The following is a 72,089-nucleotide window of genomic DNA, read 5'->3' on the forward strand; positions in this document are numbered from 1 at the left end:
TCGAGAATCCTCTGACGAAAAGACGGCTGCGGAACAGAAAGTCTTGTCAGGATGCAGTTACTTGCCAAATCCCTAATTTTTGCCTAGATTGCCCCAGGGTGAGGTATTCAATCTAGCGGGATGCAAATATTCTCTTTTTTCAAGTCTTTAATTTTTTGTCTGGATTACCCTTGCGGGTTCTCCACCGAGACGCTCATTTTTGCCTAAGCCGCCCTTTCGGGTTTTCAACTTAGCGAGTTATTCTGTTTTTTCATTTGCATATACCCTTTTTTTTAGGCAAAGTATTTCTTGACTGCATCTGAATTCACAAGACGAGTGAAATCCTCCCCATCCATTGTTGTAAGCATCAAAGCTCCGCCTGAAAAGGCTCTCTTAACAACATATGGACCCTCGTAGTTTGGAGTCCACTTGCCCCTGGAATCGGGCACGAAAGACAAGACTTTCTTGAGCACGAGGTCACCTTCTCGGAATACACGAGGCTTGACCTTCTTATCGAATGCTTTCTTCATTCTCTGCTGATATAACTGACCATGGCACATGGCAGTTAATCGCTTCTCTTCGATCAAATTCAGTTGGTCGTAACGACTCTGAATCCATTCAACATCAGTCAACTAGGGACTTGAGGGTATGCATTTTCTTTTTTTTAAAAAAAAAATCCTGACTTTTTTGTCTTTTGATTTTTTTTTCTGTTTTTCACCCTCTTTTTTTTTTTTTTTTTTTTTACATTTGTAATGCCCCAGTTTAACTGTTCTGCTGATTCTCAAGATACAGCTGAATGAGCTTCCTTTTATGCTCAAGAAGACGGGTAATCTCATCAGGAATCCCCCTCAACATCATCTTCCTCTGCCTCAAATACAAGGAATTCAAAATTGGGAGATGGCGTTGGATCATTATGTTCAATGGGTTTTAGAATCAACTTGCATAATGATTTGGGTTAATAAAAACTTTAGAATTTAAACAAGCAAATCATTATGCAGATGAAAAAGGATTGCTTTTATTCTTGTTTTTATGGGTTTTTTGTGATCACTGATTTCATGCAAAAGCGAAAAGTGAAAACAAATGGAAAAACAAATGTTTAACAATGCATTAATTGAATGAAAACATCATTGTATTAAATGCTGCCAACAATGTCATCACTTCTCCTTTTGGCATGGGAGAAGGGTTTTGAACAAAGTGAACAGTTACTCTGATCTATGGATGACTGTAGGAACATCTACAGCGACCCAATTGTGGCAGACACCACCAGGTATGATGAAATTGTTCAAATCCTCTGCATCCTCTTCCAGAATAGCAACAGCCTCTTCAGGTTGGTCAGCATGGATGAATCCTCCACTCTTGAACAACCCTTGCTCATTAAATGCCCCAGAACAGTAGCCAATGCCAGCCCGGGATCTGTTGTCTTCAAGCTCAATCACCTTCCCCAAACCAGCAACTGCACCACATTCAATGGCCAGCTTTGCATCACGGTAGGAAGAAAATGAATGAGACTTCCTCTCAATTGGTTCATCAATAGATAAAGCTTGGAACGGAGTTCCAACTTCATCCTCAGCGTCAATATATGAGAAAGAAGACAAATGGCTAACCAGGAGAGCCTTTTCTCCCCCTACCACAACCAGTTTCTTGTTCTTGACAAATTTCAGCTTCTGGTGTAGGGTGGATGTCACGGCGCCAGCCTCATGAATCCATGGTCTACCAAGGAGACAGCTATATGATGGGTGGATATCCATTACCTGGAAGGTAACTTGGAAATCACTTGGTCCAATCTTGATTGGGAGATCAACTTCTCCAATCACGGTCTTACGCGACCCATCAAATGCTTTCACAACAACACCACTCTGCCTCATGGGAGGCCCTTGATATGACAATCGAGCGAGTGTGGTCTTTGGCAATACGTTCAGAGATGATCCAGTGTCCACCAGCACGTTGGACATGGCATCAGATTTGCAATTCATGGAAATGTGTAAAGCCATGTTGTGGTCTCTTCCCTCCTCAGGGAGATCAAGGTCACAGAAACTCAACGTGTTGCAGGCAGTGATGTTTGCAACAATACCATCAAACTGTTCTACAGTGACATCATGATCAACATAGGCCAGATCCAAAACCTTCTGCAGAGCCTCCCTATGGGGTTCTGAATTCAACAGCAGAGATAATACGAAAATCTTGGATGGCGTTTGTAGAAGCTGGTCTACAACATTGTACTCACTCTTTTTGATGAGCCTCAGCATCTCATCAGATTTTTCATTCACAATGCCACTCGGGCCAACAGAAGAAGCAGGAGTCTTTTGTGCAGAGGAGGGTTTGGCAACAGGTGCCGGATTCTGGACATTAACAGCTGTCCCAACCGGACGCTCAACGGCATCAGAAACAACAGGAGCCTTGGGAGGTGCAGAAAACACACGACCACTACGGGTCAATCCGCTCACATCAGCAATGTTGGTGACAGACGTTGAAGGCAAAGGCACTTCTACCCCATCTTCCACAGCAACGGGGTTATATCTGAATGGCACAGCTCTGTTTGAAGAATAAGGCACAGGGCCTGCAGGCTTAATGACTAGAGACGGAGAAACCTTCGGCTTGCTGCTATCGTAGCGGATAACGACAGGCTCAGGAAGCTTGAACACAGGCGATATAACATTTACCTCGGGTTCGTCTTCATCAACATTCCGATTCTGAAGGATCTCAATGGTACCCTCATCCAGCAACTCTTGAAGTTCTCTGCGTACCTGGTTACAACCCAGACGGTTAACCGAACAGATGCGGCACTTGTCGTGGTCATGCTCCGTGTGGCTGTATTGACACAACAACCGATGTAATTCGACCAGCGACTGTCTAATATGGCTTACATATTTGACCTTGTACTTCCCAGGGCATCCTTGGACCATATTAACAGATTTCCCATGCGCGGGCAATGGGTTCTTGGTAACATTCGGGCCTGAATCTTCAAAGCTCAGAATGCCACATCTCATCAGATCTTGCACTTTGGTCTTCAGCTGAAAACAGTTTTCTACGTCATGGCCCAGAGCGCCAGAATGATAGACACAGTGCAGGTCAGGCTTATACCACCACTGAGGGTTGACCGATATAGCCGGAGGATCTCTTGGAGTAATCAGCTTCCGCTCTATTAAAGAGGGATACAACTCTGCATACGACATGGGAATCGGATCGAAACTGATCTTCTTTCTATCATAGTTCATGTTGGCTTGATTACTGGTACTACCACGAGGCTGGTAGGCCTGTTGCTGTGGACGAGATTGTTGTTGACGATACTGTTGAGAAGATTGTTGCTGATTGTGTTGCTGCTGCTGATATTGCTGATGTTGCTGAGGCTGATAATTGTCTCGGAATACAGGTGCTATACTAGCCACCTGGTGCTGATGACGCACTGGCTTCCTCTTATCAGAGGGTCTCTTGGATTTAGCATGAGACTGCACAGCATGTGCTTCTCCATCCTTATTCTTAAACGCCCCATACCGTTTAGAAGAAGAGCTCTCGTCTTTTGCCAAACGTCCTTCACAGACACCTTCCTCGAGACGCATCCCCATATTCACCATCTCGGTGAAATCAGAGGGAGCGCTTGCTACCATCCACTCGTAATAGAATGAGCTAAGAGTCTTTAGAAAGATCTTAGTCATCTCTTTCTCCTCCAGCGGTGGAGTAATCTGAGCAGCCAGCTCTCGCCACCTCTGGGTGTACTCCTTAAATGTCTCCTTATCCTTCTGAGACATGGCCCTGAGTTGATCACGGTCAGGCGCCATATCAACGTTGTATTTTTATTGCTTGACGAAGGCCTCGCCAAGATCGTTGAAGGATCGGATATTAGCACTGTCCAAACTCATGTACCATCTGAGCGCAGCACCGGATAGACTGTCTTGAAAATAATGGATCAGAAGCTGATCATTATCTGTTTGGGTAGACATTTTCCTGGCGTACATGACCAGGTGAGCAAGAGGGCAGGTGTTCCCCTTATATTTTTCAAAGTCGGGCACTTTGAATTTGATCAGTATCTTCACTCCGGGAACAAGGCACAACTCGGCAGCAGACTTGCCGAACAAATCCTTCCCTCGGAGGGTCTTCAATTCTTTCCTCAACTCGAGGAATTGATCGTTCATTGCTTCCATCTTCTCATTAACATCCGGGCCCTCAGACGGCTCGGAATAATAGATGGTGTCGTCTACCCTGGGCATGGTATGCACGACAGGAGGAGCAGCAGCAGGGACCGGGCTAGATGCCGGCATATGAGCAAAGGTTGGAGCAGGAAAATCAGGCATAAAACCCGGAGGCATACCCCAAGGGAACCCGGTTGGCATAGCATTGGGCACATAATGAGCACTGGCAGCAGGCACTGTCGAAGCTACAATCTCTGAAATGACAGTCCTTTGGACAGGAGTTGCAGGCGGTTGAGCAGGTTGATTCTGGGCCGCAAGGAGTTGCTACATCAAAGCGCCAAGTCTGGCGACCTCTTCCTTCAATTCACGGTTCTCTTGTTCTAGCTGATCCATTACTCTTGCAGAATTGGCTCGAGTATAGTACCGGTGAGTCAGCTTGTCTTCAAAATAAATGAAGATCACAGAGTTAGGGCAAGAAGACCAGAAACAAGGTACCTGCTTATGCAAAATGATGCATGAAATGCTCGTGCATATGCTTTATTTTATTTTCAAGGAACCCTTAGGGTATTATTTGCAAATTTGAATTTTTAAAGCATTTATTATCATATGGAAAATATCTCATTCAATATAATCGAGACAAAGAAGTACAATATTTTGATCATATTACAAAGAGAAAAGGAAAATAACATCCTATGGATCCCTAGAAGCTCAGGATGCTGGAAGACGAGAAACACACAGCTTCTTGATCTCTCTCTCATAGGCAGCTTCCATATCTGCTTTCTCCTTAGCAAGTGATCATACTTCCTCTTCCAGAACTTGGAAGACTGAGGAAGCAAAGAAGTCCAAGTATCGTTCGGATCGTCGATCACCCGATGCTCGAGAAATTCAATCAGAGCGTCCTTCTCTTTCAGCTGTTGAAGCAATTCTTCTTTTTCACGGATCCAAGCACGTGAAAGGTCTTCTTCTCTCAACTCCTCTACACGTTGGGTAGGGAGGGTTGAAGGCCCAACCACATCCAAAGGTGTAGGTCTCGGATGATCATATGGCATAAGGTATACAGAAGCTCTCTGTCTGACCCAAGAAGTGTATGGCTCCAAAGCAATGCAGTTCTTCGGACCTAGCTCATCCCTACTCTTCTTGCAGATCTTGCGCCAAGCGCGGACAAATCTGGCTTTCAGGCCTTGGGGATCTTTACCCTCCTGAAAGAATACACCTTCTAACAGAATGTTATGAGGCTTATCCTTTAGGGGGAACCCAAGCTGATGTCGTGCGAGAATGGGATTGTAGCTGATCCCACCACATGTACCAAGAAGAGGCACATTAGGGAATTCACCACAATAGTAAATGATCTGAACGGTATCATACACGCGATCATACCAAGAGATATCATCATTAGTGAGAGACATGATTCTCTGAGACCACCGTAGACATCCCTTGTTCTCCTTGAAAGCAACAGTCTGCGGCAAGTGCGAAATAAACCACTTGTACAGCAAAGGCAAACAGCAGACAATAACTCCTCCACCCTTTGCATTCCTCAGATGCAAGGAGAAATAGGCATCACCCAACAAAGTCGGAACGGGATTAAGAACTGAGAAGATCCTAATGGCATTCATATCCACAAATTTGTCGAAGTTGGGAAATAACACCAATCCATAGATGAGCAGCACAAATAAAGCCTCAAAGGCATCCTCACTCATGGCCTTCCCATAAACAGTAGCTTGAGCAATGAGGAACTCGGAAGGAAAACCCTGAATTCCGCCTTTGGTAGTCAGATTAGCTTTAATCAAAGCTTCATCTATGTGTAACAAGTCTGCAATCTCTCGAGCAGTCGGAATACTCTCTAAGCCACTGAACGGCACCTGATCCAGAATAGGAATCCCAATAAGGTGAGAATACTCCTCCAAAGTAGGCAGCAACTGGAAGTCCGGAAAAGAGAAGCAGTGGTACAGAGGATCATAAAACTGAGCCAAAGTACTCATCAGTCCCTCATCAACCTGAGTAGTCAACAGAGGCAGAAGCTTCCCATAAGGAGCTTTGAAACCCAAGGGATCCAATACATAGGATGTCAGATTCCTTAACTCTTTCACATCGGGCTGTCTAAAGTTGTACTTCTTTGTATGCCTTTTCGGTCTTTCCATGTCTGAAAATTTTGCAAATAAACCCTTTAAGTTCCTTGAAAATTTTCTCATTTTTCTGATGGCATGAATGCAGATGAATGCATGAATGCAACAATCACACTCAAGGATCAAGCAAATCACACCAAACAAAGGTCATGGGAAAGCTCATTGTATCCCTAATATCAATCATCCATTTTGGTGGATTTAGATTTTCACCTTATCAACACCCAAGTTCCATTGATATTAACGGTACATGAACCGGCTCAATCATCCTTAATATCAACCATCCATTTTGGCGGATTATGGTTTACACCTTATCGACGCCCAAGTTCCATTGATATTAAGGTTGTCTGAACGACTCAACCATGAATCATGGGTTTGCTGAGAGTCACGAGCATGGAGTCCTGGTTAAGAACCACCCAAAGGGAGTGTACTAGGGTTTAAACCTGCCAGACATGTTCTACCAGAGGTTCCCATAATCATCGTCCCATCTTTCGGATATTATTGGAGGAACGAATACTCGTATTCCAAAAATATTCTCAAGAGAGACTCTTATGAGTGTAGTATCGCGTAACAATCGCATCAGATCTTACATCTGAACGACCTCCGCACTACGTCCTAAAAATAGGCCAAGATGGGCTTGGTAAACTACGGTTCTTGGCTTCTAAGGCACATGATTGAAAGAATAATGCCTAACCACAAATGACTTGTGTGACATTATTAATCCAACATGACCTCCACCAAGTGAATGGACTCGCAAGTCAACTGGCTAAGGAATACTCCACACCAGTCAACAAGACTATGCCATTCTCCTATCCTAAAGTGCACTCGAGTTCGGGTATAGAACTCATCTCACAGAGATCACCAAAGCAAACAGCAATTGTATATCAAGCAATTCAAACATTACAATCAATACAGTTATCCCAAATTATACAAAAATATGTCAAATAACACATAAACAAATATCATACAACAAGGGTGAAAAGTAGGCAATACCACCAGGGAAGGTTTGATTGTTTTCCCCAGCAGAGTCGCCACTTTTCTGTAGCGGTGTATTCGTCGCTATATGATTTATTGATTAAACCATAAGCAAAGTATACAAAGAATCGAGTCGCCACCGCACTTTTATTTATCCTAAGGAATGGCTAAAAAGCGAACAAAAGCCTAAGAAGTTTTACACGTAAAAAACTAATGAAAAGATCAGAGAATCTGGGTAAGGGGTAAATTACGCAATGGGAAGGTGTTAGGCACCCATCACGTCCTAGGTACTCCTAGGGAGCCCTTTTCACACTTGTTGTATAAAAATGTTTATTTGTTTTTGACATATTGTGCAAACATGAATGGGATGATGAGAAAAGAATGTACAATTTTATTATTTTTGTGTTTGAACGGATGAACCCGTTGCCTACGTACCTTCCATCAAAGGTAAGGATCAAAACGCCGTAGTTCGGCTAAAAGATTTCCAAAAATATCAGTGGGTTCATTTTAAAACAAGAGCACTAAGGCTTTTCATTACCAATGGGAGAAAACTCAACCTGAATCAACAATCCACATTGTGAGGACGGCTTCGACGTACTAGAGGGGTTAACCCTGTTTTCAGTACGGAAGTCTTATAATCAACTCACTAAGGACAAGGTAAGTTTTACATCAACCGCTATGGTAATTGAAACCTAAGGCTAATGCATGAAAACATATTAACAATGGACAAAGCCACACAACAATTGAATGTGTGAAGTTAACTGATTATGAGTATTCACAAAATATGGTCAAGGTATGATTAGGACTGATTCAAAGAAGTGTTATGAAATGGAGTTTGAAAAGTCAAGGACTTAGGGTCCAGGTTTCTAATTTGAAAAGACCAGAGAATGTTTGCACAACATGTATTTACAAGTTTTAAAAGTCAACAAGTGAAAAGGGATTTTGAAACAAAAAGGGTGTGGATGAAGGAGTGTAAAACTTCCTAGAAGTTCACCTCTTGAAATCATATAGAAGATGATTCAAGTGTGTCCTTTGGAATAGGCAAATGAGCAATAACAAATAAGCAAAACAAATGATACCGGAGGCCAATTGTTGGGCTTATACCAATCTCACAACAAAGGTGGATACTGGATACCAATAGATGGATTTACACCAGTCTCCTAAAACAAACAAGGATGTCAGATGCCAATAAATGGACTTATTCCAACCTCCTAAACAAAACAAAACCTGGATATCAGATGCCAATTGGTCTGGGCTTACTCTAATCTCCAACAGATGATCATAGGAATACAAAAGCCAACAACATGGTCTTACAATTGCATCCTCACATACAACAAACAAACAAGCACTAAGCAATGGACATAAGTAGCCAAATGAAATGGTCTTACACTCTATCCCTTCCAAATCATAGGAACAATGGCCAATGAATGGACTTACAGTTGTCCTCAATGGGTAAACCAAAGATGGATCACAAAGATATGAAATGATGATCATGCAATAATGAACAATTAATGGTGATAAATGCACAAAGGCAAACAAGCAAACATGTACAAATGAACCAAGCAATCAGTCAAACAAAGTCATTTAGCACACACTATAACCAAGCAATTAGGCTCAAGCAAGGGTTAGACTTTGAAGTCAACTGGAATAGGGTAAGTGGTGCTCTTAACCTTGACATTGAGAGCCAAGGTGAAGCAGATGAAAGGATATGAGGGGTGTGCCTCATCACTCTTATCCCTGGTCAGGGAGAGCATTGAATATCAAAAGGTGTGGGAGTTCAGAAAGTTGGAACTCTCTCCACAAGTTAATGACTCGATAGATCTTGGGTTTTTTACTCACTATGCATCAACACATGTGGTGTGAGCAGGGTGAGTGACACACAGAATAGTAGGAGATAAGCTACATATCTCTTCTATCTACCAATTGCCTCATATGAGGTCTTTTCCTGCTTGGGGACAAAAATAAACAATCACAAACATTGCCTCTTAAGGAGGACTTCAGACAGGTGCCTGGCCAAGTAACAGGCCAGGTCTTCCAGACTACATGGAGACAAGAGATTCTACCTTAATGCTTAAGCAAAGCAAAGCAATAGCAAGTTCACAAAGGAACTATAGCAACTAATGTACCTAAAATCAATCAAATATAATCAGTACACCAATCACAAAGTCAAAACAGACAAGATAAGAACCAACAGTCAACACAATCAATCACATGTGCAACGCACAAACTCAAATGAAATGAGCTAGCATCCTACAAAACAAACCAAGTTAGTTCATGACAATCAAATAAACCAAACTCAATCAACTTGAATTAATCTCCTTAAAGCAATTGCTTCTTCAACTTGAAAATCAAACTCAAACATGAGAAGTAAACCCTTAGGCCAAAGCCTAGGGTCAAAGGAGGAGAAATAGACCAAAACAGAACATGAAAATTGGTCAAAATCATGATTAACCAATCAAGAACCAAGTCCAATTAGTCTCATGCCAAACTATGCACCAATTCCATTTCATAAGCAAATCATGTCAAACTAGGCAAGTTGAGAACTCAATGATGTAAACAGAATGAACACAAGCATATCAATACCAAAATGGCTCAATAAGTTCCCAGAAAAATCATGCTTAAACAGAGCACATTCAATGAGCAACATACCAAATTTCATGGCATTTGGATAAAGGGAAGCAAGTCAATTAAAATCAACAACTCAAAGCATATTCAAACAAGCTCATACAAGGCACCAAATCATGCATCAAGTTCATGCAAGCACAAAACAGAAATGACATGAGATAAATGAATGAAACCAAAGCCATGGCAAACTTCAAGATGTCTATAATACACATGCCAAATTTCAAGTCCATCCAATAAATCACAAGAATTTCACAAAACATATGAGATCATGACTCACAAAAGGTTCACAATTGGTCAAGCAGGGGAGAAATTCTCAAACAAATTGAAAATGCATTCAAAAATTCCAGGAAAAACCACAAGCACACATAACATCCATACGTATCAACATGCAAAAATCCAGATCAATTCAAGTTCAATAAGTATGGTAAATAAAATCAAGAACATGAACAAGACATGGTGTGACATACATTGTCACACTTCCAAAGATCACATCATATCTCACAATCCAGAAATGCAAAAATCACAAACTATATACCAAAATGACCAGGAATGAGTTTAGATTATGCATGTAAAATTTCAAGAATTTTGGATCAACCATCATGATTTCACATATGAAATGGCAAGCTATATGCAAGAAATGACATATGAGAACAAACCCTAGGCAAATATTTTTTCTAACCGTGCACAAATTTATTAAAAATCATCAAAAAATAAAGGACATGGCAAGGATCATGGTGGAAAAAACCTCATGTGAATTGGATTATTATTTTGTGAGTTATTGTTTTTTGAATGTGGAAGAAAAATAAAAAAAAGTGAATGGAAAGCATATTAACATGATAAGCATAATGTGAGAAAAATGCAAAAAGGAAAATATGCGGATGCTGGCAGCCGGATTCGAACCGAGTGGGAATTCAAAATGGGAAGCGCACCATGAAGCAAAACACGGTCGTTTAGACCGGAACCCTAGCGCATGCAGCATGCATGCATCGTGTGAATCCGCAGGAAACACACGCGAATCCGCAGGAAAAGCCGTGGCAAGCGCGATGAAGGTTGCGGCAAAATCCGCAGGAAATGTCCAGAATTTTAAGTACACGATGAAGATCCTCATGATCTTCATCATCATTTTCCAGAATTTTTCCAATGTGTACATAAATTGACAAGGCATACATCATTGTAAAGATCTATCATCCAACAATAATAATCAACAATTATTTCATCCAACAACATCCTATCAAGCAAGAATCGAGCCAATCATCTTTTGAACATAAGACTTTAACTCAATGGATCTCACTCGATATAGCATGGTTTAACACGATTTAAAGTTCATTACAACCTACATTTAAAGATCTACAAGAATCATGCATTAATTTCATGAATCAAGAACATCGAATTCTGACCTGGTTTGAAGTGCAGCACTTGATTCGTGTGTTTCAAGGCTCCAATTGTCAAAACAGATGCTCAATGATGAAGAGGAAGATGAATGAATGATGTGCTTTAGCTCAACAATGTTTAGATTCGAAGAAAACTCCAAATGCCATGTGAATGCTCAAGTTTCAACAGCTGCAAATCTTCAAGGATTCTCCAATCTTTGCTTCAACAGATCTTCAATACTTCCTGCAGATGAGGATTAGCACAAGAACAAGCAAAAAGAATCAATAATTTCGATCGAAAAGTTGAAAAAAAGTTTGAGAAAATTTGAGAGAATTTGAGAGATTTTTAGTTTGGATCTGAGATTGTGATTGTTTTTATGAATTCTGTTAGAATTAGGACTTTATACCACCTGTTAATCCACTAGTTAAACATGATTAGCAACAATGCAATGAATTAGTGAATTAAGCATGTTATGCAATTTGGCAAAAATGCCCTTTTTCAAATGTAACCAATGGAACAGTAAAATTTCACTTGCAGCAAGTCACAAATTCTATTTTGAAGCAATGGCCATTGGTTTGGCATGAAAATTGTGTGTACTTTTCAAATCCACCTTTTTTCCCACCAAAATTTAAATTGATTCACTTGAAAAATGCACTTTTTATGTGATGATTTTTGATGAAATGTGATGATGGATTATGATAGAGCATGTCAGAAGAGATTTGCTCAAAAAAGAATCACATGAATTGGCCTTTTGGTGCAAAAGTTATGCCTCCTTGAAGTTCAACTTTTCTTTGACAATGATTTGATCATAACTTGCCAACCATAAATGAGAAATGGATGTTCTTAGACTTTTTGGAAAGGTAAGAGCAAGATATTCAACTTTCATATTGGACAAAATTTGATTTGAAGCTTGCTTGGACATGTAAATTTGAGGAGAAGACCTTTCCATTTTTGGCAATTGGAAATTACAGGTCACTTGCCATTTTTGGAAACTTTCCATCTGACCTCAAATCCTCCAATGATGATGTTTGACATGTTACATGAGGCTTGTATGGACATGAATGAGACCTTTCAAACCATCTCCCACCATCAAATCCCTGATTTTGGCATAGTTGACCACAATTGACTTTGCTAGGGTTTTGGTTGACTGAAGAATGTTCTGATGAATTTCAAACCTCTACCACTTGAGATCTTGATTCCAAATGATATCACAACTCATACGAACTCTTGATGAATGATCATGGTGCCCAAATTCTTCAGAATGGCCACCATTTATGGCTCAATGAATGCAGTTGACTGGTTTGACCTAATGTTGCTTCAGCTGCAAGTAACAAGGTTAGATGATAATATTTTTGTACTTTTGGTTTAATAAACAAATGAAAAGCAATGATATACAAATGCTAAACATGCTTGGTGATCAAGAATCACACTTAAAAGGTAACCCACCCACAAAGAGGGAGGCAAGGTGCACAATGATCCTTGAGGCAATGATATGATATGATATGATGCCATGAGGGATCTTAGGGACAAAATTGGGGTCTTACAGTATGGATGAGATTAGGCCACCTATTTTGCATATTCTTTTTGTGTGTGGTATGTTTCATGAGCATAGTCCATTATACTATGTCTCTAACATGCATTAACACCAAAATTCTATTGCTCAACCTCAAATAGTTGTGACTTTTGCATAAGTCCAATTATGATTGCTTAATATAACGCTAAATTTGTGACACAAAAGGCATAGCATTCTAGTTAGTAAGATTGTAAGTCTCCCCTCTTTCATGGTATTGTGTGGAAACTTGGCCTTTTTTCCTTCCTTTGGAAGATGTCTTGGCTCAAGGATCCATACTTGTGATAAGTGGGTTGAGTGTTCTCCAAATAATGACTAAAAAATGAAAAGCAAAAGCAAAACAATACTAACTTCTAACTCATTAACAACTAACTTTTAATTTCAAGCCATTAACTTTCATATCATTTAATTTTAGTCTTTATTCATTTGCCATTATTCATACCATTCTAATTGTTTATGTTAATGCAATTTTCACTTTGTCCATTTGGACCATATTGTGTGATATATCTTGTTTGTGTATACTTTGCTTGTTTGTGTGTTCTTTGACCATTAATGTACATAATAACAACAACAAAAACCCTAAAAAAACTTTTGTGTGGACTATTGACATGATCTTGGACAAATGGACTTAGAATTTAGGCAACATTCCTATGCTAAAGGACTTGGCCAATGCCAATTTTTATGAAACCAAGTGCTAGCAATTTGAAACTTCATTTGACACATCATTCAAGATCCCTTTGAGTTCATCTACAAAATGATCATTGTGAAGCTGTTATTTTGAACCTGTGACTTGTGGAATTCATCTGTTACATGGGCTAGTTTGAAGAAGATCATGGAGTGGTTAAGCTTGGATGTGGCTATCTTTATTTGATGCATTTCTCTTCAAGATAATATAGTTGTGCATTTGTGTGTTGCTTGATTCTAAATGTCCAAGGGAATCTGGATTTCTATTGACATTCTTGTCTATTGGATTGCTACCCATTAGTCAGATCTTTTCAACTCGTAACTTTTAATTTTGTGCATAGGATTAGTCTCTTCATCTCCTCCTCATTTCTTTAATTTCAAAATCTCTCCCTCCCTTTTAAAAACTCTTCTTTGTTTGAACTTGTTTTGTTCTAAACTTTGACAACTTTGCAAAAAGGTAGAAACTTTGGCCTTATGCCATTACATTTTCAAACTTCTCTTTCTTAAATCAAACTTGTAAATAAACTTAATTGTACTTGACTTAAACTTTCAAAAATCCAAAAAGAACTAACTCATTTAAACCATTTTCAGGCCTTTGTGCCTTTCAAACTTATTTTTTTTGTTAAAAGCAATGCATCCATTTTGAAATTTTTATCACGAAGTATGAGGTTTTGATCCCTCATTTTTATGTTGGTACGTAGGCACAAGTCCTAAGGTCTTGTCAAACATAAAAATATAATTAATAAATTATTTTCTCATCCCCCATTCTATTTGTTTGTAAACATCACTTTGTACCAAATACATATGCACACAAAAAGGACTCCCTAAGAGTACATAGGACACTTTGGGTGCTAACACCTTCCCTCTGTGTAACCAACCCCCTTACCTGTAATCTCTGACATTTTATTAGTTTTGATTTGAAACCTTCTTACTTTTGCGTTATGTTCGTACTTTTCCTTTTTCCCGTGGAAACAATAAAAGCGCGGTGGCGACTCTGGTTTTATTGATGTCTAGCTTATCCATAGCTTGATGATCATGAATTTACCACTACACTAACTCCAAACAATATTTGTTAATAATTTGTATTGATCATACCACCTTGCACACGGTGAATTGCTAGATCAGCATGATGTTCTAGTCATTGACCCGTTCACTGTATATCACCATCATTTCAATAATGAATGATTTCAAATTTTGCATTTGCAGTGTATTAAAATTACCAGTTTTGAATGAACAAATTTATTTTCAAAATAAGCATTCAACATCAAAGGAAGTTCCAATAATGTGTAGTAAGTTGAGGAACTTGATCATGTGAAAGAAGTCCGGTCAGGGGCAAATCACTTTGAGTATCAGTCATTCCGAGCTTATCGCCCAAGAGTCGGTTAGTCCAGAGCAAATTTCTTCAAGACTCAGACTAGGGCGAGCTACCACAAAGAGCTCAATCATTTTGACCCTCTAAAGGAGGTTAATCATAAGCCTACCATCAAAGAATCAGATAATCAAAGGTAGAATGCTGCAAGATTCAAACATTGGGGCAAGACATCCCAAAGTCATATTCTAACAGGCTATTTCCAAACTATTTTTAAGGTGAACTTCTCCAAATACCCAGCAAATTGGGGAAAGATGAGCCATAGAAGGGAAAGTCCTCTCCATGCTTTCAAGCTGCTCAAGCAAACTGTGTCATGCGTCAACAATTGTTGAGTTTGAGACGAGTGTCGGGAAATCATGCTAGCACAATTCATCAATCCTACGAAACGATCCATTTGGCTAGTTGTGATTGTCAAGTTTGATATAATTCTCCTTTGAATACATCTATCACAAGCACTTGTTTGAGTTATTGGTGTTTAGGATTCAGAACCTCCATAAAGAGCCTTTGTAAACTCCCAGTCTGTATAGCGTCAGCATTTGCATATCATGAACATTTATATATCATGCAAAGTTAAATCATGCATAGCCCGAAGTGTACTTCATATTCATTGGCGTTGATCCAAGTCTCATTGTTGATTTGTATCCCTTGACCCGAAGTTTAGTTGTTACCGACATTTTTTTAAAAAGTCCAGTTGTAACTGGTGACCCTTTTTGAAGCCCAGTTGTCATTGGCACTCAGTTTTTAATACAATTATTATTGGTATCCCAAGTCCATTAGTCACTGGAACTCTTTTTAAAGTCCAATTGTCATTGACAACTTTTGAAGTCCACTTGACACCGGCGTTACTGAAAATCCAATTGTTATTGGTATATCTAAAGTCCAATGATCACTGACATCATTTCAAACACCGGTTGTTACTAATATATATGTTTAAATCCAATTGTTATTAGATGATAGACCTAGATCTAGAGGGGGTGAATAGATCCCAAGTTAAAAATTTATTCAAAATTTTGATTTAGAAAAATTTATGACGCGGAAGTAAGTTTCAAATATTTCCCGGATCCAAAATCGTCTAACCGAACCTACTACTAAAAAGCCCGGATATTAGTAAGAGTACCAATAGTATGATAATAATCCACAAGTTGATTAATCCATACTTCAAACAATAAATTGAATACTCTACTATAGTAAAGGTCTATCTCCAATGATAACAACACACAAAAAACTAGTTAAAACAATTTGTCGAATACTTTGCGTGCAATCAACAAAGTTTGGATATTAGTATATTGTTTTTAGTTCTTAGAAATCCAATCATTACTAAATGGTATGTGATTACTACAACAAAAAAAACTTAACAAATAATTCAAAAGTTATTATCCAAACAATGTTGATCAAGAGATTAAAGTAATCAACAATTTACGAACCGGAAAATAAAAGAGATAAATAGAGAGAGAGAGAGAGAGAGAGTACGCATGGATTTGTTTAGGCAGTTCCCCAATCGACCTCGCTATGGGTACATCTGCCCTTAATTCAAATTTGAATTGATATATTAATATAATAAATCTTGCTTTTTAAATGTATGTATACAAGAGATGAGAAATCAAATCCCACAAATCCTAAGTTTGTTCTTGACTCTAGAACCTCCAAAAACCTTGATCAAAGATTGATCAAGTCACCAACAATGCCACTTCAATCCACCTATTGTTGTTACTTCCTTGGACGACCTCCTTGTCTTAAGGTTTTCACCCGGATGAATTAATCCCAAGTACACACTTATTGAACCCAAGGTTTCTCAACATGATCCACTATTTCACGCGGCTCCCTTGCACGACACACCAAGTTCCAAGGCTTTCACTCGATTGGATAATATTATCCAAAACCTTCAAACCTAAAGATCTTGAAATAAAACCCCACCTCATTTTTCTTATTTGAATCCCTCAAAGATCACAACCCAATATTCTCGGTACAACAAACCTAACTGGACGTTATCAATCCTAATCTAGATGGGACCCAATCAAAAAATGATTATGTGTAGTTTGATTGCGTGTATGCATAGATTAAACTGAAGATGATGAGATGCTTTGAAATCATGGATTCAAGTAGGTTTTAATCACTCTAGAAACCTTACTAGAGAATGATGCATGTACCATGTATATATATGTGAAAAACTCATAAGAAGAAAAAGGAATGGAAACAAATGCTATTTTTCAAAAACATTTAATCAATAGGCCGACCTATACGAGTCATGTGTCGACCAATTCAAGTCATGTGTCAACCTGTTGGAAGCATGTGTCGACCTGTAAGGTTATGTGCTGCCTATAGGTCGACCTAAAGACTCAGCACATGAGACAGAAGCTGCATACTTTAATACTGCAACGCACGTGTCGACCTGTACCATTTATGTGTCGACCTGAAGTTTAAAAAGTCATCTATAGGTCGACATGTAGTCACATGTGTTGACCCATAATGAGGACTTTTCACTTGAAACTAAGTCTCCCACTCTCAATATAATATTTTGATGCACAAATATTTTCCAGACCATTTCCAACATTGTTGATATGCTTCCTAATGCAAGAACGCTAAAATGAAAATCAAGACTCAAATGATACTGTCCAATGTACATAAATGATATTTCCTAGTTTTGACATTATGAAAAACATATCTAAATGGAAGAATGCATTCACAGTTGTCATTAGAACATTGTTTAAAATCCAATTCTTATTGGTATCCTTAAGATTTGGTTGTCACTGGTATCGTTTCAAAGCTCAATTGTCATTGGCGTCTCATAAAGTCTAGTTTTACTAGCATTATCTTTAAAATCCAGTTGTCACTAGTATCATTCTAAAGTCCAGTTGTTACTGACACTTATTTTAAAATCCTATTGTCACTAGTATCTATAGTCCAGTTGTCACTGGCACCTTGTTTAAAATCCAATTGTTATTGGTAGCCTTAAGATCGAGTTATCACTGACATCGTTTCAAAGCCCAATTTTCATTGGTGTCTCATAAAGTCCAATTGTCACCGGAATTATCTTCAAAATTCAGTGTTCACTAGTATCATTTCAAAGTCAAGTTGTTATTGGAACTCATTTTAAAATCCAATTGTCATTTATATTTAAAGTCCAGTTGTCATTGACACCTTGTTTAAAATCCAATTGTTATTGGTATCCTTAAGATATGATTGTCACTGGTACCGTTTCAAGGCCCAATTGTCATTAGCGTCTAATAAAGTCATGTAGTCACTGTTATTATCTTCAAAATATAGTTGTCATTGATATCATTCCAAAGTCCAGTTGCTACTGGAACTCATTTTAAAATTCAATTGTCATTGGTATCTAAAGTCCAGTTGTCACTGGCACCTTGTTTAAAATCTAATTTTTATTGGTATCCTTATGATCCGGTTGTCACTGATATCGTTTCAAAGCCCAATTGTCATTGGCGTCTCATAAAGTCCAGTTGTCACTGACATTATCTTTAAATCCAGTTGCCACTAGTATCATTCAAAATTCCAGTTGTTACTAGAACTCATTTTAAATCCATTTTTCATTGGTATTCAATGTCCATTTGTCATTGGCACAGTTCAAAGTCTAGTTGTCACTGGCATCAATTGTCAAACTCCAATTGTTATTGGTAACCAAAGTCCGGTTGTTACTGGTATGCATCTTTTAAAGTCCAGTTGTCATTGACACCCGTTTTGAGGTCTGGTTGTTACCGATATTCATTTTCAAAGTCCAATTGTTATTGGTATCCAAGGTCTAGTTGTCACTGGCGTTATTTTCCATGTCTGGTTATTACTGACATTATTCTCAAAGTCCAGTTGTCACTTGAATTCATTCTCAAAATCCAATTGTCATTGGTATCTAAACACTAGTTGTTACTGACATTATCTTTAAGTCTACTTGTCACTGGTATTTTTTCAAAGTCAAATTATTATTGCATTCATTTTTAAACTCCAATTGTTATTGGCATTCGTTTTCAAAATTCAATTGTTATTAGTATTCATTTATAAAAAATCCAATTGTTATTGGTACCTTTAAAGTCTAGTTGTTACTGGAATAATTTGCAAGTATAATTGTCATTGGCACCTTTAATATCCAATTGTTATTGGTATCCAAAATCCAATTGTCATTAGCATCTCTAAAGTCCAGTTGTAACTGACACTCTATTTTGAAATCCAATTGTAATTGGTACCTAGAGTATGGTTATCACCGACATCATTTGAAAAGTCCAATTGTCATTGGCACCCCTAAAGTCCAGTTGTCACTAGCCTCATCTTTGAAACTCAAGTTGTAACTGGAACCAATTCGTTAGGAGTTGATTGTAACTAATGCTTACGGTAAAAGTCCAACTTTCTTGACACATGTAGAGAGTTTTATTATCCTGTTTGTCCTGATGTTTCCTAGAAAGTCATGTAGGACTCTTCATTTTAAGGATTTCCCTGAAAATTGGTTATTTTCTTGTTAGAGACTCCAAATTTTTTTGTCTTGATTGATTTCTTTGTAAAGAATCATCATAGCCTTTTATATGGATGATTTTCTTGTCAGAAAACTCTCGAGTTTTTGTCTTGAATGATTTCTTTATAAAGGATATCCAAGTTTTCTTTTACGTGGATGGATTTTCTTGTAAAAAAGCTCCTGAGTTTATCTTGGATGAATTCCTTGTTAGGGATCTCCATTTTATTTGATTGGATTATTTTCTTGTTAGAAAACTCCAGAACCTTGTGTTGGATGAATTCATTATTATGAATCTCTAAAATCTTTGATTGGCTAAATTTCTTGTCCAAAATCTCCATCACTGCTCAGATATTCTAAAGTGTATGATTGTCATCTCTAACCAGTTGATAACCTTCATTTTTGAATATTTCACAGTGTCTTTTTCCAGCAAATTGTTACACTAGTGAGTCTTCACCCCTTGTCCTTTTCATTTCCCGTATATCACTGTTACCATATTGACATCATTCCTTACAAGTCCATTTTTCATTATCATAAACCTCATGCTATGGTTCACTTTATATCACATCATATCCCTAGAAAACCAAAATGAAAACAAAAAGAGTCATTCATGCATTCATAACATATAATATAATTTCATTTGCATCCAGGGACAAAAATTGGATCTTTTAGTATTTAACTATCTTTCATTGCAAACATCTGAATAATGACATTCTTCAAATTCTCTGGTTGAAGATATTTAAATAGGGATAAATCTCATACCCTAATTTTGTCAGGTTATTTTAAATTCATCTGATACATGTCCATTTGTAAAGTTTGACATTTTTAGCCATATGCATTTTTATCATCAAATAAAGTCACCATAATCATGCATATATGCATTATAGTAAAAAAGTCAACATTAACATGTTTAAGAAATTGATTAAAATTGCATTTTTTCATTATGCATTTAAAAAACTAAATTCATGATTATTTGATTTATCATCAAAATATCCACTTGAATTTTATTAATAATTTTCATGCATCATAAAACAAAAATTATTGTTTCTAGAAGGTCCAAAATATCTCTCATTTATTACATCATTATTTCAAGCATATCTTACTTATTCCATGCATATATTACATCATTATTCACTATTTAATTAAATAATTTTCTAGAAGACACTCACACTCTTTAAATAATTCATAAATTATCCTTTCTAGAGCCTATAAAAAAACTTCATTTCATTCACAAAATGACACAAAAAATCACTCACAAGAACAAGCCAAAACTTTTTACAAATTTCTCTCCAATTTTCAAGTCAATTTTTTATTTTTCTTTATTTAGGTAGGCTTTTAATTTTTGTGTATTTAATTTTCTTTAAATTATTATTCTTGCTACACTTAGTTAGTACCTTAATCATCACCATTTTTTTATAGAAGCTCCATTGATTAAAAATCAAGAGTTTAAAGTGTTTTTGAACCTCCATGAGCAAAAGTAATTAAATGTGATTTAATTTTTGTTTATTTATTTTTCTTTGCATTATTCTTGTTACACTTAATTAGTATCATAATCATCACCATTTTGCATGGAAACTCCGTTGATTCAAAATCAAGAGTTTAAAGTATTCTTGAACATCCATGAGCAAAAGTGATTAAATGTGATTTAATTTTCATTCATTTAATTTTCTTTACACTATTATTTTTGTTGCACTTAATTAGTATATTAATCACCACTATTTTGTATGGAAACTTCATTGATTCAAAGTCAAGGGTTTAAAGTGTTCTTGAATCTCCACGAACAAAAAGGATAAAAATGAAAATTGATGCTTGTTTTACATAGAGAATATATCCAATAGCTTCTCAACATCACACTGAGCATGAATTTATGGTTCGTTTGTCATGAGGGTGGATACAATGACTGAATAAAGCAAATACATGTTGCTGTATTTTTTAATTTTTTTGTCGCTTATTTGTTGATTATGAATATACCATTGTGTTTTGTGAGATCGAGTAGATAAATTTTCATTATTTATTTGTTTAATTCCATAAAAACTTGAGAAAAGTATGATATTTTTACGTTTTCGTTAGAATCTTTTTCTTCTATTTTTGTTGTTACGGGAATAGTAACCAAATGTGGGGTTGAGGAAAATAAAGTCCCTCTCACAGAAGATTTTTTTTAAACAATCAATTTTTTTTAAAAAAATTCAAAAATAACCATAATTTCAAAAAAAAATTACAAAAATGGGCACTTTTGTGCCCTAAATTACACATGGGCGTCACCCTAGATGGTGCCTACCCTTTAATAGGAGGGCAAGTCGCCACTAGGAGTGGCGCCTACTCCTATTTATTTATTTTTTTAATATTTCTTTTGCTTTTTTTTTAATTTTTTTTTAATATGTTTTTAATTATTTTTTTAATTTTTTTAAATATTTTTTAACTAATTTTAAATTTATTAATTTATGTTTATTATAAATTATATTAATTTATATTAATACATATACATAAATAATATTATTTACAAGATATATATATATATATATATATATATATATATTAATTTATATATATTAATTTAATTTATAACTAAATAATATTATTTATAAATTTTTGGGAGAATTAGGGTTAATCATGTTAGGGTTAATTAATCAATTATAATTAGGGTTTATTGATCGGTTATAATTAGAGTTTGGTAGTTATGACCTAATTCAAACCCTAATTCTCCCTAAGACTAATTAATCAAGTGCGACACTAATTAGGGTTAAGTACATTGGTGTACAACCTAGATTTTTTCCTATAAATAAAGTGTTATTTCCTTGCATTTTCTTCACCACTTTTTCCTATCACTTTCTCTATCAAGTTGAGTTCATGGCATCCCCCAGACTGTCATCATGGCAGCGAACATCATCAAGACGGTCGGATCCTGAACCAGTAATCTTAAAAAGGGATGGGCATGTTATTTTCTCGCCTGTCAAACCCCCAATGGAGATGAAATTTTGGAACATCCGTTCGTTGGACCAACTAAAAAGGTCCTTGATGTCTTGGTTAGAGGGAGATTACCAACCTGGTGAAGTCATCAGAAGGATTCAGAGGCTTAGAACAAGGTTCTCATTTGAAACTGGAGAAACGATATGTTGGTGGGTTGAAGTTGAAAGCGACATTGATTGCATCCAAATGATGCATGGATCAGATGACATAGTGTTAACTATTGTAATTTCCTAGATTTTAATGGTTGTTTGTGTTGTTGTTCTTGTATTTGTTATTGTTCTAGTACTTGTTCTTGTTTTAGTACTTGTTCTTGTTCCAGTATTTGTTTTTGTTTTAGTATTTGTTGTTCTAATGTTAGATGTTTGTGTTTGTTGTTCCAATGTCATCTTCTATTTGGAATAAAAAGTAAACTTTATTGATAAATAGCATTGGTACACAGAGTTATGAATATGAAAACTATATTGTGGAACTAGATCCACGATATGGACATTTGTTCTTATTATGCCCCAGTTGTCGACATATGCTACACTTCCTCTGCATTTTCTCTGCGACGTCCATTTCAGTTCTAATGCGCCTGCTGTTTGGGCGACCACTTTTATTCCGCCGCATCGAATCGTTGTGCCAAACAATTTCCCCGTTATACTCTGGCCAATATGCCTCCAATGCTACCACCGGAAAGGGATTGTCGTATACATTTAGCAATGTTGCAACTTTGTAGATGGGAGACACTAGCGACAATGCATCGAAGTGGGTGTGTGAACACGCTGCAATGACATGGGAACAAGGCATACGATAGGCCTGAAATTGACCACAGTCGCACCAACAGTCTGGTATTAGGACCCTGTACTCTTGTCTGGGCAGCCCCTGGTTGTGGTCAATTGTTTCCTTGACACTAAAAGTGTGGCCATGGCGGTCGAATTCCGTAACCCGATGGCTCCTGGCTTTGGCAGATTCCTGCCTCATAAACTTCATGCAGGCATCACTATACACTTGACTCGTCTGTAACACTGCATGTCAGCGCTTGCCTCTTGTTACGAACAACGTTGCCATCCGAAAATAGGTCGCACTCACCAAAGCGGTTACCGGGAGGTTACGTATGCCCTTAAAGACGCCGTTCATTGATTCCACAAGATTTGTTGTCATGTGGCCCTACCTCAACCCATCGTCGTATGACCTAGTCCACTTTTCTCTGTCAATATTATCGATCCACCTCCCTGCATCAGAATTTGCCAACACTATTTCCCGACGGTAGTATTGGAATCCAGATTGGTTTAATGCATACCCCGCGTTTATCAAATTTTGCTTCAAGAATTTATCTTTGAACTCCCGCACAAAATTTTGAGCAATATGCCTGATGCAGTAGACATGCGTAGACGGGGGGTCATGCCAACCATTTGCTGGATTATTGTATGCACTGTCTATAGAAGCGTGCCTGTCAGAAATCACACAGATGCCAGCTTGTGGAGTCACGTGCGTTCAGAGATTCTTAAGAAAGAAACTCCAAGCAGCAGCCGTTTCTCCTTCTACCAATGCAAAGGCTATTGGGAAAATATTAGAATTTCCATCTTGTGTGACCGCCATCAGTAACGATCCTTTGTATTTCCCATACCGCCAAGTTCCATCGACTTGAATAAGCGGCTTGCAGAATGTGAAACCGATGATGCATGGACGGAATGCCCAGAAAAGTCTATGGAATATTCCATTACCTTCTAGACGAGTTCCGTCAGGGGATTGTGCCGGCAAGGTCTCCATTATAGAAACCGTCCCAGGTGAATACAAATGTAGTACAGCCAGGTAGCGCGGAAGTTGTTTGTATGATTCCTCCCAATTACCGTATACCAGTTCAATTGCCTTGGTTTTCGCTAACCAAGCCTTTCTGTACGACGGTGTATATTTGAAAACAGCAACACAATGGGAGATAATAGTTTTGACCTTGAGTGACGGGTCAGCTTCAACAAGAGGTATTATGGAATGGCAGATCATATCATGGCTAAGTTTGCGATGATCCTGTGCCATGTTTGTGTTGACGCAAGTGTGAGCTTGAGAAATGGACCCTATCACCCACGCATTATGTTTCTTCTTGTACGATGCCATCAACCTATACCCACACTCCGGGTTTTTGCATAAAATAACATATCTTTCCGGGTTTGATTTGTTAACATCGTAGTCAACACAGTTTTTCAAGTGCCAGTTTTTATTACTAACAGACACTCTTCCTTGGTCCGAAATTGGTCACCCTTCTTTAACTCCTCATCAGACCTCATATATGGGTTATAGAACATATCTGACGAGCGCTCATCCTCGCCCAAGTTAAGGGTTGTGAAGTGCGCAGGGGGTGAGTAGCGTTGCGCTATAGGTATTTGTACTTGGTCTTCGTCTTCGGAATCACGGTTCACCAAGTCATCAACCACGTCTTCTGCATCATCAACCACATCGTCTTCAACGGGGTGTTCAACATCTTGTTCGTCATCAACCAAAGGATCAATAACCTGTGACTGAATATTCTGAGTTGGTTGAAATTGTTCCAAGACAATGTACAACACTATATAATCGTAACCAGAATACTCATGGTTACGAAACATGTTTTGTGCCTCCATGTCATTTTGAATCAATGACTTATAAAACCTGACTGAGTTATTTTCAGAAGAAAAAAAAGGTTGTTGATAAAAAATTTGGGACACAAGTTGTCTAAGTTTGGACTCAATCTTTTTTTTCAGATAAGAGAAGTTAGCTCCTCTATTTAGACAAAAACGAGTGCAATCGGTGTTTCTAAATAGGAAGCCAGACATATCACATTCATAAGTCTCACGATTCACGTGAGCTTTGATTTTGTATTGTGATGAAGATGCCATGATATGTGAAGATATGTGTGAAATATGTGAAGATATTGTGAATACTTATGTGAAAATTTGTGTGAATACTTGTACTCACGCATGCTTATATACACGGATTCAATTGTGATGCATGCGTTAGACATGTCACATTTTTTAATGCAACACATCCACCAAGCCTTCCCCTAGACAAGACAAGTGCAACCTAACCTGTACCAATGCATGCTAACCTATCCACCTAGCCGGCAAGATTCTCACGCATGCCTATCCATCAAAGTCATATCCACCTAGCCTGCAAGATTCTCACGCATGCCTAGATACACGGATTCAATTGTGATGCATGCGTTAGACGTGTCACATTTTTGCATGCAACACATCCACCAAGCCTTCCCCTAGACAAGACAAGTGCAACCTAACCTGTACCAATGCATGCTAACCTATCCACCTAGCCTGCAAGATTCTCACGCATGCCTATCCATCAAAGTCATATCCACCTAGCCTGCAAGACTCTCATGCATGCCTATCCAGCTCCACCTAGCCTGCAAGATTCTCAGCCAACTTTGCATGCGTTACACGTGTCAAATTTTTGCATGCGTTACACGTGTCCAATTTTTTTTACATATTCATACTATTTGAATACGGTTATAAATAGCAGGTCATTCTTGAAACATTTCATCATCCACTAACACTTTTTTTCAGAGAACACCAGCGAACTTTTCATCAACAAACCTACGTTGTACATTGCAATCATGTCTCTTCTTACCATGGGCCAAGAACACAGAGGCACTAGGGAGAACATTGCCTCATTCGTAAGTTTTTCTTGAACATTGCCTCTTTCGTATATTTATAATTTATTTTTTAAAACTCCAATCTAATGATTGTTTATATTGTTTGTTTTTAAAGGATCCCAAGAAATTTCCTCAACGTTCACACCCTATGGCTTATCCAGACCCATGGTGCGTACCTTACATAGAGCGTGCGGGGTTCGGTCATGTTATGGATGTGGTAAATGCCACAATTGATATGAAATTTATTCTTGCTTTGTGTGAACGTTGGAGACCAGAGACACACACTTTTCACCTACCAACTGGTGAATGTACCGTCACACTAGAGGACGTGTACATGCTTTTGGGTCTTCGAATAGATGGTAAGCCTGTGACTAGAAATGTTCAACAGCCCAACGAACTATGTGTTCAAATGTTGGGTGTAGATCTAGTCGAGGGTGAGGGATCTGCGAAAGCAAGGGGCCAGGGTATTAAACTATCGAGCCTCCAATTCTACCACGACGCTATAATTTTGACTGAGGATTCTGTAACACCTCAAAATTTGCCCTCCTCATTCATGCATTCATTTAGCATTTCATATTGCATTTCATCATGTCAATCAGAATTAGATAAAAAAAAACGAAAAACGAAAAAAAAAAACGAAAAAATAAATAAATAAATAAATAAAAAGAAAAAAAACACAAAAAAAACGAAAAATAAATAAATAAATAAATAAATAAAAATAATAAAAATAAATAAATAAAATATAGAAAAAACTTGGACATGGACCTCTCTCATTTGAGCCCACAAAGCCATGAAAATCAGGTTATAAAAGAGGGAGATCAGACAGAAAAAGGAAGAGAAGCAAAATACTCTGATTTCCTTGGAACAAAACCCTGGACAAAACCTGGAGAGAAACGTGACAGAGAACTCAGAGCAACCCCCAGGCAGCTCTGAAAAAAATTCAATCTGACTCACACACTTTCATCTCACGCAAACCCTAACATTGCCTTGCAAACCCAGCCGTGCCATTTGATTTCAACCGATCTCTCCAATCAGGTTTGCCTCATTCCCATGATTTTATGCTCTTAATTTGGATCATCTGAATGTATGAGGTATGATGGATGAATTTCATTATGTTTTTGCCCACAGGTTTAATTATGCATGAATGGGTGAAACCTATGCCTTGAATGTTTAATCACATGATTTTTGAAATGTATGCCACAGGGTTTGAGGTTTCTGAAACCATACTGTTATCCATGAAAAAAATGCTTATCGTGTTTCACTAACCCTTTTGTTGAGTTTTTGTGAGGGCTCACAGACTCTTGCAGAGATGGTTTGCGTGGTTTTCCCACTTTATTTGTGGGATACCCCCTGGAGGTTCATTCCGATTACCTGTACTGACTCACCTTTCTTTGATGGCATTAGCTTGGGAGATCCCTGGGTTTCTTACTCCTTTAATTGCTGTTACTTCGGATCTTTATCCGTGTGGTACTTTTACCTCTTTTCCGCATTTTATCGCTTTCTTAGCTGGAAGACCTCGATAGGAGGCATTTGTTTTCTTTTGTTTATTTACTTCTGAGCCCCTTGTTGGCACATTTACTTTATACATGCTTGTTTTGTATGTGTTTGTATCCCTGCAGGTAGCGCGGTTCCTTCGTCAAGGACTGCCTTTTTTCCCTTGAGCATCCCAAACCCTAAAACCCAAAGCAACACGTTAACTCCTTATACTATAGGCGAGTAAGTCTCCAAAGGTCGAGCATCCGGTAGATTGCGTAGTAACGTCGTTCGTCCAAAACCCACTCCATAACCCCGTAGTTAGCCGAACTACGTTTTGCTCTGATTCTCAGGCCAGATGAGATACGTAGGCATAAGACGCGATGTCTTAGCGAGCACAATTACCCTTAACCCCTAGGTAGCCGAGCTACGAAGACTCTGATTCTCATATTCAGATGAGATACGTATGCAGTGGATGCGACATCCGCGCGAGTCATTTTCATTTAACCCCCTTTTTTTTAGTAAATAACACATTAGATAAACCCACACCCTTTAGACAAGAACTACAAAAGTGGATCCCGTAGAGTACTACGGATGCGTAGGGGTGCTAATACCTTCCCTTCGCATAACCGACTCCCGAACCCAAGATTTGGTTGCAAGACCCCGTCTTGTCCTTTCCTTTTTCAGGTTTACTTCGAGCATTTCCTTTCCCTCATTTGGGATGAATAACGCACGGTGACGACTCTTCTGTCATTTTCTTTCGCCGTTTGTTTTTTCTCGCACTGTATTTTTCAGGTTGCGACAACTGGCGACTCTGCTGGGGATACTAAGAAGTTGACCTCTTGCTGGTCCATCTTCCCTAAGCGAGTCCCTCCTAGCTTGTGTGATTTCTTGTTTATTGGGTGTTCATGCTTTTGTACCTTTATTTGCTTACCTGCTTGCATGCATTTGTTGTATCTGTTGTATCTGTTTGTTTGTTTGTTGGGATGGGGTGTTCTATGAGAGATGAGCCCATTACCCAGGCTTGAGTGTACACACAGGTTTTAGAGTGGATAATCATGAGGCTTGCGTGGCGTGTTGCTACGTTAAGTCGTTCGTGAAGAACCACACCCAGACGAGGTTTCTTTTGGATATATTATGTCTTACGGGTGTTCCGTAACAGCAGGATGTTCCTCTAGAAATCGTCGACTCTGGTGACCATTTCCCGAGAACTTAGTCGAGGCCTCTCCTCCGAGACGTGATTATGTTAGCTCTGGTGGGCGCATTCTCGCTGCTCAATTCGAGGATCCTGAGACTGGGAACTTGCTATTAGGATGTCCTGTTGAGGGGAGTCAATGGAGGTCTTTTGTCCCGTAATAATACCAAACCTTCAGTGGTAAACGTATTATTCGCGACTGAAGGGCTGAAGCTGACGAACTTTTGTTCTTAGAACCTACCAGTGAGGGGCGGGCTAAATTCAGGAAACCTTAACCTCCAACCAACCCGGTTTTCTGGAGCAGAGTTTTGGTCTTGTATTATATTCCTCAGTGAATTTCTCTCCAGGAAGTGCAACCTGACAGATGTTCAAGCGGATCCATCAATTCTGATTGACATGCCTTTGCATTGCATAACATCATCTGCATATTTGCATCCAACATCTCATGCTTATTCATTTGCAGGGTATTCCCTTTCAAAACGGGGGTTCCTTAAAACTGAACAAGCAGTGCATCGCATACCATGCATATTAACCCTTGTCTGTTTTGCAGGTGTCACCGCAGTGTCTAATGTTTGTTCCCTGTATCAGGCAGTTATTGGTCCCAAGCGAGTCCGCAGGTACCCGACAAAGGAAAATCGTCCACAGCTAGCGATGGACCAAGTACAGAAAGAGCCGGCTGATATGCGTGAAAGGATGGATCAGTTCATGACATTGATGACTGGTATGGCAGAAGGCCAGGAAAAGCTGAGGGAATTGGTTGAGCAACCGAGACCCGATCCGGAGGTGGAGATACCAAATGTTGAGGAAAACCCTGGTAACCCTGGGAACGCTGATAACCCTGTGAACACTGGTAACGCGGGTAACGCAAATGCTGATGGAAACCCGGGTAATGTTGGCAACATAGGGAATGTTGGAAATGGTATTGGCGGAAGGTACAATGTGAATCAAGGAATTCGGATTAACGGGCGCCCCGTTACTGAAGATTATCAGTATGATCAATTTTCTTTGCACGACGAGGCCCTCGAGACCACTCGCCGTATGGATGAGCTTGCTGAGAAGCTCAAATCTTTGGAGTCTCAAAATTCCTTAGGCTTTGATGTCACAAATCTTGGTCTGGTTCAGGGAGTAAGGATTCCTCACAAGTTCAAACCCCCTACTTTTGAGAAATACAACGGGGCTTCTTGCCCATGCACTCATCTCCAATCTTATCTGGGAAGGTTGGGAGCTCACACGGAAGATGAAAAGTTGTGGATGTACTATTTTGAAGACAGTCTAACTGGAGCTTCTCGTGAATGGTATTCTCATTTGTCTCGTACTACCATCAAGAGCTGGAAAGACTTGGCAGAGGCTTTTGTCAAGCAATATCAATACAACTTGGACATGGCTCCAAATCGGACCTTGTTGTAAGGTATGTCTCAGACTGCCAAGGAAACCTTTAAAGAGTATGCTCAGCGTTGGAGACAGATTGCTGCGTTTGTCCAACCCCCTATGTCTGAAAGGGAGATGGCGGACATGTTCATGAACACTCTTCAAGGCAATTATATTGAGAGATTGGCTGCTTGCCCGTCAATCAGCTTTGCAGAGATAGTAATTGCTGGAGAAAGAATCGAGAGTCTGTTGAAGATGGGCCGAATTCAAGACAATAGTGCTTCCAACTCATCAGGTCCCAAGAGACCGTTTGCTGGTAACGGTCAGCGAAGAAAAGTAGGCGAGGCAAGCGTTGTGTATGCCGGCAGAGGCAGGGGTAGAGGACGCCCTAATTATTATCAAGATCAAGTGGCCGCAGTCACTATTCCAACACCTGTTCCTCGACCGCAATATCATCCGCAACAACAACCCAGGTACAACAATCAACAACAAGGAGGTAATCTGGGTCAGCAGAGACACTATCAACAACGTCCAAGGCAGACGGACCGGGTCATCGAGCCAATCCCAATGCCTTATTCAGTATTACTTCCCAAGCTGATTGACATGAATCTGGTTACGTTGAGAACTCTGGCCCCACCAATCGATCTCAATAATTTGCCTAGAGGTTATGATGTCAACACCAGATGTGCTTTTCACTCCAACGCACCTGACCATACTACAGATAATTGCAAGGCTCTCCAGTTAAAGGTACAAGATTTGAGAGATGCCCAGGCTATCAATTTTGCTCCGGTGCCTAATGTTATCCAGAACCCGATGCCGGCTCACGGCGGGCAGAGGATTAATGTTGTTGATAGTGGGGAAACTTTGAATTTGGTTTCTGATGTGACTAAGGTGAAGACTTCGCTATCGGTGGTTAAAGACCGACTTCTGAAAGGACAGATTTTCCCGGGCTATGGGGAAGAATGCAGAAATTGTCAAGCTGCCGAAAACGGATGTGACAGTTTGAGAAGGGGTATTCAGCAACTGATAGATGAAGGTTGTCTTCAGTTCGTTCAGGCTCGTCCAGTGAAGAATGATGTATCGACGGTGACATTTTATTTCACTCCTGAAGAAATATATGTTCCCGAGAGACTCGCTCCGACAACAATATATTTCCCAAAAAGTACAGAACCAGCAGCGGTGAACATCGAAAGTTCAACACCAGTTGCAATTTACTTTGACAGCCCTCAACCGACTTTGGTTGGTCCGATCACCATCACAATACCAGGACCCGTTCCGTATGAGAAAGACAGTGCTATCCCGTGGCACTATGGGGCTGATATCTACTGCCAGGGGCAGAAGGTTAACAAAGAAGACATTGACATTGGTAGCTCCGCTGTAGACAATGTTGGAGGGGTTGGTGGCTTCACTCGCAGTGGACGCCTATTTGCACCATCAACATTACGCGCGAATACTGAAGCCGAGGCAGCTGCCAAGGCTAAAGGGAAACAGATGGCCGCCGAAGAGGTTACTACTGAGGAAGATCCTCCTAAGACCGCATTCGAGAAGGAAGTGGATGCGTTTATGAGGATTATCAAGAAAAGTGACTACAAGTTAGTCGACCAGCTAAATCAGACACCCTCAAAGATCTCCATTCTCTCACTATTGTTGTGCTCTGAGGCGCACAGAGCAGCCTTGTTGAAAGTATTGAATATGGCCTATGTTCCACCGGAGATAACTGTTAACCAGCTGGAGTCGGTAGTTTCCAATGTAAACGCTAGCCGGGGGCTAGGTTTCACCGCTAATGACCTGACATCTGAGGGCAGGAATCACAACAAAGCCTTACATATCACAATGGAGTGCAAAGGGGTGATGCTTTCCCATGTTTTGGTTGATACAGGCTCTTCTCTGAACGTTCTTCCAAAGAAAGCCTTAACGAAGTTGGATTGCGATGACACCATCCTGAGGCCAAGTAACTTAGTTGTGAGGGCTTTTAATGGCTCTAAGAGAGCTGTCTTTGGCGAAGTTGAGTTGCCAGTTAAGATTGGACCGCAGGTGTTCAAGAGCACCTTTTTTGTGATGGATATCCAACCTGCCTACAGCTGTCTGCTAGGTCGGCCTTGGATTCATGTTGCCGGTGCTGTTACTTCTACCCTCCACCAGAAGCTCAAATATGAACTAGAAGGTCAGGTCGTCACTGTCTGTGGTGAAGAGGATATTTTTGTTAGCCACCTGTCTACATTTAAGTATGTAGAGATGAACGGCGAGATGCACGAGATGTTGTGTCAGGGCTTCGAAGCCATAAACATCAATGAGGTCGCGCCCGAAGCTGTCTTTTCACCTGAGTTTGAGAAGGTCGAGACTTCTATCTCTTCATACAAGCAAGCTGTCGAAGTGGTTAAAGCTGGTAATCCCCAAGGCTGGGGCAAATTTGTGGAGCCAGTCATCAAAGAAGACAAGTTTGGATTGGGGTATGCTCCGGGATCTCAGAAGAATGAAACCGGTACTCTCTCCAGCAGGGGTTTGGTTTCTCCCCACATCTTCAATGCTGCAGATGAAGACAAGGCTAACAGCGACTGTGACTTAGATAGCTGGATTCGCCCGTGTGTCCCGGGAGAAAAGCTCGACAATTGGTCTTCTGAAAAAACCGTCCGGGTTACTCTACTGAAAGAGTGATTTTTATTGTTTTCCTTTATTACATGCATAATAAAGTCTTACACTTTGCCCAAGGTGTAACGGCTCATTTGTAGGGCCATCCATTTAGTTACATTTCGCAATTATTTTTATCATCAATAAAGGACGACTTTTGCAAACAATTTTGTGTTCTCTTTCTTTCAGTTTTTTTCTACTTTTACAAAAAAAATGGCAATGTTTCTTTTTTCGTTTTTTCTTTCTTTCCAAAAAAAATCTCTCATTCTAAGGTAAAGCATGATCCTCCATCATGCAGAGCTGACCACCCGGATCTCACTACTAACGACACTGCTATGGCCAAGTATGACTTCGACAATCCTATCTATTAAGCCGAAGAAGGGGTTGAGGAAGATTGTGAATTGCCTGAAGGGTTAGCCAGATTGTTGAAACAGGAGGACCGAGCTATTACACCTTATCAGGAAGTGATTGAGACCGTCAACATTGGTACCGAGGACGACAAGAAAGAGATCAAGATCGGGGCAAGTCTACAGGCCGAGAGGAAAGACCGTTGATCATGTACTTGACTGTGTTAGAAAGGTCAATGGGTTGTGTGCTCGGTCAGCATGACGAGTCAGGTCGAAAAGAGCATGCAATATACTACCTTAGCAAAAGTTTACCGACTGTCAACAAAGATACTCATTGCTCGAGAAAACTTGCCGCGCTTTGGCATGGGCTGCTCGCCGACTAAGACAGTATATGTTGACTCACACGACTCTATTGATATCAAAAAGGGATCCAGTCAAGTATATTTTTGAAAAGCCAACACTTACCGGAAAGGTTACTAGGTGACAAACGATACTGACAGAGTATGACATCCAATACACTTTACAAAAAGCCATCAAAGGAAGTGTCTTGTCAGACTATCTTGCCGAGCAACCGATTGATGATTACCAACCTATGAGGTTCGACTTTCCTAATGAGGACATCATGTTTCTCAAATCGAAAGATTGCGAGGAACCACTCCCAGAGGAGGGGCCTGACCCTGAATCCAAATGGATTATGATGTTTGATGGGGCGGTCAACGTTAATGGTCGCGGAGTTGGTGCAGTGTTGATCACACCAGAGGGGGTTCATATGCCATTTTGTGCCAGAATAACTTTTCCCTGCACCAACAATGAAGCCGGACGAAGCAGAATGGGTCCGTTCTCGATACAATCAGCTGAGCCTAGTTGAGGAAAAGAGACTAGCAGCTATATGCCATGGCCAACCATATCGGAGACGGATGAAGAGAGCATTTGATCAGAAAGTGCGCCCTCGGGAGTATCAAGTCGGTGAATTGGTACTCAAAAGATTTCTTCCTCCCAACACAGATCACAGGGGCAAATGGACACCGAACTATGAGGGTCCGTACGTGGTTAAAATGATTTTCTATGGCAGAGCTTTGATGCTAACAACCATGGATGGCGAAGGATTCCCGTCCCCTATTAACTCAGACGCAGTTAAAAAAAATACTTCGCATAAAATAGACCCGCTGGACGATAAAAAGAATAGTTCAGGCAAAAAAAGGGCATCCCGACGAACCAAAAAAAAAGAATAAAGAGGTTCAGGCAAAAATTAGGGATATAAAAAAGAGTACACCAGGTGAGTCGAAAACCCGAAAGGGCGGCTCAGGCAAAAAAAGGGTATCCCGGTGGATTGAAAACCCAAAAGGGCGGTCCACGCAAAAGTTAGGGAATAAGCGAATGACTGCAACCTGAGTTCATCAGTGTTATATCACCGTTTCATTCAATCCGGCAATCTTCGAAGGTTAAAGATCGACTAATCATCCACTTCAGAAAGCAAGATGAGCAGAGCGTCTTGAGGACATACGAGCCATAGCAGAGTCGAAACTCGGTGGGACCTCGTATCCCCATTGCCATTAGGATAGTTCTCTTTTTATAGCAATCACCTCTTTTCAGGGATCAACTTCCTGATACCCTCGCCTATTCCTGGCACAAATTTTCTCCCCAGTAAGAGTCGAATAATTCAGTTAAAGAGCCTCTTTATTTTTCATTTATCAGTTTGTTTGCAAAAATGTCCGAATTTTTGATAAAACATATTGCATATGAACATAATGGTGGCTTTTGCAGATGATTTGCACAGGAAAACATTTAAAATTGCTTTGAATGTGCTTAATCCCGGACGGTGAATTCAAACCGAGTAATTCCCCCGAGGCATACGTGTATTTTTGGTTGCAGGTCACAGGAACCGGATGTCAAGTCATGAATCCTCATCCCCAAGCGGTTGACAAAGTCTCTCCTCAGCAGAGCATGTTCCCCAGCAGAGTTGACAGTATCCAGACTATATATCCCCAGCGGAGTTGACAGTGTCAGACTGTATCTTCCTAGCAACAGCGGAGTGGTTGCATAACCAACAGATGAGAGGGTGGTGTTCCCAGTGTTCATCTCATTCCCCAGCAGATTATTTTTAACAGATTTGTTAATCCCCAGCTTGAGGGCGATTAGGAAGTTCATACCCCCAGCAAAGGTCGTTTCCTACGACATTTCCCCAGGAAGTGTTTTCCCCACAGACTCTCCTCACAGAGCCTCGCCAAACAAAGTTTCCATAGTTGATACTCCCCCCGCAAGGTCAACTTTTCAAGCAGCCAATTTATTTTTGGTGGCTCATTGGTCCCGGCAGACGGATCATTCCCCACAGAGCATTCAAGGATTGATACAGTGATCTGTTCCCTACCGGAGTTTGCTTCCCCAAGCAGATTTCTTTTTACACCATGCATAACATTTGCATTTGCATGCATATCATATCAAGCATACACATAAGCTGATAAACAGGTTCTTCCAAGCAGACTGGAGAATTACTTTACAACCAAGGTCATGAGATCCAGCCAGAGGATCAAGCGTGAGTGATCCAGCCTGAGGGTCATTTTGAAGATTCAGCCTGAGAATCATTTTCCAGTAATCCAGCCTGAGGGTCAGTTCGAAGATTCAGCCTGAGAATTGTGTTCCAGTGATCCAGCCTGAGGGTCATTTCGAAGATTCAGCCTGAGAATCGTGTTCCAGTAAGCCAGCCTAAGGCTCAATTTGAAGATTCCCCAGTGAAATCACCTATAAGCTTTATTTCCCCAGCAAGCCCAAGTCTAATTGAGGAGTCGTTACAACATGTTCTAGCCCGAAGAATATGTACGAAGCCCAAAAGTGGAATATTCTCGAAGCTGCATATCTAATATGAAGGTTGGGTGTAGATTTCAAAAGAGGGTCAACCAGCGCATGCCTCAGATGCGGGATCCTAATGATGGAAATTTATCATCAAAACAATTCAGATCTAGCCAGAAGATCGAAGTAGATTCAGTCAGAGAATCAAAGGAAATAGATTCAGCTAGAGAATCGAAACGAAGGAGATCTAGCCAGAAGATCGAAGAAGATCTAGCCAGAAGATCAAAATCGTATCCAGCCCGAGGGTCAAAATTAATATCCAACCAGAGGACTAAATTGAGTATAGGTTCAGCCAGAGGATCGAAACTCCAGATTAAGCCAGAAGACTGATTCAGATCCAGCCAGAGGATCGGAAGAAAAATAAACAACGCAGTGTATTTCCGCGTTTTTGTGGTGTTCTCGGAGCGCAAATTTTCGGTCTGTCTTTGGTATTCAATCATAGCTCACCCCGTTTTTCTGATAAGCTGTTCGCTTTCATCCTACTCGGGTTAGCTGATGATTGAATAGGGACAGCTGTAACACCCCAAAATTTGTCCTCCTCATTCATCCATTCATTTAGCATTTCATATTGCATTTCATCATGTCAATCAGAATTAGATCCAAAAAAAAAACGAAAATGAAAAAAAATAACGAAAAAAAATAAAATAAAAAAAACAAATAAATAAATAAATAAATAAATAAATAAAAAACGAAAAAAATAAAAATAAATAAATAAATAAATAAAAATAATAATAAATAAATAAATAAAATATAGAAAAAACTTGGACTTGGACCTCTCTCATTTGAGCCCACAAAGCCATGAAAATCAGGTTATAAAAGAGGGAGATCAGACAGAAAAAGGGAGAGAAGCAAAATACTCTGAGGTTTCCTTGGAACAAAACCCTGGACAAAACCTGACAGAGAACTCAGAGCAATCCCCAGGCAGCTCTGAAAAAAATTCAATCTGACTCACACACTTTCATCTCACGCAAACCCTAACATTGCCTTGCAAACCCAGCCGTGCCATTTGATTTCAACCGATCTCTCCAATCAGGTTTGCCTCATTCCCATGATTTTATGCTCTTAATTTGGATCATCTGAATGTATGAGGTATGATGGATGAATTTCATTATGTTTTTGCCCACGGGTTTAATTATGCATGAATGGGTGAAACCTATGCCTTGAATGTTTAATCACATGATTTCTGAAATGTATGCCACAGGGTTTGAGGTTTCTGAAACCATACTGTTATCCATGAACAAATGCTTATCGTGTTTCACTAACCCTTTTGTTGAGTTTTTGTGAGGGCTCACAGACTCTTGCAGAGATGGTTTGCGTGGTTTTCCCACTTTATTTGTGGGATACCCCCTGGAGGTTCATTCCGATTACCTGTACTGACTCACCTTTCTTTGATGGCATTAGCCTGGGAGATCCCTGGGTTTCTTACTCCTTTAATTGTTGTTACTTCGGATCTTTATCTGTGTGGTACTTTTACCTCTTTTCCTCATTTTATCGCTTTCTTAGCTGGAAGACCTCGATAGGAGGCATTTGTTTTCTTTTGTTTATTTACTTCTGAGCCCCTTGTTGGCACATTTACTTTATACATGTTTGTTTTGTATGTGTTCGTATCCCTGCAGGTAGCGCGGTTCCTTCGTCAAGGACTGCCTTTTTGCCCTTGAGCATCCCAAACCCTAAAACCCAAAGCAACACGTTAACTCCTTCTACTACAGGCAAGTAAGTCTTCAAAGGTCGAGCATCCGGTAGATTGCGTAGTAACGTCTTTCGTCCAAAACCCACTCCATAACCCCGTAGTTAGCTGAACTACATTTTGCTCTGATTCTCAGGCCAGATGAGATACGTAGGCATAAGACGCGATGTCTTAGCGAGCACAATTACCCTTAACCCCTAGGTAGCCGAGCTACGAAGACTCTGATTCTCATATTCAGATGAGATACATATGCAGTGGATGCGACATCTGCGCGAGTCATTTTCATTTAACCCCCTTTTTTTAGTAAATAACACATTAGATAAACCCACACCCTTTAGACAAGAACTACAAAAGTGGATCCCGTAGAGTACTACGGATGCGTAGGGGTGCTAATACCTTCCCTTTGCATAACCGACTCCCGAACCCAAGATTTGGTTGCAAGACCCCGTCTTGTCCTTTCCTTTTTCAGGTTTACTTCGAGCGTTTCCTTTCCCTCATTTGGGATGAATAACGCACGGTGGCGACTCTTCTGTCATTTTCTTTCGCCGGTTGTTTTTTCGCGCACTGTATTTTTCAGGTTGCGACAGATTCGTCCGAACAAGAAAAAATAATAAAAACAAGGTTTTACATTATGTTATTATTTGGGAACTTGCTATTTCCCGAAGGCACGGGAAATAGCATAAACTTTATGTACTTGAGTTTGCTCGAGGACATAGATAGAATAAGCACGTATAGTTGGGGTTCTGCTGTATTGACTTTCCTATATAGCTCTTTGTGTAAAAATGCACAAAATGACCACTGTACATTTTATGGATGTGCTTTTTTGCTCCAAACATGGGGGTGGTGGAGATTGCCGAGGCTAGCCCCCGAAAATCCTAACGTCTACTCCTTCCCCTACGCAACTAGGTAAATTTATGATGTTATTTCATTTTGTATATTTATTCTATAAATATTTGTAAATAATATTATTTATCTTTTTTTGTTTAGGTTCATTGCAACTGGACTAGATTACAGTCTTACCCCGAAAAATAAAATAATATTTTATCGTCAACTCTTGGATCGTCTCCGAGTACAAGATGTATTACCACTAAATCATTCATCTTCTAACTAATTTATTAATATCAAGCATTCTCAATAAATAACATATTTATTTTTTTCTTTGCAGTTTATTTGGAGACCATATTTGGGATTGGAACATCAACCCAACCCCGAAGATGCAGCTGTTTGAACAACAAAAATGGCTATCATGCGGTTCACCACTGTGGAGATGCACCAAAGTGACCGTGTCAAACTGCAATTCGGAATGCATCAAGAAATCCCAGGCCCCCCAATGTCTTTGGAACCTTGGCATCTTAAAAAAGTCAGCCACCAGCGGTATGCCCAAAATTGGAAGGCATTTGTAAAGGAGTTCCGTAAAATGTGGAAAGAGCGTGCCCTATGTTCTACAATTTCCGGTGGCGCCCAACGAAATGAAGCCGACAAGGGAATATGTGGATTGGTATAGAGCAAATACAAATCCAGAAATGATTGTGTCTGACCCGTTCTATTTGGACGATCCCCGAATGCAACAACCATATTTCCAACAATAACAACCACCACAATATTCCCAACAACAACAACCACCACAATATTACCAACAACAACAACCACCACCATATTACCAACAACCACCACCACCACCGTATTACCAACAACAACCACCACCACCGTATTACCAACAACAACCACCACAACACATGTCCACCCCCCAACCAAATCAACACTACATACCACAAACTCAACCCCAATATCATGAAGATTACCAACACCAACCTCAACATTCCCACCACCATCAACAGTCCTAACACCTACCACAAACTCAATCCCCCCACCAACACAAATCCCAACACTTCCATCACGATGATGTCCCGGGCTCTTCCAGTCCTCCACTTAGCCTCGACACAAGTATACAAGAGGATTACCAACAAGACTACTACACACCATAACAGACATTGTTCTTTAGCCAACCCGATTCAACCCTCAACTACCAAATGCCACATTTCGAGGGAGCACCCAACAGGAGTCAGTTTGTCCCACCGAGACAAAGCTTTGAGGGAGCAGAGGGCACCCGCCTTTCCTACAGCATTGAAGGGACTTCGACCCAACCACAACGGCAAAGGGCAAGGGGACGCGTTAGGACTAGGGGTGGGAATAGGGAAGCACCACATCCACGTGAGCCGTCTAGACGAGTAGTTAGACCTCCCCCGTGCGGATCGTACCAGGGACCGCATAATATGTAAAAAATCCCAAATTAATAATGCATTTTAATTAAACTTTATAATATTTGTCTTGTGTATTATTTTAATATAAATATATTGTGTTTACTAATATAAATTAATATATATTTATATATATATCTTGTGTATTTTACAAATATATACATAATATTATTTATTTACATGTATATAAATTAATATATTTTAATAATTTATAAATAATATTATTTAGTTATAAATTAAATTAATATATATAAATTAATATATATATATATATATATATATATATATATATCTTGTAAATAATATTATTTATATATATGTATTAATATAAATTAATATGACTTATAATAAATATAAATTAATAAATTTAAAATAAGTTAAAAAAGATTTAAAACAATTTAAAAAATAATTAAAAACATATTAAAAAAAATTATAAAAAAAAACAAAAAAAAAATTTAAAATAAGGAGTAGGCGTCACTCCTAGTGGCGACTTGCCCTCCAACTAAAGGGTAGGCGCCATCTAGGATGGCGCCCATGTGTCTTTAGGGCACAAAAGTGCCCATTTTTGTAATTTTTTTGAAATTATGGTTATTTTTGATTTTTTTTTTAAAATGATTATTTAAAAAAAATCTTCACAAAGCCCTGATTGCTCAGTGCTCCCCTGCATGGGCTCCTTGCTATGGACCTAGAGCACTTTCATAGCTACACCCCAATTTTCAATATGTTTTTTTCTTTTGTATATTTATTTATTTATTATTTTCTTATTATTATTTTTATTTTTTTCCTTTATTCATAGTGTGCCCCATTCATTTTATTATTTCTCTTATTTTTTTATTGTTTTGTTTTTTAGTTTACTTTATTATATTTTTAAGTTTATGCATAATTGTTAATCAAAAAAGACAAAATAACCCTTAAAATTAATCTTTCAAAAATACTAAAATCAAAGGTGCTTAATAGTCATCAAGTGTATTTTTTAAAATCACACCAAAACTTTTCTAAACCAAAATCAATCGTTTAACATCCATTAACTTTCACAAATAAAATCAATCCTTTAAAAAAAATTATACTTGGTCAACAACAAACACTCTTCTCAATAAGCACCTCAAATTATTTCAAAACCATTTTCATAATTTAATTTACTCCGCAAGCACAAATCAAAAGCTTGATCCAACATCAATCTTTTTTCATAATCAAACTCAAAATGACTAATTCACACTTTGACCTTTTCATAAAATGAAAGAAAAATGCTACCTAGGTGAAAGGTCCAATCATAGCCCAAACTATTAGGCCAAAGTGGTAATCGCTTACAAGCCATGAATATTTTATCTTTTACTAAAATGAAATAACGTCTCCCTTTTGTAATTAATGGAAATAAAAAGACTACTTGGGTGAAAGGTCCAGTAATAATCCCAAACACTAAGTCCAAGTAGTAATTTCTTGCGAGCTCAAGTGTTCGTCTTTCATTTAAAACACTTGTAAATATTTGAACATTTTCACAAAATAATTGGAAAGAAAAAGACTACCTTGGTGAAAGGTTCAGTCATAGTCCTGATTATTGGTCCACATGGTAATCGCTTGTAAGTCATGAATACTTCGTCTTTCAAGTCTAAAACATACTCAAACACATCAAACTTTTTTATCGTCGTCGTGCGATTGATCTTTCAAATCCTTTTCATAAACAAAAGGTATTTCTTCTCAAGGTGATGCAAGATAATGCGTCATCCACTTATATGTGTGAGTAAGTTAGTGATGTTTCCCGTGAATGTTGATTTGTAAGTCCATTTTGCCATGATGCAAATGTTTCCTTCTTCACTTGTTTTGGGTAGCAAGCGATGTTGTTCCATCGATTGATACAAAATAAATTTCTCTAAAATCGATCAACAAAGAAACATTGTCTACCTAGAAATACGTAGCTTTAAGTTCTCCATCACACCCGAAGATACGTAGGAGCCAGACCCGCAATCTCGTCAAGCACATTAATAATAAAAAAAATTGTGACCCCGTTTATTTTCTTTTTATACTTTTAATAACTCCAAGGAAACAAATAATATAAGCTAACATTCAATCACAAGTTTAACTAAAAGGTTCCCGTTGGTACAACGAACGTGAGAGGTGTTAATACCTTTCCCTTACGTAATTGACTCCCGAACCTAAATATGGTTGCGACGACCATCTTCTTTTAAAAGGTTTTATCGATATTTTCCTATTCCTTGAGTGGAATAAATAAAGTTTAGTGGTGACTCTGTTCAAATCATTTTCCACGAGAATGCGATGCACTTCAAGAAGTATCGTATTTTTCAAGGTACGCCATCTAACAATAAAAAACAAACAAATTTAAATGGCGTGTTGTTCATCCTCTTGAGCACAAGGTTTAGATCATCATTCATCACATCCTTAGAAAATTCAGCTTCAGGTGAAGCTTCCTCCATATCTACAAGTCGGCCATCCATCAAGGTCTTGAAGAAATCCATCTCGGACACATTGAGGTCAGGTTTAAGGTGTAATAACTGAGCTTTAGCTCTCTCAAAGGCCTCATCGCCAGCTGAAAGAAGGTCTACCTGGACCTCCTGCAAGGATTTGTTCAACATCTCATTAAGCCCCTGAGCTTGTTCAACATCATGGATCAAGTCGGTTGTGGTTGCTTCAAGCTCTAAACATTTAGAGTCCGCAATTTCTTTCTGTTTCTTCGCTTTTGATAACTCTTTGGTCAGATCTTCCACCTTGTCAGGTTGAACCTTAACGCTATCCTTCAATTGGGTTTTCTCCTTTGTGATACAGATTTTTTTCTACTTATATGTATCACAGACTTCAAACAATCTCTAGGTCATAACAACACACTTCATCAGGTAGGCCCCATTATTTTGTGTTAGTTGCTTCGCACCTATAGTTTTCACCTTCTCGACGTCTTTTATCGCATTCAGATGATCACAAAGAAACTTCAGGTCATTAAAAATGTTGGACCAAAACTTGAATTCGGTTGACTGATTAGATTTGTGGTTGTCGCAGGAATCCTACATTAGGATGGTGACTACCAAGACGACATGACTTACAGGTTCACCCATCAAAGTTTTAATCCTCTTTGGGGAGTCCGGATTCGAGCTTCCAGGAGGGGAAGGGAGGCATTATGAGGCTCCGAAACACTTGGGGCTACTTTCCTAGCATTTTATTTCTTTCTTATAAGGGCCTGGGTCTAGATGCCAGATAAGTCAGTCTTAGAGGCAAATTGTTCTCCCCTCATTTCCCTCGCTTCAACCATTAGCTTCTTTTGTTTTGTTAACTTAAGGTTCGTCATTTCAGATAAAAAAATAATGAGAAGCTAAGATCAAAGAGAATGGAATAAATAGACTACTAGAGTATAAATAAGGACATATAACCATTACCCAAAAAAATTAGAGATTTGTTTCGGATCATCGGCCATGTTTAGTAAATCCTTGACATTTACTACCTGAAAGGCATCTAGAATAGCTAAATCTCATACTTCCAGAGCGTCTAGCTTATCATAATCAAATTCGAACATTGTCATCAGATTATCCGTCCATTAGATCGGAAAGCGATGATCTCCATCTAACACATACATAACTTGAGGACATCTTTTCCCACTTTTTACTTTAAGAAACTTATCCTTAAAATCTTTGTAGTTGGTAGTGTAGTGCTGGAGGAAACGTTTCCCTGAGATTCAACTAAGGGAAACCAAACCTCCTTTATTAGTTCCTTTCAGCTCAAAGAAAGAGAAGAGAAAACCTTTAATAAGACCCCAATAATTTGGGCGCAATTGAGAATGGGCGATGTTTAGGATTTTAAGGAGATCGAAATTAAAATCAGTAAAAGGGATATGGATCTTAAAATCCTCGATTACCCCTGAATAGAAATAAAAATATTCGTTTGATACTCCCTTTGGTCAAGTGATGCAAATTCTTTCACATATCACACAGGGTTCCAACACAACATCTTCTTCATTCCCAGTTGAAGAAATCTTTCTGCTAGACCGGAGTTTTAAAATATAGTTTTCGTCAAGTATGATGAGGTCGTAGATTATGACTTGTTTGTCAATAAAAGACCCTGTCATCTCCATCAAAATTCCCACAGGACATGACGACGAAGACTCCGAGTTAGTTTCACTATAAGGTGAAGAATGAAGGAGAAGGATGATCCAAAATGCAGCGGAAATTAAAATTTTCTCCTTTAGTGATCCTTACGAATGGGCATGATCAGTGATAGAATATTTACCTCTTGTGACGATTGAAACCCTTAATGCAGATCTACGGAGAGATCACGAAAGTTGAACGACGACAACGCCTCTACTCAGTCCACACGAACAGATTCTTTCAATCTCAGTGCTAGCTGCTATGAATGAAGGCTTTGAGTGAGAGAGAGAGAGAAAGAGAAAACGCAAATGCAACCGCACTTAATGCTTCTGCACAAGGGTTCTATTTATAGAACCACTTGTGTGGGCTTCAACCTAAAAACCCACTTAAGTGTATGTGGCCCATATCTTATAATATGCCCCAAATCACTTAAGCGCATGGTACCTTACCATATTTTGTATTCTACTTAAGTACATCGTACCTTACGATGTTCTACAATTCACTTAAGTGCACCGTACCTTACGGTGTTCCTTAGTTACTCTATCTCTCATCAATCTGTCCTTTGTCTGTGACCCTGTAGGTTTTCGCGGCATTGGCAATTATATTAAATCATGTACCCAATCATCTTGAGCACATGGGAACCTACAGGGGCTCCCTTAGCTAACTTGCCTTGAAAAAAGGCTTTTGAAACTTCAAACCTTTCATGCCTTGCTTTCCCTTGATAGAGCATCTTCAGGTGTTCAATCATATTGAACGCTGCCATGTTCTCATGTTGCTTTTGCAACTCTGAGTTCATGGTAGCCAGCACGAGACAAGCAGTTTCATTGGCATCATCGATATGCTTCTTATAAGCATCTCTTTCTGCCTTAGGTGCAGAACTAGGAGGTTCCTCTTTAGGAACAGGTTTCTCCAAGACATACAACTTTCTATCATGTTTGAGGACAATCCTCAGGTTTCGGTGCCAATCCAGAAAATTTGTCCCAGACAATTTTTCCTTGTCAAGGATTGATCGTAAAATGTTGTTAGAGGTGTTTGTTGTCATGGTAATTTACATAAGAATTAATGAAAATACAAGTATCAATAACATATTTAATTAGGCCTTAATTAAATATGCTCCCACTATTTTACTCAAAACAAATGACCCTCATCATTTGATTCGGAAAATCCCGTTGGAAGATTTTCTAGTGGGTCGAGATCCATATTTCACTTTTTTCTAAGTCCGCGTAGGCGGATTACACAAAACTAGGTTATTTAGGTAGGAACTCCTTCCAATTGTATCTAATACAACTTTCGAAAATTTCAGTTGGGTGAATAACTCCTTATTCCAATCCATCATATGGATCATTTCCAACTCTTGCTTCTAAACATATATAATTTTATTATAATTTGTTTAGTTAAGTTTGACCCATTGTTTTAGCAATTGGATATTACAATTATCCCATCTCACCTTACTAATATAGAACATGCACTCGCGTAGGCGAAACCTACATTATCCGATACTAGTCTTGATGAGTGCTAAAACTTGGAAAGCGTAAACTTAATATTTAATTTGAGGGAATTGCAATTATTCTGATCTCACCGGCTTATTTATCATATAAATCGTCTCTCACATGCATCAACATACAATCACATGCATCAATATACATTCACACGCATCAATATACATAATGAAACAGTTATGGCCCCTAGCGCAATTGTTCTCCCAAGCCAATGAAAGAACCTAAGCTAACCTAATAACGATCTAAGCTTCACCAAGCAAGATCTTCAAGGTTGCCCTCCTTCGATATTGAATTCTTCTCTTTCTTCATAACATTACATTTCTCCAAGCAAGATCTTCAAGATTGTCCTCCTTCGATATTGAATTCTTCTCTTTCTTCATAACATTACATTACATAAAAGAAACTCGTTTTACATACGAGGGATTGAGATGAGAAAAGAAGTTACGTTAAGAGATTAAAAGGAGTGGCACGCCACACATGTCATATTTTAAAAACCCAAAACAAAATAAAGGAAAACTAAGGCCATAACCGATCACCACAAGACAATAATAATAAACACATTATTATTATTAATTTTAATTCCTTTAATTAATTAAAACCAAATTAAATTTCGGCGACCGATCATACTATGCAGAGTTAGCCGAGGGTCCGCTGCCCCGAGAATTCTGACTCTGTGAATGTGACGACCGTCACACGCATGTTACGACCGTCACGTCCAGCTTGTTACGACCGTCACAGGCCCATGACGAACGTCACGCAGCCAAAATAACAGAAACACCTAGAATTCATGATCTGTGAATGTGACGACCGTTACAAAGCATGTGACGACCGTCATGTCCAGCTTGTTACGATCGTCACAGGCTCGTGACAAACGTCATGCGGCCAAAATCAGCGCTTCTGAAACAGTCAACAGACGTGATCCAACAAGCCCTCAATTCACAACTCCTTGACGGCACATCCCTTGTGCCGTCACTAACCCTAATGCACCAATTTCAGACCGTCAAACACACCTCGATTGTTGATTCAGTATGATTGATCAACAGGTCATTGCTTCACCATACTAATGTCGGATTCCGAAGCAAATGACCATTGATCGCTCAAAGGAAAACAACCATTAAGTGTTTGAATGAACGGAAACAAAAACAATATATCATATATATCGTATTTTGCATTAGGATTACTTATATCATATATAAGTTGATCGGTCTCAATTGCATAACCTATGGACGATCGATATATCGCTGCTTCACCATACTAATGTCGATTCCGAAGCATAGTCAACATCAATCATCCAAATCATACACACATGATGCCAAATTTAATTACTCGTTTATTCTTTGATTCATTCTATCTTTTAATCATATTAATACATAAAATAAACAGTTATCCGATGCATGGTTTCGTAAGTGGCTCTGATACCACTGATGGAGAAGGGCGATCCAAAACGCAGCGGAAATTAAAATTTTCTCCTTTAGTGATCCTTACGAATGAGCATGATCAATGATAGAATATTTACCTCTTGTGACGATTGAAACCTTTGACGCAGATCTACGGAGTGATCACGAACATTGAACGACGACAATGCCTCTACTCAGTCCACACGAACGGATTCCTTCAATCTTAGTGCTAGCTGCTATGAATGAAGGCTTTGAGTGAGAGAGAGAGAGAGAGAGAGAGAAAGAGAAAACGAAAATGCAATCGCACTTAATGCTTTTGCACAAAGGTTCTATTTATAGAACCACTTGTGTGGGCTTCAAGCTAAAAAGCCCACTTAAGTGTATGTGGCCCATATCTTATAATATGTCCAAAATCACTTAAGCGCATGGTACCTTACCATATTTCGTATTCTACTTAAGTACACCGTACCTTACGATGTTCTACAATTCACTTAAGTGCACCGTACCTTACAGTGTTCCTTAGTTACTCTATCTCTCATCAATCCGTCCTTTTTCTGTGACCCTGTAGGTTTTTGCGGCATTGGCAATTATATTAAATCACGTATTTAACATAATAAACAGTGAGTGGTATCTAGCAACACATCACTGCTACCTAAGACACAAAAATGTCATGTGATCTGACAAATCCTTCTGTGATACTACTTATGTGTACAATTATCCTTTTGCCCTTATGTCTATATTGAACACAAGGCATAGACTGTGTCATCCTTGTCCAGTTCAATATTAGGCCCATAGACATTTATCCTGTTACGCAGGATGGGCAAATTCCATCTAGGTCACTCATATCCCTTAGCATGCTTCGTGGAGTACCCATCAACTATCTTTATGGTTATCAAGTTACGGACAATGTTTGATCAGCAATAAAGCACTCGACTCTACATCTAGGGTCCATAGTGGTTTCAGTTTGAAGGGTAGTATACACCATTATCACCATGAGAATAACTTATGACACTTTGCATAACTTTCTATATAGTATTCTCATAGCGGGTCAATCCAGTATAAATATTACTCTTAACATTCATATATACATAATAGTCTATATACATAATAGTCTTAATGCTTTAATGTTATCCCACTTCACAATAAAGCTCGACTACGGATACTTTAAGAATAATGTCCTTATGTTTAATGTGATCTCATGATCAAGTCACACTTGATACATTAAACGGATTGGCTATTCTAGGAACTTTATTAAACAAACGTAATAAAGAAAAAACCTTTTATTATTAATAAATAATTCGATACAAGTACCAAAAGTATTGCCCTCTAGGGCTTACACCAACAAAGAATGTCACCATAAACTTCCTTAATAATATGATCGAATTCTGCTAGCCCCAAATGGACCTCACACTCTTTCATGCATCCATCCTATAGTTTTCTTCTCTCTCGAGAATTAAGGGAAATCGGTATATTCCCCGAATTATCACACTTATGTATTATAACCATGATAAAATAATTACATAAGAGTAACTAAGGCAAAAAGTAATACTTGAGACTTGTGCTTGCAAAAAGCCTGGTTAATAAATCTTGAAGAAAAGGGGGAGAGAGTCAAAAATAATGAGCAAAGGAATAAATAAAGTAAGGGGTTTATGGTAATAAGCTTTACAACGGTCATAAAGTTCTATCGAACTAGAGTCATTATAGCGATTGGCTTCTCCATAAAAGTCATCATGACAAGGAGGGAGAAGAAATATAACAAGACTATCACCATTATTACTCTTTAAAAATCCAATGTCACACGTTAATGGACCATAAAGGTGATCGTTGAATAGAAATATGAATCGATTCAAGGAGGAGAGAATTCATGGACTCTCTGTCTGAAAACACCATTTTGTTGGACCGCATGATTTGAGGGCTTATGTACATCTCGAAATCCCCGAAGTCGAGTTATAAGTCACTAAGACCGAGTATGGAGAGATAATATGTCGAGTACTAGCAGAGAATAACGAGTGTCGAGTTGTCACAGATGAAGCAAGCCTGAGCTTTAGGGTTATCAGAGATGTGTTGGTTGAAGAAATGTACGAATCAATGTAACAATTATAGGGTATCTCCAAGGTTTCATGAGAGTTATAGAGAGTTATCAAGAAGATATTACATGATAGTAATGAGAGCGACATACGTTATGGCTATCCTTTAGCATGGAAATTGAGAAGACACTTTTTAATGATCTTGGATATTGAAGATGAATATAAAAAGGCTTCCCACAGAGGGAAGATGAACTAATATCACCTAAATTACAATACATTTATGGTATCACTTGACTCACCTTAGGGAGATTATATAAAAAGTGTTTATCTAGAACATTTGGCGCTTACCGTGGGGTCTCGGTAAAACTTTCCCAGACCGCACAAAATATTATCTACACCATAACAACACGATGTCTAGCTCATCTCCCATCAGGAGTGAACCTCACTCTACAAAACATGACACAAATTTTGACAATTATGGAGAATCTACACAAACAGAATGAGTCTTTGAAAGAAAGTGGTTTTACTACTTTTTAAAATATATAACTATTTCCAAACTTCTTTTTATTATAAGGGAATATGTTATAATCCAACTGTAGAGTATATATATATATATATATATATATATATATATATATATATATATATATATATATATATATATATATATATATATATAAAAGTAGATGACATATACTATGAGAATGATAATTTTATGTGAGAACATGAGAATAAATCTAAACCATTAGATTTAAATAAATGGATTAGAGGCGAGATAATTTTGATAGTCAAAAATATAATTTTTTAATTTAAGTCATTTATTTTAATAATGGAAGAGAGAGAAAATTGATAGAGAATAAAAATGACATATAAGATCACCCATTTATTTTAAAAATAATGGTTCAGATTCATTCTTATGTTCTCATATAAAATTATCATTCTAATAGTATATGTCCTTTATATATATATATATATATATATATATATATATATATATATATATATATATATATATATATATACATATATATATATATATATATATATATAATATATATATATATATATATATATATATATATTCTATTAAAAATATGCAGTAAAAATAATTAATTAATTAAATTTAAATTAGATGTATTAATTAAATTAAATTTAAATTCTTATATGTCTAAGGGTATAATAGTACTTTAAAAATATACAACACTTCTCTCTTTATTTCTTCTTGCCCTTCACAGTATTTCTTACAAATCAAACACACCCTTAATGGGTGCAGTTGCCTGATTAAAGGTAGGTCCGTCTCCGTTACCAACCAGTCAATAGTCCATAGTTTATACCAAGTTGGATTCAAAAAATTTGTGTGTATATACCACTGGAAATTTGAAATAATAAAAATAAAAATTAAATAAAGTTATATAATCTTAATTGATATTAAAAAAAATGAAAAAAAAAAGCTAGTCAACTTGCCATCTAGGTATTTTTGGTGTGTTAGATTTTCAAAAGATAAAGAAATAAGAGAATTTTTAAATTATAAAATTGAAATTTGAATTTTTTTACCGAACTAAAACAAAAATCGTCTATATAACAGTGAGAAATTGCTAAATCACTAAAATCTAATAAGAGGATGGTGGTGGGATAGTTCAACTCTGCAGTTACCCACATAGAATACCCAATTTATATTAAAAAATATAACTTTTTAATCCTAGGATTAATATTTGACTGCAACATTTATTTATATAGATCAATATAAATAATTTGTTAATATTTATAAATAAGCAATTAAAAAAACCAAAGATTAATAAGGAAAAAATGCATTAAAAGTTAGTAATATCATTTCATCTTCTTTGGGTCAAACATTCTCACTACTTTTTATTATATGTTATTTAAAAACTTTATATTATTAAAAAAATATAATTAATTTTAAATAAAAATAGTGAATTATTTTATAAAATATTTACTTATAATTGTGATCCTTTATTTTATTTCATCCACAAAATTAATTATTTTTATTTAAATTTTAAAAAAAAAATAGTTTCACTTTTAAACTTTTGAATTTAGAATATATAAAGTGTTTATTTTTAATGACGCGTAGAATGTTATCATATACAAATCTTTGTGAAATATGGTATGACAAAAATATAAATGACATGTTATTTAAAAAAAGACACGTCATCAATTCTAAATAAAAAATAAAATGAGAAGAGTGTTGGAACTATTTGATTTTGAAATAGAAATTTTGTTAGAGTTCAACAATAAACTTCCATTAACAATGCACAAGAATTAGGAAGATGAAGATGGAAGAATGAAAAGAGAGAAACGAGAGTTTTTCTAACTAACTTTTCTTAAAATGGAAAAACTAAAAAATCTGTTACAAATTCATCTCAATTTGGGTTTATATAATGACCCAAATTCAAACCAAATTCAAATGCAAATGAAACTTAAATACAAATGCAAATGAAATGAAAACTAAACTAACTTGAATATTGAATTATATTCAACATCATCCCTTAATTCACATTCAAGTATAAAAGTCAACAACATTAATTCCATCCCTCAAATTGATGAAGTGTTCAGTTTTGATCGCCTTGGTCAACATATCTGCAAGTTGTTTTTGAGTAATATAGTGAAGAACTTCAAGCATTCTATTATGAACTTGATTACACGGAAATGGTACTTTGTCTCTATATGCCTGTTTCTCCCATGCAACATTGAGTTCTTTGCAAGGCTTATGGTATATTTGTTGTCTATCATCATCTTGACTAGTTTCTTCACCTTGAACTTTAGTTCCTGCAGCAAATTCATCATCCAGACAACTTGGCTAGCTGGAAAAGTACCAACTATGTATTCAGCTTCACAAGTTAACAATGCAACCACTGGTTGCTTCTTGGAACACCAAGAAATAGGAGCTCCCAAATACATAAACATGTATCCTATAGTGCTTCTTTTGTCCACTATGTCCCCACACCAGTAAGAGTCTGAGTAGCATATCAACTCAGCATCACCTGATACTCCATAAGAAAACAAAATTCTATGCCTAAGAGTTCCTTTTATATACTCAAAATCCTGAATGCATCTTGGTAATGTGACCACTATGGTTTACTCATAAATCAACTCACCATTCCGACTACATTAAAATGTTAGGCTTGGTGTTACACATATATCTCAGACAATCAACCAACTATTTGAAGGTTGTTGCATCTACATCCTCACCATCATCATCTGAATATAGCTTATAATTTGTCACAACAGTAGTGACAACTGACTTACAATTCATTAGCTCAAATCTCTTCAGCAGTTTAAGTTCATACTTCAATTAGTGCAAAATAATTCCCTTCTCGGAATGCAAAATCTCAACCCCTAGAAAATATAACATATTTCCAAGGTCAGTCATATCAAATGCATTCATCATCACCTTCTTGAACTTGCTTATCTTAGAATTATAGCTTCCTATCAGAAGTATGCCATCCACAAAATGACACACCAGAATCACATCGCCATCATAAGTATGTTGCAAATAAACACCATATTCTATTTCACATTTCTTGAATCTAAGATCCTTGAAAAATAAATCAATCTTCAGATTCCAAGCTCTTGGAGCTTGTTTCAGCATGTATAAGGATTTTTGTAGCTTGTACACCATCCCCTCCCGATTCTTTTTCACAAACCAAGGAGGTTGTAATAAATAAACTTTTTCTTGTAATGTACCATTTTTAAAAGCTAACTTTACATCTAAACATATTAGAGGCCAATTTCTATTTACAGTTATAGCAAGAACTAATCTTATGGTTTCATGTCTGGCTACATGTGTGTAGCGGGGTATTCGTTACCTTATGGTTTATTGACTAAACCAAAAGTAAACATACAATTCGAGTCGCCATCGGGCTTTTATTTGTCCAAAGGAAAGGTTAAAAAGCGAACAAAAGCCAAGTAAGAAGTTTTATCAAATCAAAAACTAATAAAAATGTCAGAGATCTAGGTAAGGGGGTTGGTTATGAAATGGGAAGGTTTTACGCACCCAAAACATTCTTAGTACTCTAAGGGAACCTCTTTTTGCAAACATGTGTTGTAGGTTGGTATTTGTGAAAATATGTGCAAAAGATTGGGGTGGGGGGGATGAGAAGAGAATAGATTATATTTACAAATTTGTTGTTTGAATGGATGAACCCATTGCCTACGTACCGTCACAAAGGTAGGATCAAAACCTCGTAGTTCGGGGTAAAAATCTCAAAGATTGGTGAATTAATTTGATCAAAAGCCTTAAGGTCTTTTGTTATCAAAGGGAGAAAACCCAACCTAAACCAACAATCCACCATGTGAGGAAGGCTTCAACATACTAGTGAGGGGTTAACCCTATAATAAGTATGGAAGACTTATAATCCAATCACTAAGGATGAGGTGAGATTTACATCAACCACTATGATAACTCAAACCTATGACTAATGTTTATGAAAAGGTTTTAATAAGGTGGCCATTGGAACCACAAAAACAAATTAAAGTGAGTTGTATTTACAAGTTAGATTTACTTACAAAATGAAGTCAAAGTTGAATTAATATTTATTCACAAATGAGTATTAATGAAACGATTTTGAAAAGTCAAAGGCATAAGGCCTAGGTTTCTAATTTGAAAACAATGTCAAAGTTTGCACAAAAAGAGTTTGGCTTGGGTTAGAGTGGAGAGAAGAAGAGAAGGGCTAATCCTAAAGCATACACAGATAAGAGAGAAGATAAAACCCTTGGAGTTCCTTTTCTTGAGATTATAGAGATGATTCAAGATGCTCCTTTCCTTTGTACTTAGCAAATAACAAGCAATCACACAATTATAAGTTCAAGCTCCTAGGATCTCCATTTGGCTTGTCTCTATTAACTTGGCTACTCATGACAATGGTCCTCCTTACTATTTCAAGATGGAATCCCTATCACACAAGAGCAAACATCAAAAAGTTCACAACACAATAAGAGGAATGGACACAAAATAATTTTTTGGAAAGGAAGTCCTTTGAAGTCAACTTTGACATTTAGCATTCTAAAGGCATGAGGCCTAGTTGCTCTTCAACTAATTTTGCATTCTAAAGGCATGAGGCCTAGTTGCTCTTGAACTCCTTTAAGCATAGGTAAGTCCTAATTCTAAGTCCTTTCTCCTTTTTGCATTAGGTTCACACAAACAAACACAAAAACCAACACAAGAAAACAATATATTTATACACAATAATGAGCTCAAATGAGAAAAAGGAAAATGACATAAACATAAAATATGTGCTCAAGTGAGCAAAATGAAAAGCAATATGAATAAAAGAGCAAGAAGTAAATTACATTAAAGTAAATTGCAAGAAATTAAATTCTCAAATTAAAGTTAGTAGTTAGTATGGTTATGTTAGTTTGTCATAAGACAATTTAGCGCTATGTTAAGCAATCGTAAGTGGGCTAATGTAGTAGTCACACCTATCTGAGGCCGGTCAATAAAACTATAGGCAAATAAAAACAAGTTAGAGATCATGACTAGTAAGCCAAGCTTCAAAAACTTGCCATGCCAAAAGAAAAGAGGAAAGGCCTTGTATGGACTTTAGGTTTTTTCCCTTGACCAAGAAGCAACCTATCTTGGACACAAAGCAACTCACTTGATCTTGGATCAAGTTGAGTTTGATTTGGATCAAATAAGGTTAAACCTCTCATATGTCAAGACCAACCATAAGACATTAACTCATTGGCCAAAATAAAAAGAAATGAGATGAAGATGAAATGAATGGAAAAAGAATTCAAATGTCAAACACAATTGGTCAAAAGTGAATCAAATCATCATCAACCAATGTTAAACATAAGAGAAATGAAGGTCACAAGTCAACAAGTCAAACATATTTTTTTTGGTATTTTTGAATTAAAAGTAAATGCAAAAATAAAATGGACAAAATATGGTCAAACCTCAAATTTAATTCAAATCAACTTAAACAAGTCCAATTAAATTCTCATAGGTCTAACATGGTCAAACAAACTTTGACAAATTTTTTCAACAATTTTTGAAATCAAAAACTATTTTAAAACAATTAAAAACAATAAAAATAACACAATATGAATTAAAATCTCAAATAACTCTCAAATCAATTAAGAAATTGATGAGACTATTTTTCATTGACTTATCATGATCCATATGTGTTAAGAAAATATTTTTGGATTTTTCAGATATCAAAAAGTATTTTAAAATGAAATAAAACTATTAATACCAAATATTTCACAAAAAATATTAAATGAAGTCACAAAAATAATTAAAAATCAAAATATGAATCTAGATTTTTCAAGAAATTTTTTGGCATTGGTCTCATATTTTTGTGACTTCAAATAAAATATTTATGAATTTTTGAAAATAAAAGGAATTAAATGAAATTAAAATAAAAATCAGAAAATAACAAAAATGCGCAGCCACTGGATAATTTCATTATAATACAAGGCCACGATTAAAACATTTTAATGAGATCCAAGGGCTCTAAGGCTCACACGTGGGGGTGGTGTTGGAAACCACCATCTTCTCCGGCCAGACAACCAATTTCGGCCACCATGCGCAGGAAATCAGACCTTAATAAAAATGAACAAGGAAGGTATCAAAATGAAGCTGAGGTGATGTACATCACCCCTGTAACCATGGATCATTCTCAAAGTTCCTATTTAAAGAGAAACATGAGCTTGAAGATCATGGTGCTTGATCTGAAATGGCACGATTTGCAAAATTGAGACCACCACTGGCCTGCCTCATGCATGAGGACTTCAGAAAACAGCACAAACCAAAGGAATTCACATTATATTTCAAGATCTGAATCAATTTTTTTGGTGATATACCTCTAAAATGGAGCTTCAAACAACACGAATTGTCCAAGCTCTTGATCCAATTTTGATCTGGAAGTGTGATGGTGATGCAAAGTTAAGGAATTATGCTTTGAAATTCAACTAATGATGTTGAAATTCAAGCTTGAAAATGAAATAGAAAAACTGAAATTCCTTTGGTGAGGGTTTGGTTTTCAATCCAGCAGTGTTTCAGATCTCCTTGTGGTTGAACAATGGAGCTCAAGGCACCTCTATTTATAGTTGTATGTGATGCAATGCCATGCTTTCCCTCGTGTGCATGAAACTTGGATCCTTCATGCATGGGCCTGTACAGGCGCATGTGAGGCCCAAAAGTGAGTGGAAATCTATGCTGAGATCAAGTATGAGTGAATTGGACGTGTAATTGGAGCTGCATTTGCTTGTACATGAAGTTACAAAGTGAAATGCAAAAATGAACATAAACATTAAGCTCTTCGAAACTCACTCATGGAAGATCCAAAAAATTAATGTAAGTAATGGTTGGAAAGCCTTTGAAATGAGGAACAAAAGTCATGTTGGGAAAAAATTCATTTGGAGTTTGGAAATTTATGAAAACTGGCTGTGAAGTCTTGGGTACAAAACATGTCTAGGTTCCCTTTGAATTTTTTTTACCAAAAACAAGCATCTTCAAGCCCTTCTGTTTCAATGATGTAAGCCTCAAATGGAAAAATCTCCAACATCAAAGTTGTAGACCATTTCAATATGATCAATTTAGACTCAAATTTTGTATCATTTGGATTTTTCATGAGAAAGTTATGGGAACTTGAAGTTGGGCATTTTTCAAATTCAATGGCTTAGGTCCAAAGTGACCTATAATGTTTTGTATTATAACATGTGTTTATTTTAGGAGTATGAAATTTTGTTGAACATAAAATTTGAATTATAAATATTAACCTTTCCAGTGCATTTTGTCTCACTTATAAATCACAAAAATTAAGGAAGTTAGGCCCTTGGGAAGTTGACCCAAAATTAGGGTTTTAGTCAAAATGACCTATAATGTTTTGAAATGAATGATGACCTTACAAGTTTCAAATGGATTTTTTATGAACATGAAAGTTGTTCATATGGTTCTTAAGAACATATTTCATCTAGGGGTTATCTTCATTTGACAAACACATCAAAAGTTATATCTCAGTGATCCTCAGTTTAGTCAGCTGATTTGACTCGTCAACTTCTCAAGGCCAAACTTCAAATCTTGATGAATGAGTGATTGAGGATCCTAACATAGGCTCATATATGCATAAAATGATGAATTAAAGAACTTCCCTTTATTGAATTTGATAATAGGTTGAGGTTGCTTCGTGAGCAAGGCACAGTCAAAGCACAGTTGAATTAAGGTTTCCTTGGGAAACAATCCTCAAGCCATTTGGGTTATCTTGATCAAATTGGCAAATTGAGGTACTTGGGAGACATATATGATGATTAGGATATTTTTGAACCCTTTTCATGTTTTTTCTCATCTTTATCTAGCCATTTCGTTGAGCTTAGGAGCCTCCTAGGAGTATAGGAGCACATGATCACTTGAGCTTCAAAACAAAAAGAGTTAGTGACATATTTTTTGTGCTTTTTGGTTAGTAAACAAATAAGAAAAGCAATAATATACAATACAAGCATGCTTGGTGGTTTCAAACCACTCACACAAGTCCCAATCCTAGGGTTAAGGAGCCAAACATGTTATGATCCTTGAGGAAATGCATTGAGCAAATGATATGATGCCATGAGGGATCTTAGGGTCAAAATTAGGGTCTTACAGATTCCCCTATTTAAGGTCATTCTAGCCGGAGATATGAAGGTTAAAATCTTCGTCTCGACGAGGTAGAATGGGCTTAAATAATAATAAAGAGATGAAATTTGGTCCCTAATCGACCTCATGATGCAAATGTATACATGCAAAATAAAATCTTCATGGTGAATAATTACCACAAAGGAAAAGAAATCAGGAGAAACTGAAAAAATCCGTAGGAGTAACACACTCACTAGGGAGACAGAGACTCTGGGGGAAAATAAGGTGAAAATGCGTGAGCAGGTCACGACTTGAAAACTTGCTGGGAGACACGAAGGGATTCCCTGAAAATAAATCAATGTAAAGACTCGAGCTGACGCAAAGATGCATGTATTGGGGAATATGTCAATACAGCAAAACTATCCACAAAGGATGCTTCGGATAAAATTCGGACTCAGACATTGATGTCCACAAAGGATTCAACTGAGGAAGAAACAACGAGATATTACCCGTTATTGGGTAATAAATTCAAAAAGAGACATGTTATCAAAACACCGGTTACTGGGTGAGAGAACAACACGCTCAGGGAGAAAGAATATCTAAGACCGATATAAGGGTGAGAGATATCAATCATCCGAAACATCTGAGGAGGACCCAAAAGGCACATCTCAACTAAGGAAAAATTGACTCCACAGGGGACAAAAAGTCATAATAGGGAGCAGAAGGAAGGAACACCAGGGATACCGATTATTGGGCATATAATAGGTGACCAACCAGACGTGAATTGGGAATAAATCCAAGATACTCATCATCCGAAAGGAGGGCTGAAAAAGAAAACTCGACATACAGGATGGGCATTCGATTCCATAGGGAAATACGAATCTTACTCGACTAGGGAAGAACAAAGACTTCGACTGAAGGGCGCATGAAATATATTATCTATTACCTGAAGGAGAATTGCCATCCAAGGCGCAGCGGAATTTAAAAAATTCTCCATTTAGTGATCCTTACGAATGGGCATGATCAGTGATAGAATCGTTACCTCTTGTGGCGATTCAAACCTTTGGTGCAGATCTCTTGCAACGATCAAAACCTTGGATACAAATCCATGGAGCGATCACGAACGTTGAACGATGACAACGTCTCTACTCAGTCCACACGAACGGATTCCTTCAATCGTAGTGCTAGCTGTTATGAATGAAGGCTTTGAGTGAGAGGGAGAGGGAAACGAAATTCCAAGTCGCTACTTGAATTTCAGTCTGAGTGGAGTGACAATGCTTCTACCCAAGGGGTTCTATTTATAGAACCACTTGTGTGGACTTCAAGCTAAAAAGCCCACTTAAGTGTATTTTGGCCCATTTCTCATAATATGCCAAAATCACTTAAGTATTTGGTACCTTACCATATTTCGTCTCCCACTTAAGTGCACCGTACCTTACGGTGTTCCTTAGTTACTCTATTTCTCATCAATTCGTCCTTTGTGTGTGACCCTGTAGGTTTTCGCGATGTTGGAAATTATATTAAATCACGCATATAACATAATAAACAGTGAGCAGTATCTAGCAACACATCACTGCTACCCAAGTCACGAAAATGTCATGTGATCTGACAAAACCTCCTGTGATAATAATTATGTGTATAATTACCCCTTTGCCCTTATGTCTATATTGAACACAAGGTATAGACCGTGTCATCCTTGTCCAGTTCAATATTGGGCCCATAGACATTTATCCTGTTACGCAGGATGATCAAATTCCATCTAGGACACTCATGTCCCTCAGCATGCTTCGTGGAGTACCCATCAACTGTCTTTATGGTTATCCAGTTACGGACAACGTTGGATCAGCAATAAAGCACTCGACTCTACATCTAGGATCCATAGTGGTTTCAGGTCGAAGAGTGGTATACACTATTATCACCATGAGAATAACTTATGACACTTTGCATAACTTTATATATAGTATTCTCATAGCGGGTCAATCCGGTATAAATATTACTCCTAATATTCATACGTATGTTTAAGACTTGATAACTCTTTATCCATGATCCATGAGATGTGCTCATCAGTCTATAAACATAATAGTCTTAATGCTTTAATGTTATCCCCCTTCACAATAAAGCTCGACTACGGATACTTTAAGAATAGTGTCCTTATGTTTAATGTGGTCTCATGATCAAGTCACACTTGATGCATTAAACGGACTAACTATTCTAGGGACTTTATTAATCAACCATAATAAAGAAAATGTCTTTTTATTATTAATAAATAATTCGATACAAGTACCAAAAGTATTGGCCTCTAGGGCTTACACCAACAATCTCCCACTAGCACTAGAGCCAATCATGCATAACCCTTATGCCCATTGATCTAGTATGGCCATCATGCTTCTGCTGCGCAAGAGGCTTTGTTAGTGGGTCAGCAATATTGTCAAGTGTAGGTACTTTACATATTTTCACATCTCCTCTATCTATTATCTCTCGAATGAGATGATAACGCCTAAGTATGTGCTTGGATCGTTGGTGAGATCTAGGCTCCTTAGCTTGTGCGATAGCACCATTGTTATCACAATAGAGACTAATGGGATCCACAATGCTAGGGACTATGCCAAGTTCACTAATGAACTTCCTGATCCAAACAGCTTCCTTTGTTGCGCTTGAGGCAACAATATACTCGGCCTCGGTTGTAGAATCAACAACTGTATCTTGCTTTGAACTTTTCCAGCTCACAGCGCCACCGTTCAAGCAAAACACATAACCAGATTGCGATCTAAAGTCATCCTTATCTGTCTGGAAGCTAGCATCGGTGTAACCAATTACAGCCAATTCTTCCTGACCTCCATATATCAAGAATGAGTTCTTAGTCCTTCTCAAGTACTTAAGGATATTCTTGACAGCTACCCAATGGGCATCACCAGGATCAGATTGGTACCTGCTCGTTGCACTTAAAGCATACGAGACATCTGGTCGAGTACATAACATGGCATACATGATAGATCCTATTGCAGATGCATATGGAATCTTATTCATGCGTTCCCTTTCTTCCTAAGTTGAAGGGGATTGTGTTTTTGATAGACACATACCATGTTGCATAGGTATGAATCCTTTCTTGGAATCATGCATATTAAAGCGTCTCAGCACTTTGTCTATGTATGTACTCTGACTTAGGCCAAGCAGTTTTTGTGATCTATCTCTATAGATTCTGATTCCTAGTATATAGGCTGCTTCACCTAGGTCCTTCATAGAAAAGCATTTCCCCAACCAAGTCTTTACTTGTGCAGGGTAGGGACATCGTTTCCAATGAGTAATATGTCATCTACATATAACACCAGGAACACGATCATGTTCCCACTAACCTTCTTGTAGACACAAGGCTCATCTTCGTTCTTGATGAATCCATATTGTTTTACCGTTTCATCAAAATGAAGATTCCAGCTTCTGGAAGCTTGCTTCAATCCATAGATTGATCTTTGTAGCTTACATATCTTTTGGGCTTCTTCTGGTATGTTAAATCCTTCAGGCTGTGTCAAGTACACATCCTCAAGAAGATTCCCATTAAGGAAAGCAGTTTTGACATCCATCTGCCATATTTCATAATCATGATATGCAGCGATAACAAGTAAAATCCGAACAGATTTAAGCATTGCAACTGGTGAAAAGGTTTCATCATAGTCAACACCATGAATTTGTTTATATCCTTTTGCAACCAGTCTTGCCGTATAGGTATGTACCTTACCATCCATGTCAGTCTTCTTTTTGAAGACCCACTTGCATCCTATAGGATTAACTCCTACAGAAGGCTCTACCAAGGTCCAAACTTGGTTTGTGTACATGAAATCTATTTCGGATTTCATGGCTTCTAGCCACTTCTCAGACTCGGGACCAGTTATGGCCTCTTGGTAAGTCACAGGCTCATCTTGATCCATGAGCAATACATCACCTTGATCTGTTATGAGATATCCATATCTCTCAGGTAGGTGACGTATCCTGCTTACCTACGTTGGTCTTGTTCTACTTGAGCAGGTTGCTCTTCCACAACCACTTGTGTTTCCTACTCTAATTCCTCCAATAGGTGTATCGATGCTTTGTGATTCTTGAATTTCTTCAAGCTCTACTTTCCTCCCCCTGGTTCCTTTGGAAATAAAATCCTTTTCTAGGAAAACTCCAGTTCGAGCGACAAACACTTTGCCCTCAGAAGGATTGTAGAAGTAATATCCTCTTGTTTCTTTAGGATACCCCACAAATAAGCATCTGTCAGATTTAGGCTCAAGCTTAGTTGAAATTTGTCGTTTCACATAAACTTCGCAACCCCAAATCTTCATGTAAGACATATGTGGTCTCTTACCACTCCATATCTCATATGGTGTCTTATCAACCTTTTTGGATGGAACACGGTTAAGTGTGTAAGCTGTTGTCAATAGCGCATGTCCCCAAAAGGAGTTTGGAAGATCGGCGTGACTCATCATGGATCAGACCATGTCCAACAGGGTTCGATTTCTTCTCTCAGACACACCATTCCATTGGGGTGTTCCAGGAGGAGTGAGTTGGGATAGGATCCCACACTCTTTCAGATGGTCATCAAACTCTAGGCTTAAATATTCACCACCTCGATCTGATCGAAGAGTTTTAATATTCTTACCTAGTTTGTTTTGTACTTCATTCTTGAATTCTTTGAACTTTTCAAAGGGCTCTGATTTGTGTTTCATTAAATACACATAACCATATCTACTGAAATCATCAGTGAATGTGATGAAGTACTGAAAACCTCCTCTGGCTGGTATGTTCAGTGGACCACATACTTCAGTATGTATGAGGGCCAAAAGATCATTAGCTCTTTCACCTTTTCCTGTGAATGGAGACTTTGTCATCTTTCCAATTAAACAAGATCTGCATGTCTCATATGATTCATAATCAAAAGAGTCCAACAGTCCATCTTTATGGAGTTTGGAAATGCGTTTCTCATTTATGTGGCCTAATCGACAATGCCAAAGGTAAGTCAGATTTAACTCATTAGGTTTCATCCTTTTAGTATTAATGTTATAAACTGGCATCTCAAGATCAAGGACATATAATCCATTATTCATTTGAGCAGTAGCATAGAATATATCATTCAAATAAATTGAACAACAATTGTTCTTTATTATGAATGAAAAACCGAACTTGTCCAAACAAGAAACGGAAATAATATTCCTGCTAATTGCTGGTACATAATAACAGTTCTCTAACTGAATTATTAAACCACTAGGTAAATCAATTCATAAGTTCCTACGGCTAAGGCAACAACCTTTGCTCCATTACCAACTCGTAGGTCGACTTCACCTTTTGCCAATTTTCTACTCCTTTTTAGTTCTTGCACATTTGTACAAATGTGAGAACCGCATCCAGTATCTAATACCCATGATGCAGAAGTAGATAAATTAATTTCAATAACAAAAATACCTAAAGTTGGAGTCTCTACTCCATTCTTCCTATCTTCCAGGTACTTTGGGCATTTCCTCTTCCAGTGTGCGGTCTTACCGCAATGGAAGCAGGTGCCTTCCTTTTTCTATGCCTCCACTAGGCTTTAAAGCAGCACTAGTGGGTTTGGGTTTGGCAACTTCCTTGCCTTTCCCTTTATCATGTTTGAGGACAATCCTCAGGTTTCGGCACCAATCCAGGAAATTTGTCCCAGACAATTTTTCCTTGTTAAGGTTTGATCGTAATATGTTGTTAGAGGTGTTTGTTGTCATGGTAATCTACATAAGGATTAATGAAAATATAAGTATCATTGACATATTTAATTAGGCCTTTAATTAAATATGCTCCCACTATTTTACTCAAAACAAATGACCCTCATCATTTGATTCGGAAAATCCCGTTGGAAGGTTTTCTAGTTGGTCGAGATCCATATTTCACTTCGTTCTAAGTCCGCGTAGGCGGATTACATAAAACTAGATTATTTAGGTAGGAACTCCTTCCAATTGTATCTCATAGAACTCTCGAAAATTTCAGTTGGGTGAATAACTCCTTATTTCAATCCATCATATGGATCATTCCCAACTCTTGCTTCTAAACATATATATAATCTTATTATAATTTGTTTAGTTAAGTTTGATCCATTGTTTTAACAGTTGGATATTACAATTATCCCATCGCACCTTACTAATATATAGATCATGCACCTCGCGTAGGCGAAACCTACATTATCCATTACTAGTCTTGATGAGTGTTAAAACTTGGAAAGCATAAACTTAATATTTAATTTGAGGGAATTGCAATTTTCTGATCTCACCGGCTTGTTTATCATATAAACCGTCTCTCACATGCATCAACATACATACATAATGAAACAGTTATGGCCCCTAGCGCAATTGTTCTCCCAAGCCAATGAGAGAACCTAAGCTAACCTACAACGATCTAAGCTTCTCCAAGCAAGATCTTCAAGGTTGTCTTCCTTTGGCACTGACTTCTTTGCTTTCGTCATATCATTACATTACAAAAGAAACTCGTTTTACATACGAGGGAGTGAGATGAGAAAAGAAGTTACATTTGGGAGATAAAGAGAGAGGCACGACACGCAGGTCGTATTTTAAAACCCAAAACAAAATAAAGCAAGACTAAGGCCATAACCGATCACCACAAGACAATAATAAACACTTTATTATTATTATGAATTCCTTTAATTAATTAAAATCAAATTAAATCTCGACGACCGATCACCACATTTTAATGAACAATTCATTTCAAATCGATGTCGCTTTTCGTATCAACACTTGATACTTTTAAAGCACTAAGTTAGCCGAACGGGTGAAAATTTCCTTTCGCTAACCGGTTAACCATATGCGTTAACCGGTTAACACTGTTTGAAATCTGAAAAAAAATGTTTTCTGCCTTGCGTTAACCGGTTAACCAAATGCATTAACCGGTTAACACTGTTTGAAAATGTCTTGGAAAACTGTTTTCCGCCTTGCGTTAACCGGTTAACCAAATGCGTTAACCGGTTAACACTGTTGAAAAACTCAAAAAAAAAAATCGTATTTCGTTAACCAGTTAACCATACGCGTTAACCGGTTAACACTGTTCCAAAAAGTGTTTAGAAAGCACAACTCTTGTGCAGTCAAACCCCAATCGCATAACTCTCTGACAACACAACCCTTGTGCCGTCACTAACCCTGATGCACCAATTTCAGACCGTCAAACACATCTCGATTGTTAATTCAGTATGATTGATCAATACGTCATAGCTTTACCATACTAATGTCGGATCAAGAAGTAAATGACCATTGATCGCTCAAAGGAAAACAATCATTGAGTGTTTGAATGAACGAAACGAGAACACTATATCATATATAATGTATTTTGCATCAGGATTACATATATCACATATATGTAACTTGATCGATCTCAATTTAATCTTTGATTCATTCTGTCTTTAATCATATTAATACAGAACAAAAACAGTTATCAGATTCATGGTTTCGTAAGTGGCTCTGATACCACTGAAGGAGAATTGCCATCCAAGGCGCAGCGGAATTTAAAAAATTCTCCATTTAGTGATCCTTACGAATGGGCATGATCAGTGATAGAATCGTTACCTCTTGTGGCGATTCAAACCTTTGGTACAGATCTCTTGCAACGATCAAAACCTTGGATACAAATCCACAGAGCGATCACGAACGTTGAACGATGACAACGTCTCTACTCAGTCCACACGAACGGATTCCTTCAATCGCAGTGCTAGCTGTTATGAATGAAGGCTTTGAGTGAGAGAGAGAGGGAAACGAAATTCCAAGTCTCTACTTGAATTTCAGTCTGAGTGGAGTGACAATGCTTCTACCCAAGGGGTTCTATTTATAGAACCACTTGTGTGGGCTTGAAGCTAAAAAGCCCACTTAAGTGTATTTTGGCCCATATCTCATAATATGCCAAAATCACTTAAGTATTTGGTACCTTACCATATTTCGTCTCCCACTTAAGTGCACCGTACCTTACGGTGTTCCTTAGTTACTCTATTTCTCATCAATTCGTCCTTTGTGTGTGACCCTGTAGGTTTTCGCGACATTGGCAATTATATTAAATCACGCATTTAACATAATAAACAGTGAGCGGTATCTAGCAAGACATCACTGCTACCCAAGTCACGAAAATGTCATGTGATCTGACAAAACCTCCTGTGATAATAATTAATTGTATAATTACCCCTTTGCCCTTATGTCTATATTGAACACAAGGTATAGACCGTGTAATCCTTGTCCAGTTCAATATTGGGCCCATAGACATTTATCCTATTACGCAGGATGAGCAAATTCCATCTAGGACACTCATGTCCCTCAGCATGCTTCATGGAGTACCCATCAACTGTCTTTATGGTTATCCAGTTACGGACAACGTTGGATCAGCAATAAAGCACTCGACTCTACATCTAGGATCCATAGTGGTTTCAGGTCGAAGAGTGGTATACACTATTATCACCATGAGAATAACTTATGACACTTTGCATAACTTTCTATATAGTATTCTCATAGCGGGTCAATCCGGTATAAATATTACTCCTAATATTCATACCTATGTTTAAGACTTGATAACTCTTTATCCATGATCCATGAGATGTGATCATTCATCTACAAACATAATAGTCTTAATGCTTTAGTGTTATCCCCCTTCACAATAAAGCTCAACTACGGATACTTTAAGAATAGTGTCCTTATGTTTAATGTGGTCTCATGATCAAGTCACACTTGATGCATTAAACGGACTAACTATTCTAGGGACTTTATTAATCAACCATAATAAAGAAAATTCCTTTTTATTATTAATAAATAATTCGATACAAGTACCAAAAGTATTGGCCTCTAGGGCTTACACCAACATTACCGTCATAACATAGATAACATACTCGCATGGAAGATTATCCACAACCGGTCACTGGGTTAATAAAGGATAAATCGACCGAAAAGAAAGGACATCGGGATATCGGGTACTGGGTATAAAATGATGACCAATCAAAAAAGGAGAAGCAGTCATTATCAAACAAGGGTAAATGAAAGATGACTCGCAGGGGATAAATTGCTTGACAAAAGCAATCATTCAAGAGATATATCACCGGTTACTGGGTGGTATACTCAAAAGCAGAGGAATATCAATATCGGATATTGGGTAAAGATAACCAACAAAGAGGGTATTACATCTACCGGTTACTTGGTAGAAAACCACAAAAATAGGACTTACAACTACCGGTTATTGGGTAGAAAGCCATTGAAATAGGACTTACAACTACCAGTTACTGGGTAGAAAGCCACAGAAATAGGACTTACAACTACCGATTATTGGGTAGAAAGCCACAGAAATAGGACTTACAACTACCGGTTACCGGGTAGAAAGCCACAAAAATAGGACTTACAACTACCGGTTACTGGGTAGAAAGCCACAGAAATAGGACTTACAACTACCGGTTACTGGGTAAAAAGCCATAGAAATAGGACTTACAACTACCGGTTACTGGGTAGAAAGCCACAGAAATACACTGGGGAAAAGATGGACAATTACTAGTTACTGAGCAATTGAATAACTGAACCACAAGGAACTGCAGGGGAATAACAAGAAAGGAGTCAATCTAGGAACAAACTAGAAAGACACAATCAAACACGACTCAACCCGATGAGGATATAACTCAGGGGAGTAATTCCATCCCAATACACAACTGGGGAGGAAACTGAAACAATAATCATCCATGAGGACATAACTCAGTGGGGAATAAAGAAGGAAAGATAGACACTTTTTGCCTATAGGGCTGACTCTATATGGAGAGATCAGAATCAAACATCTGCTTGGGGAAGAATATTTCACCAATAGCAGGAGATAACAAGCAAAGATATATGGCAAAGAATGCAACATGAATATCTGAATGCTATGATTATGCATGTATATGCGTCATTTATGTATGATTAATGCTGACAGACAGACATATATAACACAAACAGGTCCAAGAATCTTGAACGGACAACCGACATAACATCTCAAAAGAGAAAGGGTCAGACCCACAGGAGAAATCAGTTCTGGTGGGGATGCATCAAATACCAGGAGCCACAGACCACCGCAGGGGACAAGAAAAGCTCACAGCTTCCGACTGCCAGGGATTTTCCAACAATTCTCGGGAACTGGAGACGGGATGTCAATAAGATCCATCGTAGAAGAAACTCTACTGGGGAACTTATCGAGGAATGATGTGAAACTCTGTGGGGAACAACTACCAACTAGATACACATCAATTAAAACACTCCCTTCTAATTGCTGGAGAGACATCTCTACTAAGGGGAGAAAGAACAATTTGTTCCGCTGGGGAAGAAAATAACACATCTTCCTCATCACCGTCCAATACTGGAAGAGATCTTCAGACTCGGAGGGGATACAAATTATCAAGCTCGGATCAGGCAACCCTACCGGGGATGGACTGGTAAGCAACCCTACTGGGGATAAACTCCCAACATTCTCAAAGGAGACTGCCCTGGCTAAGGGAATCGGAAACGAATCACTCGTCAACACGTGCCATGTTGGGGATGAAAAGGGAAACAAGCCCTTCACCAACTGCTCTAAACAACTACTCGCTGAGTAAATAACTTATCTAGAAAGGAAGCTATGCTGGGAACACATGCTTACTCCGCTGAGGACTTCTACTCATATTAGGGAAAGACAAACTTCCTCGTGAATAGATAGCATGTAAACTTTTATCAATCTATAAGGGATTTTAGGTCAGTCCACACAAGGGATGACAACCATATAATTGATAAAACACAAATGCTAGTGTCAGACTCTTTGGGAAGCTAATGATGTATCACTCTTTTCTGCGCTCGTTGGGGAGATAACTTGAAAGCTGATAAAGAGGATACAAACATGCCAAAATATGAACAAATGTCTTACCCTTTTGGAAATCGTACTATCCTTGGGAGAGCACTGAAGACATTCCATGTATCCTTTCAGTCATTGTGAATGTTCACTTTGTTTGAAACAGTTTATAAAAACTTTAATTGTTTAAAACAATGATATTTATCAATTAAAAACATGCAAACATTTATTAAACAAAAATAAATAAGAGTGCAAAGAATTGGATAAATGCTCAAATTTATTTGATAGAATGGTAGTACGCAAATGGCGAGACTCCATGGATCTTTACAAATTTGAAATTGGTGATATATATTGGAAAAAGGCTACATTGAACATAATGACCATTTCTCCACCAACTCTGAATCCAATGTATTTGACGCTTCAGTTGACGATGACTGAGCGAGAATCTTTGATAGAAGACAGCTATAGAACAAAGTCTTGTCAGGATGCAGTTACTTGCCAAATCCCTAATTTTTGCCTAGATTGCCCCAGGGTGAGGTACTCAATCTAGCAGGGTATATATTCATTTTTTTTCATGTCACTAACTTTTGCCTGGACCGCCCTTTCGGGTTTTCAATCCACCGAGACGCTCATTTTTTGCCTAAGCTGCCCTTTCGAGTTTTCAACTTAGCGAGTTATTCTGTTTTTATTTTTAGGTGAAGTATTTCTTGACTGCATCTGAATTCACAGGACGAGTGAAATCCCCCCCCATCCATGGTTGTAAGCATCAAAGCACCGCCTGAAAAGGCTCTCTTAACAACATATGGACCTTCATGTTGGTGTAAGCCTTAGAGGCCAATACTTTTGGTACTTGTATCGAATTATTTATTAATAATAAAAGGCTTTTTCTTTATTATGCTTGTTTAATAAAGTCCCTAGAATAGCTAGTCCGTTTAATGTATCAAGTATGACTTAATCATGAGATCACATTAAACATAAGGACACTATTCTTAAAGTATCCGTAGTCGAGCTTTATTGTGAAGTGGGATAACATTAAAACATTAAGACTATTATGTATATAGACTGATGATCACATCTCATGGATCATGGATAAGGAGTTATCAAGTCTTAAACATAGGTATGAATATTCAGAGTAATATTTATACCGGATTGACCCTCTATGAGAATACTATATAGAAAGTTATGCAAAGTGTCATAAGTTATTCTCATGGTGATAATGGTGTATACCACTGTTCGACCTGAAACCACTATGGACCCTAGATGTAGAGTCGAGTGCTTTATTGCTGATCAAACATTGTCTGTAACTGGATAACCATAAAGACAGTTAATGGGTACTCCAATAAGCATGCTGAGGGACATGAGTGACCTAGATGGAATTTTCCCATCCTGCGTGACAAGATAAATGTCTATGGGCCCAATATAAAACTGGACAAGGATGACATGGTCTATGCCTTGAGTTCAATATAGACATAAGGGCAAAAGGGTAATTATACACATAAGTATTATCACAGAAGGATTTGTTATATCACATGACATTTTCGTGTCTTGGGTAGCAGTGATGTGTTGCTAGATACCGCTCACTGTTTATTATGTTAAATACATGATTTAATATAATTGCCAATGCCGCGAAAACCTACAGGGTCACACACAAAGGACAAATTGATGAGAGATAGAGTAACTAAGGAACACCGTAAGGTACGGTGCCCTTAAGTGAATTGTAGAACATCGTAAGGTACGGTGTACTTAAGTAGAATACGAAATATGGTAAGATACCACGTGCTTAAGTGATTTTGGGCATATTATAAGATATGGGCCAAATACACTTAAGTGGGCTTTTTAACTTGAAGCCCACACATGTGGTTCTATAAATAGAACCCTTATGCAGAAGCATTCATTGCGGTTGCATTATTTTCGTTCTCTCTCTCTCTCTCTCTCTCTCAGACACACACACACACACACACACTCAAAGCCTTCATTCGTACCAGCTAGCACTGAGATTGAAGGAATCTATTCGTGTGGACTGAGTAAAGACGTTGTCATCGTTCAACGTTCGTGATCGATCCGTAGATCTGCATCAAAGGTTTTGATCGTCACAAGAGATCTGCACCAAAGGTTTCAATCGTCACAAGAGGTAAATATTCTATCACTGATCATGCTCATTCGTAAGGATCACTAAAGGAGAAAATTCTTAATTTCCGCTGCGTTTTGGATCGCAATTTTCCTTTAGTGGTATCAAAGCCACTTACGAAACCATGACTCGGATAGCTGTTTATTTTATGTATTAATATGATTAAAAGACAAAATGAAGCAATTAATTAATCGAGTAATTAAATTTGGCATCATGAGTGTACAAGTTGGATGATTGGTGTTGACTATGCTTCGGAACCGACATTAGTATGGTGAAGCAGCGATACATCGATCATCCAGAGGTTACGCAATTGAGACCGATCAACTTATATATGATATAAGTAATCCTAATGCAAAGTACGGTATATATGATATACTGTTTCTGTTTTGTTCATTCAAACACTAAATGGTTGTTTTCCATTGAGCGATCAATGGTCATTTGCTTCGAAATCCGACATTAGTATGGTGAAGCAATGACTTGTTGATCAATCATACTGAATCAACAATCGAGGTGTGTTTGACGATCTGAAATTGGTGCATTAGGGTTAGTGACGGCGCAAGGTTTGTGTCGTCAAGGAGTTGTGAATTGAGGGCTTGTTGGAACATGTCTGCTGACTGTTTCAAAGCGGTGGTTTTTGGCCGCGTGACGATCGTCATGGACCTGTGACGATCGTAACAAGCTGGACGTGACGGTCGTCACATGCTTTGTAACGGTCGTCACATTCATAGATCCAGAATTCTAGGCGTTTCTGTTTTTGGCTGCGTGACGTTCGTCATGGGCCTGTGACGGTCGTAACATGCTTGTGACGGTCGTCACATTCACATAGTCAGAATTCTCGGGGTTTTCCGTTTTGTGACTGCGCAAGAGTTGTGTTGATGCAAAACGACGCCGATTTCAAATGAATTGTTCATTAATTTGGTTTTAATTAATTAAAGGAATTAAAATTAATAATAATAATAATAATGTGTTTATTATTATTTCCTTGTGGTGATCAGTTATGGGCTTAGTCATCCTTTATTTTGTTTTGGGTTTTAAAATACGACCTGCGAGTCGTGCCTCTCCTTTTAATCTCTTAATGTAACTTCTGTTCTTATCTCACTCCCTCGTATGTAAAACGAGTTTCTTCTGTAATGTAATTGTTATGAAGAAAGAGAAGAATTCAATATCAAAGGAGGACAATGTTATGAAGAAAGAGAAGAATTCAATATCAAAGGAGGACAACCTTGAAGATCTTGCTTGGAGAAGCTTAGATCGTTGTTAGGTTAGCTTAGATTCTCTCATTGGCTTGGGAGAACAATTGCGCTAGGGGCCATAATTGTTTCATTATGCATGTTGATGCATGTGTATGTATGTTGATGCATGTGAATATATGTTGATGCATGTGAGAGACGATTGATATGATAAATAAGCCGGTGAGATCATAATAATTAAAATTCCCTCAAATTAAATATTAAGTTTATGCTTTCCGAGTTTTAGCACTCATCAAGACTAGTATTGAATAATGTAGGTTTCGCATACGCGAGGTGCATGTTCTATATTAGTAAGGTGCGATGGGATAGTTGTAATATCAAACTGCTAAAACAATGGGTCAAACTTAACTAAACAAATTATAATAAGATTATATATGTTTAGAAGCAAGAGCTGGAAATAATCCATATGATGGATTGGAATAAGGAGTTATTCACCCAACTGAAATTTTCGAGAGTTGTATTAGATACAATTGGAAGGAGTTCCTACCTAAATAACCTAGTTTTGTGTAATCCGCCTACACGGAGTTAGAACAAAGTGAAATGTGGATCTCGACCCACTAGAAAATCTTCCAACGGGATTTTCCAAATCAAATGATGAGGGTCATTTGTTTTGAGTAAAATAGTGGGAGCATATTTAATTAAAGGCCTAATTAAATA

The sequence above is a fragment of the Lathyrus oleraceus genome, chromosome 6 (assembly GCF_024323335.1).
Source record: "Lathyrus oleraceus cultivar Zhongwan6 chromosome 6, CAAS_Psat_ZW6_1.0, whole genome shotgun sequence".
Taxonomy (NCBI): domain Eukaryota; kingdom Viridiplantae; phylum Streptophyta; class Magnoliopsida; order Fabales; family Fabaceae; genus Lathyrus; species Lathyrus oleraceus.